The sequence below is a fragment of the Salmo salar genome, chromosome ssa27, assembly GCF_905237065.1.
Source record: "Salmo salar chromosome ssa27, Ssal_v3.1, whole genome shotgun sequence".
In the NCBI taxonomy this organism is placed as follows: domain Eukaryota; kingdom Metazoa; phylum Chordata; class Actinopteri; order Salmoniformes; family Salmonidae; genus Salmo; species Salmo salar.
Genome location: NC_059468.1, coordinates 18144481 through 18215443, shown reverse-complemented (window position 1 = coordinate 18215443; position 70963 = coordinate 18144481). Strand labels below are relative to the sequence as shown.

The 70963-nt window shown below is 44.2% G+C and overlaps 4 protein-coding genes across 9 annotated transcripts; 1 reads left to right on the top strand and 3 right to left on the bottom strand.

The window, feature by feature from the left end:
- Positions 1–17483: 17483 nt before the first annotated feature.
- On the bottom strand, positions 17484–25108 carry LOC106588611 (nuclear migration protein nudC). Its single transcript, XM_014177767.2, has 9 exons — positions 24902–25108; positions 24501–24578; positions 21805–22023; positions 21595–21687; positions 21310–21423; positions 20800–20994; positions 20602–20685; positions 19650–19768; positions 17484–17861 (listed from the first exon to the last, which is right to left on the bottom strand). The coding sequence occupies exons 1-9, from the start codon at positions 24971–24973 to the stop codon at positions 17810–17812; spliced, it is 1026 nt and encodes a 341-aa protein (XP_014033242.1). The 5' UTR covers positions 24974–25108; the 3' UTR covers positions 17484–17809.
- Positions 25109–26356: 1248 nt separating this feature from the next.
- On the top strand, positions 26357–27771 carry LOC106588612 (nuclear receptor subfamily 0 group B member 2). Its single transcript, XM_014177768.2, has 2 exons — positions 26357–27149; positions 27408–27771. The coding sequence occupies exons 1-2, from the start codon at positions 26531–26533 to the stop codon at positions 27653–27655; spliced, it is 867 nt and encodes a 288-aa protein (XP_014033243.1). The 5' UTR covers positions 26357–26530; the 3' UTR covers positions 27656–27771.
- A 651-nt stretch (positions 27772–28422) lies between these two features.
- LOC106588613 (keratinocyte differentiation factor 1) lies at positions 28423–34454 on the bottom strand. 5 transcript variants are annotated; one of them, XM_014177774.2, is made up of 5 exons: positions 34006–34440; positions 31900–32796; positions 31609–31724; positions 31404–31481; positions 28423–30826 (listed from the first exon to the last, which is right to left on the bottom strand). In XM_014177774.2, the coding sequence occupies exons 2-5, from the start codon at positions 32772–32774 to the stop codon at positions 30759–30761; spliced, it is 1137 nt and encodes a 378-aa protein (XP_014033249.2). In that variant the 5' UTR covers positions 32775–32796; positions 34006–34440; the 3' UTR covers positions 28423–30758. The 5 variants fall into 5 exon arrangements, with proteins under 5 accessions (XP_014033249.2, XP_014033250.2, XP_014033248.2 ...); XM_014177775.2 differs by having other exon boundaries at positions 28423–30823; XM_014177773.2 differs by lacking the exon at positions 28423–30826 and adding an exon at positions 30842–31263 and having other exon boundaries at positions 34368–34454.
- A 25271-nt stretch (positions 34455–59725) lies between these two features.
- LOC106595907 (mediator of RNA polymerase II transcription subunit 1-like) lies at positions 59726–60985 on the bottom strand. 2 transcript variants are annotated; one of them, XR_006762449.1, is made up of 4 exons: positions 60887–60985; positions 60733–60791; positions 60495–60644; positions 59787–60186 (listed from the first exon to the last, which is right to left on the bottom strand). XR_006762449.1 is itself a non-coding variant. In XM_045709701.1 (3 exons), exons 1-3 carry the CDS (start codon positions 60907–60909, stop codon positions 59734–59736), a joined length of 993 nt encoding a protein of 330 aa, XP_045565657.1. In that variant the 5' UTR covers positions 60910–60985; the 3' UTR covers positions 59726–59733. The 2 variants fall into 2 exon arrangements, 1 of the variants encoding a protein (XP_045565657.1); XM_045709701.1 differs by having other exon boundaries at positions 59726–60644.
- Positions 60986–70963: the final 9978 nt, after the last annotated feature.

Sequence of the window (70963 nt, the reverse complement as noted above, 5' to 3'; positions counted from 1 at the left end):
ACCTCAATCCTATAGAAAACTTCCTATAGAAAATGTGTGGGCAGAACTGTAAAAGTGTGTGCGAGCAAGGAGGCCTACAAACCTGATTCAGTTAAACCAGAAGGAATGGGCCAAAATTCACCCAACTTATTGTGGGAAGCTTGTGTAAGGCTCTCCAAAACGTTTGACCAAAGTTAAACAATTTAAAGGCAATGCTACCAAATACTAATTGAGTGTATGTAAACGTCTGACCCACTGGGAATGTGATGAAAGAAATAAAAGGTTAAATAAATCATTCTCTCTACTATTATTCTGACATTTCACATTCTTAAAATAAAGTGGTGATCCTAACTGACCTAAGACAGGGAATTTTTACTAGGATTAAATGTCAGGAATTGTGAAAAAGTGAGTTTAATGTATTTGGCTAAGGTGTATGTAAACTTCCCACTTCAACTGTAATGCAGGCACTAACTGTGTGTGTAAAATTATTTAAGACTGAGACTCTCCAATAAAACCCAACATTGCAGAGTTATGTGCATCCTTTCAAGCACACCCTTCTCATTAACCTGTGGTGAGTTATTCACCATTTCTGATGAACAAATAAGGTTTTATATGTAAGATGGTTAAATAAAGAGCAAAAGTATTGATTATTATTATATTATTTTTTGTGCCCTGGTCCTATAACAGATCTTTGTTTCTTTCCACAAGCCTGGTTGTGTGTGTGGCAGGCTTACAATGATGGCAAAAAACAACATTTGAGAGGGCGCTGACCCTGGTGCTAGAGGGGGTACGCAGCTGGAGGTTGAATGTTTGAAGGGGTACGGGACTATAAAAAGTTTGGGAACCACTGCTGTCGAGGCTGTATAGGAAGGCTCCAGACTAACTTTTCCCCCTGGTGCCACTGGAACTTGTTTGGCACCTTAACAGTTCACCTTAACACCAGTTCACCTTAATACCAGTCCACATTAAAATCGTTCACTGCTGTAATGTGAGAGTGAGCATCTCATAATATTTTCAGGCCTGTATACTAATTACAATTACAGGTATATGATTAAGGAAAATCCTCATTCTCTCCGGAGGCTGTATCATCAAGCCATTTAGTTTCCTGAAACCAGTCTGCCGGTCACGCTGGTGTAAAGGATGTGGAGACAGGCGCAGGGATATAGCATCTGGGTTTTTAATACACCTTAAGAAATACGTCTACAAAACACTGGGATGTACCCAAACAAAAGAGCGAGGGTAAACCTCGTAGAACGACACGGGACCCGTAATACACAACGCACAAAACACGCAGCACAGGCTGAGGCAACGCATAGGTACGCACACGACCAACGGACATGGGAACAATAATCGACAGCCCAACGGGGAAGGACACATTTATACAAACACAATCAGTGAGGAATTGGAACCGTAATGACACAGTTCAGTGCAGCCTAGAAGCCCGGGGACGTCGACCTCCAGAACCGGTGAACAGAATGAGCAGCAGTACCGGGGGATCCGTGATAATGCCGGTCTGTCTGTCTGTCTGTCTGTCTGTCTGTCTGTCTGTCTGTCTGTCTGTCTGTCTGTCTGTCTGTCTGTCTGTCTGTCTGTCTGTGAGTGTGTTTCTGTTTTCAGTCTGTTTCAGTGGGTTTTGTGTTGCCTGAGCCTCCCTGTGGCTCAGTTGGTAGAGCATGGTGTTTGCAATGCCAGCATGGTGTGTGCAATGCCAGGGTTGTGGGTTTGATTCCCACGGGGAGGCCAGTACAAAAAAAATAATTATGAAATGTATGTATTAACTACTGTAAGTTGCTAGTCTGCTAAATGGCTAAAATGTAATATGAGCAGCTGTTTCAGTGGGTTTGGTGTTTCTGGTGTAAATATGGGCAGCTGTTTTCAGTCTTTCAATGGGTTTGGTGTTGCCTGGTGTTAATATGAACAGCTGTTTTCAGTCTGTTTCAGTGGGTTTGGTGTTGCTGGTGTAAATATGAGCAGCTGGTTTCAGTGGGTTTGGTGTTGCCTGGTGTTAATATGAACAGCTGTTTTCAGTCTGTTTCAGTGGGGTTGGTGTTGCCTGATGTTAATATGAGCAGCTGTTTTCAGTCTGTTTCAGTGGGTTTGGTGTTGCCTGGTGTTAATATGAACAGCTGTTTTCAGTCTGTTTCAGTGGGGTTGGTGTTGCCTGGTGTTAATATGAACAGCTGTTTTCAGTCTGTTTCAGTGGGGTTGGTGTTGCCTGGTGTTAATATGAACAGCTGTTTTCAGTCTGTTTCAGTGGGGTTGGTGTTGCCTGATGTAAATATGAGCAGCTGTTTTCAGTCTGTTTCAGTGGGTTTGGTGTTGCCTGGTGTTAATATGAACAGCTGTTTTCAGTCTGTTTCAGTGGGTTTGGTGTTGCCTGGTGTTAATATGAACAGCTGTTTTCAGTCTGTTTCAGTGGGGTTGGTGTTGCCTGGTGTTAATATGAACAGCTGTTTTCAGTCTGTTTCAGTGGGGTTGGTGTTGCCTGATGTAAATATGAACAGCTGTTTTCAGTCTGTTTCAGTGGGGTTGGTGTTGCCTGGTGTAAATATGAGCAGCTGTTTTCAGTCTGTTTCAGTGGGTTTGGTGTTGCCTGGTGTTAATATGAACAGCTGTTTTCAGTCTGTTTCAGTGGGGTTGGTGTTGCCTGATGTTAATATGAACAGCTGTTTTCAGTCTGTTTCAGTGGGGTTGGTGTTGCCTGGTGTAAATATGAGCAGCTGTTTTCAGTCTGTTTCAGTGGGGTTGGTGTTGCCTGGTGTTAATATGAACAGCTGTTTTCAGTCTGTTTCAGTGGGGTTGGTGTTGCCTGGTGTAAATATGAGCAGCTGTTTTCAGTCTGTTTCAGTGGGTTTGGTGTTGCCTGGTGTTAATACTGTATGAGCCGTTGAGGTCATCAGACACTAGCGTGTGAGAAAACATGTTTAAATCTGCTCAGTCCAGGCCCCAGCTGTGACATCTATATAACCTGTGGTCTAAAGTACTTGAAAGTAGTACCTAAGTCGTTTTTTGCGTCTGATCTGGCGGACTCACTAAACACATGCTTTGTTTGTAAATGATGTCTGAATGTTGGAGCGTTACATATACTACATTAACTTTTGATACTTCAGTATATTTAAAACCAAATACTTTTAGACTTTTACTCAAGTAGGATTTTACTGGGTGACTTTTACTTGAGTCATTTTCTATTAAGGCATCTTTACTTTTACTCAAGTATGACAATTGGTTACTTTTTCCACCACTGTCTCTAACACACACACACACACACACACACACACACACACACACACACACACACACACACACACACACACACACACACACACACACACACACACACACACACACACACACACACACACACACACACATTATTCATGTCATAGTTTGTATTTTCTGAGTGCCTTTTCTAGGAAACCAACACCCTTTCCACTGGATATGAGGTGGCTGGGTTACATACAGTAGGTATGGTAGGAAGGACATGAGCTGGCAGGGTTAGGTATGGGAGTAAAGAGAGAATTGATGGAGAGAGATCAAAAAGACACATTCACAGACACACAGACAGATAGTTCTGACAAACAGAAAGTGTTAACCACCCCCATACATGGATTAATGGTAGCAGGTCTCACCTCTGAGGACGTTATTTACCCAGAAGACTGACGGGACGTGAGCCCACAGAGCAGACACATCACTAAGCACTCTCTTCCTGTTTCATCACTTCCTCTTTATAAATGCACAATCACATGTTCACACGATACGGTGTCAGCTACTGATGAATGTTCTACGAGCTATTAGGATTTCTTATTTATCTGTTATGAAGCTTTTGTCACCACTGACATACAGCGGACGAACAACACCATTTATTTTGATGGTCTTTTCTGGTGTTCATCCAGGGACACATAGGGGAGATGGATTAAGATGGTCTATTGCTGAGTAGTTGAATATAATCTTTGGCTAATCTTTGTTAAAAGAACACACACTGCTGAGGCAATTCCCGACAGAAGTGGTCCTTTTTGACTGATCATCTACCATATACGCTACCGGTCCAAAGTTTTAGAACACCTACTCATCCAAGGGCTTTTCTTTATTTTTACTATTTCCTTCATTGTAGAATAATAGTGAAGACATCAACACTATGAAATAACACATATGGAATCATGTAGTAACCAAAAAAGTGTTAAATTCTCTAAGGCCGGCAGGACGAAATCGTCCCACCTACGTAACAGCCAGTGGAATCCTGTGGCGCGTTATTCAAATACCTTAGAAATGCTATTACTTCAATTTCTGAAACATATGACTATTTTACACCATTTTAAAGACAAGACTCTCGTTAATCTAACCACACTGTCCGATTTCAAAAAGGCTTTACAACGAAAGCAAAACATTAGATTATGTCAGCAGAGTACCCAGCCAGAAATAATCAGACACCCATTTTTCAAGCTTGCATATAATGTCACAAAAACCCAGAAGACAGCTAAATGCAGCACTAACCTTTGATGATCTTCATCAGATGACACACCTAGGACATTATGTTATACAATACATGCATGTTTTGTTCAATCAAGTTCATATTTATATCAAAAAACAGCTTTTTACATTAGCATGTGACGTTCAGAACTAGCATACCCCCCGCAAACTTCCGGTGAATTTACTAAATTACTCACGATAAACGTTCACAAAAAGCATAACAATTATTTTAAGAATTATAGATACAGAACTCCTCTATGCACTCGATATGTCCGATTTTAAAATAGATTTTCGGTGAAAGCACATTTTGCAATATTCTAAGTAGATAGCCCGGCATCACAGGGCTAGCTATTTAGACACCAAGCAAGTTTAGCACTCACCAAAGTCAGATTTACTATAAGAAAAATGTTATTACCTTTGGTGTTCTTCGTCAGAATGCACTCCCAGGACTTCTACTTCAATAACAAATGTTGGTTTGGTCCAAAATAATCCATTGTTATATCCAAATAGCAGCGTTTTGTTCGTGCGTTCAAGACACTATCCTAAAGGGTAAAGAAGGGTGACGAGCATGGCGCATTTCGTGACAAAAAAAATCTAAATATTCCATTACCGTACTTCGAAGCATGTCAACCGCTGTTTAAAATCAATTTTTTTGCCATTTTTCTCGTAAAAAAGCGATAATATTCCGACCGGGAATCTGCATTTAGGTAAACAGACGAAAGAAAATAAAGCATGGGGTCGACTCGGGCACGCGCCTAAGCCCATTGTCCTCTGATCGGCCACTTGCCAAAAGCATAAATGTGTTTCAGCCTGGGGCTGCCTCGATATCATTCAGCTTTTTCCCGGGCTCTGAGAGCCCGGGAAGTGTCACGTTACAGCAAAGATCCTCAGTCTTCAATAAAAAGAGCCAAGATGAACAAGAACTTGTCAGACAGGCCACTTCCTGTATGGAATCTTCTCAGGTTTTTGCCTGCCATATGAGTTCTGTTATACTCACAGACACCATTCAAACAGTTTTAGAAACTTTAGGGTGTTTTCTATCCAAAGCCAATAATTATATGCATATTCTAGTTACTGGGCAGGAGTAGTAACCAGATTAAATCGGGTACGTTTTTTATCCGGCCGTGTCAATACTGCCCCCTACCCCCAACAGGTTAAACAAATCAAAATATATTTTATATTTGAGATTCTTCAAATAGCCACCCTTGGTCTTGATGACAGCTTTGCACACTCTTGGCATTCTCTCAACCAGCTTCAGCTGGAATGCTTTTCCAACAGTCTTCAAGGAGTTCCCACATATGCTGAGCACTTGTTGGCTGCTTTTCCTTCACTCTGCGGTCCGACTCATCTCAAACCATCTCAATTGGGTTGAAGTCGGGGGATTGTGGAGGCTAGGTCATCTGATGCAGCACTCCATCACTCTCCTTCTTGGTCAAATAGCCCTTACACAGCCTGGATGTGTGTTGGTGTCACGTCCTGACCAGTATAAGGGTTATTTGTTATTGTAGTTTGGTCAGGACGTGGCAGAGGGTATTTTGTTTATGTGGTTCGGGGTGGTGTTTTATGTAGTAGGGTGTTTGATTTATTATTTCCGGGTTTTTGGAGTTATGTTCTAGGTTTGTATTTTCTATGTGGTCTCTAGTCTTTTGTATTTCTATGTCTAGTTTATTGGGGTTGGACTCTCAATTGGAGGCAGGTGTTTTCTAGTTGCCTCTGATTGAGAGTCCTATATATGGGTATGTGTTTGGTTAAGTGTTTGTGGGAGATTGTTTCTTGTTTTGCCTGTGTGAGCCTGACAAGACAGTTTTGTTGTTCGTGAGTTCTTCGTTTTTGTTATTTTGGTGTTCTCTTTATTTTAAAATAAATACAAGATGAGCATCCACATTCCTGCTGCGTTTTGGTCCTCTATTCCCGACGACAATCGTTACAGTTGGGTCATTGTCCTGTTGGAAAACAAATGATAGTCCCACTAAGCGCAAACCAGATGGTATAGCGTATCGCTGCAGAATGCTGTGGTAGCTATGCTGGTTAAGTGTGCCATGAATTCTAAATAAATCATAGACAGTGTCACCAGAAAAGTACCCCCACAACATAACACCTCCTCCTCCATTCTTTACGGTGGGAAATACACCTGCGGAGATCATCTGTTCACCCACACCGCATCTCACAAAGACATGGTGGTTGGAACCCAAAATCTCAAATTTGGACTCCAGACCAAAGGACACATTTCCACAGGTCTAATGTCCATTGCTCGTGTTTCTTGGCCCAAGCAAGTCTCTTCTTCTTAATGGTGTCCTTTAGTAGTGGTTTCTTTGCAGCAATTACCATGAAGGCCTGATTCACACAGTCTCCTCTGAACAGTTGATGTTGAGATGTGTCTGTTACTTTAACTCTGTGAAACATTTATTTGGGCTGCAATTTCTGAGGCTGGTAACTCTAATGAACTTATCCTATGCAGCAGAGGTAACTCTGGGTCTTCCATTCCTGTGGCGGTCCTCATGAGAGACAGTTTCATCATAGCGCTTGATGGTTTTTGCGACTGCACTTGAAAAAACTTTCAAAGTTCTTGAAATGTTCCGTATTGACTGACCTTCATGTCTTAAAGTAATGATGGACTGTCGTTTCTCTTTGCTTATTTGAGCTGTTCTTGCCATAATATGAACTTGGTATTTTACCAAATAGGGATATCTTCTGTATACCTTGTCACAACACAACTGATTGGCTCAAACGCATTAAGAAGGAAATAAATTCCTCAAATTTTACTTTTAAAAAGGCACACCTGTTAATTGAAATGCCTTCTAGGTGACTACCTCATGAAGCTGGTTGAGAGAATGCCATGAGTGTGTGCAAAGTTGTCATCAAGGCAAAGGGTGGCTATTTGAAGAATCTCAAATATAACTTATTTGTTTAACACTTTTTTGGTTACTATATGATTCCATATGTGTTATTACATAGTTTTGATGTCTTCACTATTATTCTACAATGTAGAAAATAGTAAAAATAAAGACAAAACCCTTGAATGAGTAGGTGTTCTAAAACTTTTGACCGGTAGTGTATGTGTCCCAGGTTTTCCACGTAGGAAGGAGCCCCTCTCTAGGCAACCAGAACCACAGCCAGGACAAGAGCCAGCCAGGGCCTCAGCCAAGCATCTTGTCTGTTTCGCCAGTCTGAGGGGGCTAACCAAGAGCTGTAGGCCAGCAGACTATAAAACGGAATAAACAAAGGGGTTGGGCATGAGCAGGGTGCTTTTTACTGCATTCCCACGCCAGCAGCAACAGCATCAGCTTACTGAGAAGTGCTACCTGGAAAACGCAGGACCCCCCCCCCACACCTTCCATCTACCCCCATCCCTACTACCAGCAGCAGGAGTAGACAACCAATCCAAGGCGACTGCTGCAGCCCAGGTGTACAAACACTAAACACAGCCTGAGATCAAAGGGTCTCATTAAAGGACAATAGATCCCTATCCCCCACCCCCTAATCCAGACTTGTACCACAGCATGGGCTTTCTCTATATCAATCCACTTCCTTAAGCTACACCCACTAGAGCTCCCCCTACTGTCTGTTCAAACCTGGGACAAGACATTCACTTTGAGTCAGGGAATCAATGAGGATTGTAACACTCCCCCTAGTGGTCGGTTACTGACTGGCCTTTGTCCTGATCTTTAAACTTTGTTGAGATTATAGGTGGTTTGCTTGGATACAGCATCCATACAACTCTACTTCATTATCACCCAAGATTTTACAGGTTTTAATGTATACAGACAAATAGACACAGAGCAGTACTGAGCTATAAAGATAGTCCAAAACAATTATTCATTCTGTCCAGTAAGTTTGGACAAGAAATGAAATATTTAACTGATAATTAGCATCAGTGGATTTCAGCCTGTCCAAGTATTCAACCACACGTATGAGTGAGCAGTGAAACTGTATAAGCCTCTTATAATAAGATAAACAAATGGAAACACACAATCAACTGGATGCTGTGTCACTGTGATCCAGATGTGCTGGTATTACAACAGCTTTATACAGCAATGATAAATATACAAGAGTGGGTAGATATTTTATAGCGGAATCATCCTTCAGAATTTGTGTGTCAACTCAGGCAGGTTCTCAAAAACAAGCTGCAGAAAACGAGCCAGAACCCTATAGAAATCCTTTGATTTAGATTTAGAAAACTTTATTGACAGATGTCAGATCAGGCCTGGGAAAGGTCTGTCTGGACTGAACGGACCTCAGAGCCTGCTACCAGCCCCGGTGTGTCTTTGATGGGGAGGCGCTCTCTTTGTAGTTGGCGTGTTAGTCAGTAAAAGTTAAAGGGCCTAAATGGTCCCTAACAGGAAGCAGTTTACACAGTGACGCTCAAGCTGCCTGTGGCCCCTATTGTTCCCGGGCCCCTCACCACTTCATTACAATTTCCATAAGAAAGGAACAGTAATTTACCCTTTTCTTCTGGTCTCCCTTCATCTTGGTGGAGTGGACCTCTCTCTCTCCTCAGTCACTTGTTCCTTCTCTCCTTCATGCTACCAATGTATGGGTTGGAAATCTATGGGTGGTGATGTAATAGCCTTGTATGTTTTGAAAGCAATTTTGAAAGCATTTAAAAATCATGGAGAACAGTTAGTAAGGATTACAAATAAGTACAATTGCTAAATTAGAATAAAACTGCATAATAACAAGCATTTGTCTTTTTGTGACGAGAAGTAGGACATATTTGCAGAGCACCTTGACCTGAGAAAGTCAGGTCTGTCTATTGATGAAAGACTGGCTCGAGTTCATGAGGTGAAACTTGGTGTCTTTGGTGCTTCTGAGGAGGTTAGCATAACTGAGCTGTACACAGAGAAGCTGTTCAAATCCTGACTGACTGAAGAGTCACTGTGACTGGCCACTCTGTCCACTGACCTGGACAGAGAGAAGACTAGTGTCCACTACCAGCTGAGCTATAGAGACCATTCTGGAGAGTGTTCAAACTGTTTCACATAAAGAGAGAAGGAAAGATAGACATAATGGTCATCCACATTATAAGGCACGGTGTTCAAACCCAGCAAAGTTGACTGTATAGTGAATCCCAGCTGTGGCAACGCAAGGTAAGACACCCACTCTCACACACACACACCTCACCACACCCCCCACTATCCCCTTCCCCTAACCCTCATCCCACACTTTGAACTTCTGAAGTGAGAAGGGGAGAAATGCAGCGAGAGCAGAATTCATTTATGCGGAGAGAACGATGTGTAACCTCTCCAGTTAATCCCATCAACCCTGACGCATGGACACATCCTGGGACACATGCAAACACCGATCAAACATGTCCTCTCTCGCTCACGCCTGGTAGGATACCCCAGGATCCCCATATACCCCACTGGGTGGGAAAATACCCCCTAACTCTCCTCCTATGATAGACGTCAGTCCTGTAAACCAGTGAACAACCTTGGTATCACGTCTGGATCACAGCATTAGATGTGTTTAAGAGTGTTTGTTCACACAGATGCTTTAGGTTGTTGAATGCGACAGATTCTAATTTCAGCCCAACAGTAGCCCTGACACTTCATTAACAGGAGTAGGCGGTTTGATGGTTTTCCTTCACTATCGGAGTTCACTTGTCAACATGAGGTGAAACAGTCTGTTATTATATAATCCAGGGTGGTTATAACTCCAGCTATAACACCAGTTATAACCTCTATAAGGACACATGGTGCTCTCTCCCTGTCTTTATGTTTCCCTAGGGTCTTGGCTGGAAGGCTGGTTGTTATTCCTCTAGTCTGAGAAGGGGAGGGCAGCCGGCAGCAGACCCCCTCAGTGAGCTGGGCTGTTTTACAAACGGCCCCATGCAGACCCTGACAATAGAACCCGGGCTGGAATCATTGTCTGACCTATTGTTGCAGGGGGAGCCAGAGAGGCTGGGGTCGGGTTGAGGTCCAGAGCCCATATGTCTCAGAGTAGGAATGCTGATCTAGAATCAGGTCCCCCCTGTCCATGTACGTCTTACTCATTATAATCTAAAAGGCAAAACAGATCCTAGCTCTGCAAACCTACTCTGAGAGGCTTTGCCGCCGCCCCAGCAGGCCTCCTAAATTAAGACCTCCAAACCTCATTTACAGGTTATATTTATGTGAACTAAAGTTGAGGTCGGACGTTTACATACACCTTAGCCAAATACATTAAACTCACTTTTTCACAATTCCTGACATTTAATCCTAGTAAAAATTCCCTGTCTTAGGTCAGTTAGGATCACCACTTTATTTTAAGAATGTGAAATGTCAGAATAATAGTAGAGAGAAGGATTTATTTCAGCTTTTATTTCTTTTATCACATTCCCAGTGGGTCAGAAGTTTACATACACTCAATTAGTATTTGGTAGCATTGCCTTTAAATTGTTTAACGTGGTTCAAACGCTTCAGGTAGCCTTCCACATGCTTCCCACAATAAGTTGGGTGAATTTTGGCCCATTCCTCCTGACAGAGCTGGTGTAACTGAGTCAGGTTTGTAGGCCTCCTTGCTCGAACAAGTTTTTTCAGTTCTGCCCACAAATGTTCTTTTGGATTGAGGTCAGGGCTTTGTGATGGCCACTCCAATACCTTGACTTTGTTGTCCTTAAGCCATTTTGCCACGACTTTGGAAGTATGCTTGGGGTCGTTGTCCATTTGGGAGACCCACTTTAACTTCCTGACTGATGTCTTGAGATGTTGCTTCAATATGTCCACATAATTTCCCCCCCTCATGATTCCATCTATTTTGTGAAGTGCACCAGTCCCTCCTGCAGCAAAGCACCACCACAACATGATGCTGCCACCCCCGTGCTTCACGGTTGGGATGGTGTTCTTCACTTGCAAGCCTCCCCCTTTTTCCTCAAAACATAATGATGGTCATTATGGCCAAACAGTTCTATTTATGTTTGATCAGACCAGAGGACATTTCTCCAAAAAGTATGATATTTGTCCCCATATGTAGTTGCAAACCGTAATCTGGTTTTTTTTCTGGCAGTTTTGGAGCAGTGGTCTCTTCCTTGCTGAGCGGCCTTTTAGGTTATGTCGATATAGGACTCATTTGACTGTGGATATAGATACTTTTGTACCTGTTTCCTCCAGCATCTTCACAAGGTCCTTTGCTGTTGTTCTGGGATTGATTTTCACATTTCGCACCAAAGTACATTCATCTCTAGGAGACAGAACGTGTCTCCTTCCTGAGCGGTATGACGGCTGCGTGGTCCCATGGTGTTTATACTTGCGTACTATTGTTTGTACAGATGAACGTGGTACCTTCAGGCATTTGTAAATTGCTCCCAAGGATGAACCAGACTTGTGGAGGTCTCAAAAATAACAATTCTGAGGTCTTGGCTGATTTCTTTTGATTTTCCTATGATGTCAAGCAAAGAGGCACTGAGTTTGAAGGTAGGCCTTGAAATACATCCACAGGTACACCTCCAATTGACTCAAATGATGTCAATTAGCCTATCAGAAGCTTCTAAAGCCATGACATCATTTTCTGGAATTTTCCAAGCTGTTTAAAGGCACAGTCAACTTAGTGCACGTAAACTGCTGACCCACTGGAATTGTGATACACTGAATTGTAAGTGAAATAATCTGTCTGTAAACAATTGTTGGAAAAATGACTTGTGTCATGCACAAAGTAGATGTTCTAACCGACTTGCCAAAACTATAGTTTGTTAACAAGAAATTTGTGGAGTGGTTGAAAAACAAGTTTTAATGACTCCAACCTAAGTGTATGTAAACTTCCGACTTCAACTCTATATTTATAATCTTCTCTTCAGTGTAGGGTTCTAAATCAAAAATACCATGAAACCCTCATGGGTAACCCAGTAATATTCAGTTAACCATTCCCAACCTATGAACTACAAATATTGATGTCATCCACTCTATACACACACACACAAGTTGTCTGTCTGCTCCAGCCCTACCTGACACCAGCTCCTTATTTTATAAACCTGATTCTATATGAGATCGAATGTATTTAAAGTGATTCATAGGAGATCTATACAAACCTCAAGTCTCAAGGGCAATACACGTTACTTAATAGCAACACATTACTCAACACATCACTCAACACAATGAAGTTTAATTTCAAACATGTTGAATATGTCAGTCAGCCAGCAGCCCTTGGGCCTGAGGCTTGGATGTCCTCCAAAATAAATATGACTACCGGTTAACCTGGCCTTCAACTGGATTTTATGATTGGGTAATAAAAACAATTCGAGAACAAATAAAAAATTTGACATTTGGCACCTTCCCCTCTCACGTCTCTGAAAGTTCTGGTTACATTCCACAATGAACTAAACTGAACAAATATATAAACGCAACATGCAACAATTTAACAGAGTTGTTGTTCAGATAAGGAAATCAGTCAATTGAAATAAATTCATTAGGCCCTAATCTGTGGATTTCACATGACTGGGAAGGGGCGAAGCCATGGTTGGGCCTGGGAGGGCATAGGCCCATCCACTGTGGAGCCAGGGACAGAATTAGTTTTTCCCCACAAAAGGGCTTTATTACAGATAGAAATACTTAGTCAGCTGTCCGGGTGGCTGGTCTCAGACCATCCCTCAGGTGAAGAAGCTGGTTGTAGAGGTCCTGGGCTGGCGTGGTTACACGTGGTCTGCGGTTGTGAGGTCGTTTGGACGTACTGCCAAATTCTCTAAAACGATGTTGGATGCTTATGGTAGAAAAATTAACATTCAACTCTCTGGCAACAGCATGCCAATTGCACGCTCCCTCAAAACTTGAGACATTTTTGGCATTGTGTTGTGTGACAAAACTGCACATTTTAGAGTGGCCTTCTGTCCCGAGCACAAGGTGCACCTGTGTAATGATCATGCTGTTTAATCAACTTCTTGATATGCCACACCTGTCAAGTGGAACGATTATCTTGGCAAAGGAGAAATGCTCACTAACAGGGATGTAAACAAATCGTTTGAGTAATTATCGAGGTGAGCTAGCCAGCCGCGACGCGGCGCCAGACTTAGTCAACACACCTAGTCATCATTAACCCACTGCTAGCTAGCCAACCGTTACCGACTAGCAGCGCTGTAGATACTAATACTTTACAACAGAACGATTTGACTAGTGCAGTGTTAGCTAGCTAGCTACTTAGTTGTCTTTGTCATTGCTTGATAATTGTGTAGTCTAGTAATTACCGAGGTTAGCTAGCCAGCCATCGAGGTTAGCTAGCCAGCTATTTCCGTCCCCCGCGACGCCATTTTTCCTAACCCAGCCAACTATTACCGACGAGCAGCATTGTAGAAAGTAAATACATTACAAGGAACGTCTTGATTAGTGTTATGTTAGCTAGCTAGCTACAAAGTTGCTTTGTATCATGACAAGGTGTAGTACTGAAACTATCGAGGTTACCTAGCCAGCTACACGTTCAAAGTCAACAACGCAGCCACTGCTAGCTAGCCTACTCCAAAAGCCAGCAGTACTGTATCATTTTAGTCAATAAGATTTTTGCAACGTAAGCTTAACTTTCTGAACATTCGAGACGTGTAGTCCACTTGTCATTCCAATCTCCTTTGCATTAGCGTAGCCTCTTCTGTAGCTTGTCTACTATGTGTCTGTCTATCCCTGTTCTCTCCCCTCTGCACAGGCCATACAAACGCTCCACACCGCGTGGCCGCTGCCACTCTAACCTGGTGGTCCCAGCGCGCACGACCCACGTGGAGTTCCAGGTCTCCGGCAGCCTCTGGAACTGCCGGTCTGCGGCCAACAAGGCTGAGTTCATCTCAGCCTATGCTACCCTCCAGTCCCTAGACTTCCTGGCGCTGACGGAAACATGGATTACCACAGATAACACTGCTACTCCTACTGCTCTCTCCTCGTCTGACTACGTGTTCTCGCATACCCCTAGAGCATCGAGCCAGCGGGGTGGTGGCACTGGAATCCTCATCTCTCCCAAGTGGACATTCTCTCTTTCTCCCCTGACCCATCTGTCTATCTCCTCATTTGAATTCCATGCTGTCACAGTTACCAGCCCTTTCAAGCTTAACATCCTTATCATTTATCGCCCTCCAGGTTCCCTTGGAGAGTTCATCAATGAGCTTGACGCCTTGATAAGTTCCTTTCCTGAGGATGGCTCACCTCTCACAGTTCTGGGTGACTTTAACCTCCCCACGTCTACCTTTGACTCATTCCTCTCTGCCTCCTTCTTTCCACTCCTCTCCTCTTTCGACCTCACCCTCTCACCTTCCCCCCCTACTCACAAGGCAGGCAATACGCTTGACCTCATCTTTACTAGATGCTGTTCTTCCACTAATCTCATTGCAACTCCCCTCCAAGTCTCCGACCACTACCTTGTATCCTTTTCCCTCTCGCTCTCATCCAACACTTCTCACTCTGCCCCTACTCGGATGGTATTGCGCCGTCCCAACCTTCGCTCTCTCTCTCCCGCTACTCTCTCCTCTTCCATCCTATCATCTCTTCCCTCTGCTCAAACCTTCTCCAACCTATCTCCTGATTCTGCCTCCTCAACCCTCCTCTCCTCCCTCTCTGCATCCTTTGATTTCCTCTGTCCCCTATCCTCAAGGCCGGCTCGGTCCTCCCCTCCTGCTCCGTGGCTCGACGACTCACTGCGAGCTCACAGAACAGGGCTCCGGGCAGCCGAGCGGAAATGGAGGAAAACTCGCCTCCCCTGCGGACCTGGCATCCTTTCACTCCCTCCTCTCTACATTTTCCTCTTCTGTCTCTGCTGCTAAAGCCACTTTCTACCACTCTAAACTCCAAGCATCTGCCTCTAACCCTAGGAAGCTCTTTGCTACCTTCTCCTCCCTCCTGAATCCTACTCCCCCTCCCCCCCCTCCTCCCTCTCTGCGGATGACTTCGTCAACCATTTTGAAAAGAAGGTTGACGACATCCGATCCTCGTTTGCTAAGTCAAATGACACCGCTGGTCCTGCTCACAATGCCCTACCCTGTGCGTTGACCTCTTTCTCCCCTCTCTCTCCAGATGAAATCTCGCGTCTTGTGACGGCCGGCCGCCCAACAACCTGCCCACTTGACCCTATCCCCTCCTCTCTTCTCCAGACCATTTCCGGAGACCTTCTCCCCTACCTCACCTCGCTCATCAACTCATCCTTGACCGCTGGCTACGTCCCTTCCGTCTTCAAGAGAGCGAGAGTTGCACCCCTTCTGAAAAAACCTACACTCGATCCCTCCGATGTCAACAACTACAGACCAGTATCCCTTCTCTCCTTTCTCTCCAAAACTCTTGAACGTGCCGTCCTTGGCCAGCTCTCTTGCTATCTCTCTCAGAATGACCTTCTTGATCCTAATCAGTCAGGTTTCAAGACTGGGCATTCAACTGAGACTGCTCTTCTCTGTGTCACGGAGGCTCTCCGCACTGCTAAAGCTAACTCTCTCTCCTCTGCTCTCATCCTTCTAGACCTATCGGCTGCCTTTGATACCGTGAACCATCAGATCCTCCTCTCCACCCTCTCCGAGCTGGGCATCTCCGGCGAGGCCCACGCTTGGATTGCGTCCTACCTGACAGGTCGCTCCTACCAGGTGGCGTGGCGAGAATCTGTCTCCGCACCACGTGCTCTCACCACTGGTGTCCCCCAGGGCTCTGTTCTAGGCCCACTCCTATTCTCGCTATACACCAAGTCACTTGGCTCTGTCATATCCTCACATGGTCTCTCATATCATTGCTATGCAGATGACACACAATTAATCTTCTCCTTTCCCCCTCTGACAACCAGGTGGCGAATCGCATCTCTGCATGTCTGGCAGACATATCAGTGTGGATGACGGATCACCACCTCAAGCTGAACCTCGGCAAGACGGAGCTGCTCTTCCTCCCGGGGAAGGACTGCCCGTTCCATGATCTCGCCATCACGGTTGACAACTCCCTTGTGTCCTCCTCCCAGAGTGCTAAGAGCCTCGGCGTGACCCTGGACAACACCCTGTCGTTCTCCACTAACATCAAGGCGGTGACCCGATCCTGTAGGTTCATGCTCTACAACATTCGCAGAGTACGACCCTGCCTCACACAGGAAGCGGCGCAGGTCCTAATCCAGGCACTTGTCATCTCCCGTCTGGATTACTGCAACTCGTTGTTGGCTGGGCTCCCTGCCTGTGCCATTAAACCCCTACAACTCATCCAGAACGCCGCAGCCCGTCTGGTGTTCAACCTTCCCAAGTTCTCTCACGTCACCCCGCTCCTCCGCTCTCTCCACTGGCTTCCAGTCGAAGCTCGCATCCGCTACAAGACCATGGTGCTTGCCTACGGAGCTGTGAGGGGAACGGCACCTCCAGGCTCTGATCAGGCCCTACACCCAAACAAGGGCACTGCGTTCATCCACCTCTGGCCTGCTCGCCTCCCTACCTCTGAGGAAGCACAGTTCCCGCTCAGCCCAGTCAAAACTGTTCGCTGCTCTGGCACCCCAATGGTGGAACAAGCTCCCTCACGACGCCAGGACAGCGGAGTCAATCACCACCTTCCGGAGACACCTGAAACCCCACCTCTTTAAGGAATACCTGGGATAGGATAAAGTAATCCTTCTAACCCCCCGTAAAAGATTTAGATGCACTATTGTAAAGTGGTTGTTCCACTGGATATTATAAGGTGAATGCACCAATTTGTAAGTCGCTCTGGATAAGAGCGTCTGCTAAATGACTTAAATGTAAAACGTAAATGTGCACAATCTTAGAAGTTAAATAAGGTTTTTGTGCATATGGAACACTTCTGGGATATTTAATTTAAGCTCATGAAAACATGGGAAACACTTAACATGTTGCGTTTATATTTTTGTTCAGTATAAATGCCTAATCTCCATGATAGTTAATCTCACATGGTATTTCAGTAGTTATTTTTCTCTTGCAGTAAAGTCCTGATGATGCCATATTTCACTCAGTCTCAGTGCAAGAGGCGTCGCTGCAGTACCTGGTTCGAATCCAGGCTGCATCACATCCAGCTTTGACTGGGTAGTCCCATAGGTCGGCGCAGAATTGGCCCAGCATCGTCCGGGTTTGGCAGTCATTGTAAATAAGAATTTATTCTTAACTGACTTGCTGGTTAAATAAAAATGAATGTGGTTTGAATCAATTTATTTAAAAAAAGGCTCCAACCATTTCTTTAAACACTCAGAACACTAACACATGGAACAAAACAAAGATGGGGGTTATTACAGTCATCAAGTTTCTGTCACAGGAATGAGACTAACAAGAAGCCAGCATCCCATAAAGACAGAAAAGGGGAGAGAAAGACAGTAAGATGGGGGGGGATTCAATTCAACTGTAACATCGGCGCCAGAGGTTGCTTTTGATAAGGATTCATAGTGGTTGTTTTGTTTTCCTGGGCAGAGTAAGAGTGCAGAGGGGTATGGAGGGTTGGCTGGGGAACGACAGCGACGTCTCTCAGCTGAATTTGGCTTTAGAGAAGTCCATCTCCGGGTGCTGCGACATGAACCTGGAACACAACGATGGGAGTCACGTCATGCAGTCTGAACAGTGGAAGAGTAGCCTGGTCCCAGTCTACAAGGAACTGGTATATGACAATAGGAGTTTGCAAGACTATTTAACTGCATCTAGCTTAAAGACAGCATACTATTCATTTGTAAATCAGACTTGACAGGATAAACTCATCCCAGTGTTGAGCCCAGTAAGGGGACAGTGGAGGAAGCGAAGCTGGTAGCAGCAGTGACACTGGTTAGAGATGTACGGATGTGGACATTTGGGGTGATACCAATAGCCAATATTTTCTTTGCAATATTGACCTATATCTTTGTTTTCTCACCTCCGCATCGGGAAAATGCAGATTAATATTGCTTTGCCTATTATCGTCCAATACCTAAAGTACTCATATCAGACTGACATCCATTTCCAAAGGCCTTGGATGTCTGCTATTGTGTCAAACAGTAATGAACATACAGTAAAGTCTAACCGTAGTAACCGTACCAGATCTTTTGAATAGGACACTCCCATAAACTAGAGGAAGTGTGAGGCGATGCAGAATGACACGCATATAACCAGACACAAGTGAACAACCACGGCTAACCTACCACTGGCCTCGCCATGACCAGGACAGGAAGTAGAAGGGGTTAATAACCTTCACAGTGATAAGAGACCGTCCTTTACATCCATCTCCGACGGCTACAGCTCCTTCCCCCTATCCCGTACAGACCCCTCATCTCAGTGTAATCGTCCTACCTATACTAGTCTAGCGAGTCATACAGAGATGAAATATTTGCCAACCATCACTAATTGCACCTCAAATTGCCCAAGTCACATTGCTAGGAAAGGACATTGTCATTGTCTGGTCATCTTTAGAATATGGAGCATATTCACAAGACTATGTAGTATGTAAACTGAATATAACTTTGTTCTTCAATAAAAACAACAGGGACATAAACTATGCAATCCACCTGCTCATATAACACAGGTTAAACAGTTGGAGACACGCTTTTCCCACAAACCCCTTGAGGACTGACTGTACAATGATGGCCGAGGTCAATGGGAGACATGTTTCCTGCCCAGACACCTCGGGTATTATGACGATAGAGGAGCAACAAGCGAGGTCAGCTCTGGTCCCCGACTCCGTACGGAAGCTGGTACAGACGTCTCACTATCCGTTTATGGCTGCAATGATTATGTAACCTGACCTTGACAGGAAACAGTCTGCTTTCAAATTCACATTTTACCTCCTTTTTATGGCTATGTTAAACTATACAGTAGCTACTAGAACATTTTAGACAATAAAAAGCAAAGCACCAAGCGGGCGCCTAGTGGTTAGAGCGTTGGGCCAGTAACCGAAAGGTTGCTAGTTCAAATCCCTGAGCCGACTAGGTGAAAAATGTGGCGATCTGTCCTTGAGCAAGGCCCTTAACCCCAAGTGCTCCAGGGTCGCTGTCAATAATGGCTGATCCCTGGCTGTGACCCCATTATCCGCGGGTGTCTCAGGGGAATGGGATATGCAAAAAACGAATTTCCATTTCACACCACACACTTGTACATGTGTGAAAGAGGACGCATATGCCCCCCCCATTGTACCTTTACCTGTGAGAAAGTTAACAGAAAAGAGAACATTTCCTGTCAGTAGGTAAACTAGTCAGTTCTGTGTCAGTAGTTAAGTCCCAGGGATGACTTGACATGGGTCAAACTTTACACTGTATATGTGAAGAAAAGTATTGCACTACTTAAACGTTATCATAACAGGCATGCTATATGATGGTGCTATAAGCAACGTGCTGAAAGCTACTTTTTGAGGATGTCTTGTTTCTTCTGCTCTTCGGAGGTGGGTAGACCCATGGACTTCTGTCTCTGGTCGTACATCATCTTCTCCACCATACCACGGGTCTCCCCATCCAGATCTGACAGCTGAGACAGCAGGAACACAGAGAGAGATGGAAGAGGAGAGGGTGAGCGATAGAGGAGAGAGAGGGTGAGCGATAGAGGAGAGAGAGGGTGAGCGATAGAGGAGAGAGAGATGGAGGGTGAGCAATAGAGGGGTGAGCGATAGAGGAGAGAGAGATGGAGGGTGAGCAATAGAGGGGTGAGCAATAGAGAGATGGAGGGTGAGCGATAGAGAGGAGAGAGAGATGGAGGGTGAGCGATAGAGAGGAGAGAGAGATGGAGGGTGAGCGATAGAGAGGAGAGAGAGATGGAGGGTGAGCGATAGAGAGGAGAGAGAGATGGAGGGTGAGCGATAGAAGAGAGAGAGATGGAGGGTGAGCGATAGAGAGATGGAGGGTGAGGGATAGAGAGATGGAGGGTGAGGGATAGAGAGATGGAGGGTGAGGGATAGAGAGATGGAGGGTGAGGGATAGAGAGATGGAGGGTGAGGGATAGAGAGATGGAGGGTGAGGGAGAGAGAGATGGAGGGTGAGGGATAGAGAGATGGAGGGTGAGCGATAGAGAGGAGAGAGAGATGGAGGGTGAGCGATAGAGAGGAGAGAGAGATGAGGGTGAGCGATAGAGAGGAGAGAGAGATGGAGGGTGAGCGATAGAGAGGAGAGAGAGATGGAGGGTGAGCGATAGAGAGGAGAGAGAGATGGAGGGTGAGCGATAGAGAGGAGAGAGAGATGGAGGGTGAGGGAAAGTTTTAATAAGTGGGAGATACATTACCCTTTTACTTTTAAATAGAGGAGACTAATCACATGTTCTCTTGCAATATACAGTGAGCCTTGCTTCAGTAGCTTGGCGTTGGTTACCTTCGAGTTCTCAGGACAGATCTTCTTCGTGTTGAGTTCTGGGTCCGTGGTCACTATCTTATTCCACCACTCCATCTTGTTGATCTGAAACAGACACAAGGCATGACTTACTGACTTATAAAATATTTCACGCTGAAACCATCTCTCTCAATTAAACCAATTGCAATAAAATAAATAAAAGCATCCTATCTGAAGTACCTTCTCCAGGTGAATAGTGACCACCTTGCTGTCCTCAATGAGCCAGGAGCTCTCCTCCACCTTGACGTGGTTGTAGAGCTGGCCATCGATCACAGGAGGACGGCCCTTCAGACCCACCTTCAGCACACCACGCTGGATGTCCACCTCCACATCTTTCCCTTTCAAACGGAACTTAACATCAAAAGGCACCACCAGCTGGGGGGGCGGAATAGAGGGCAACACCCAGTTAGAATGAAGGCACCACTAGCTAGGAGGCAAGGACATAGGGAAACCAACAGAATGCCTGATTACATCTTGCCCAACACTAAACCAACCCCTAGCGACTGCAGACAAAAAGATACTCAACATCTGCTCTGAAATAGAGGGAGCTGCCCATGCATGATTAGCTACACGAATGGAGAGCACAAATACCTCTATAGTTAAAGCAACAAACATGCTGCAGTTAGACTTTAATATCACTAGGGAACATAGTAACACTGTAATCACTGAAGACATAGGAAATAGACTCACATCCACTTCAGACAGGGACTGTGTCCAGCGATAGTTGGCCAGGTCAGCTCCGTTGCCAGCGTTGGGTTTAATCTTGTCCTTGTCTTTCTCGTCTTCTTCTCCATCGGAATCAGTCTGGCAGAAATGAAGGAGAGTGTGATTAATTGTCTTCAACATACATAAAATACCCTTGTGCTGTAAACTATGTGCATCAGTTTTTCCCCCTAGTTCATTTCCCAGGTGGGACGCCCCGCCTATACGATACAGCTCATTTATCTACTGAGGCATCCCAACAGAATCTCTTACCCCCTTGTCTCCCTTCTCTCTCCCTTCCTTCTCAGCTTTCTCAGCTGGAGCTACTGCATTTGTGGCATCTTTCTTCTCCTCTTGTTCCTTTTGCTGAAACCAAGACATTAAATTAGCGCATATAAACTTCACCAAGACAATGACATTGTTAAATCTAGTGTGTATAGTACATCAATCAATCATTCATAACTGACAATCCGTTTCTCTTACCTGGTCGATGTCAGACTGAAGTCTCTCTGCCTCTTCGTCTGTCAGTTCTTTGATTTTGGGCTCGTCGTCTGCGTTCTTCCTCTTTTTTTTCTCCTCTTCCTCAGCTAGCTTGGCAGCCCTCTTTGCCTTCTCTCTCTTCTCCTTCTCCTGCCTCTTCTCCTTCTCTCTGTGGGCCTTCAGGGCAAGACCACTGTGGTGGGCAAACGACTCCTTCACCAGCTGGGGACAGAGGGGTTGTCACTAGGTAACACAGCCACAAAGTCTTAAACCCCTCACATTTCTACAATTTCTCTTCTTAAAATCTGATTTTAAACCTTATCCTAAACCATACTGCTGACCTTATGTATAACCCTAACCTTAAATTAAGACAAAAAAAAACACAGTTTTGTTTTCATAATTTTTACAATATAGCCAATTTTTTACTTTGTGCCATCTAGTGGAAACCGGACAGAGGGGAAAAGGGGGAGATTAGACCGATTAACTACTTCAGCAGTTCTGCATCTTTTGACATATGCATCTTTGTTATGTTTCACTATATTGGATCACTCCGCGGCGGAGGGATACATCCGAGGTGAGGATTTACAGATTTACTCCAGTGTACACCTGTGTCACGGCTGGGGTCCGGCCCTATATATAGACCCCATGACCATGACACACTTCCATTTTCTCAGTGGACGTCTGTATGGTTTGAGGTACAAACCTTCTGAAGCTCGCTTGGTAAGTCACTGGTAAGTGGAATATCTTCCTTGGAAGTATACTCACTGGCTGTTTGCAGCCTGGAGCAGTTGGCCACATGTCCAGCCCCTCCTCTTGAGTGCTGCACTCGCTGCGCGTGGTTGATCTGCATCTTCCGCCGTGGTTCGTCGTACTTGTGTTTCGTTAGAGTTACACTACGACTCCGTGTGCAGCCATTAGTACGATGGCTTTTGCTGCCACAAAGTGTAATTTACCGAACACAACTGGCTTGTTCTATCTGGGTGTTGTGAATTGTTTTAACATGCTGCTTTTCTTCTTGTTCTTTCCCCCGCAGAGTGTAGGAGTATCAAGTCGGACCGTCAGGAGGTTGATGACGACAGCTGTTCCCTGTTGGCCAGTGATCGGCTGGTCCTGGGGGACGATGATGTTCACCACCGTGAGCGGGGCTACCAGTCTGACAGGCCATCAGAAGCCGGCAGCGGGCTCAGAGTCACTGGGCCTCCGGGAGTACCCGGCCATGGTCACCATGATAGCTGACATGGTCCTCCTGGACCAGGAGATTATAGGGCGGAACCCGCGACTGAAGCCGGGACACCCCCCCGCGAACGGCACCAATGGTCCATGTTAGGACTACAGAGGGCGTAATGAACACCATGCAGAGTTACATTTTTTTACATTTTAGCCATTTAGCAGACGCTCTTATCCAGAGCGACTTACAAATTGGAGTTTAAGGGCACCGGCTACAACCGCGACGTACCAGTTGCCCTGGTGGTTGTTCTGCTCTTGGTGCACTGTTATTGAGGTTGTGCCCGAGTCATGCAGGGTGCAGTATGTCCTCGTATGGACCCCGGTGGGAGGAGAACATCTCTCCGCCCCAACCCCTCATTCCTCCCGAAGGATCTGTCAGACAGGCATGTGAACATCCCTTTTATCCTGTCTGCTTACAACCCCCCGGCAGTGGTGGGGGAGTCTGGGCCTCCCTCCGGCATGCTGTGCCCTGTGCGGGCACTGACACCCTATGTGGAGCGGACACGTCAGTGGGAACAACAGACCAGCTCTTTGTCTGCTATTGTGAGAGAGTCCTGGGGGCTGAGCTATCAAAGCAGAGGCTCTCTCACTGGATCGTGGACACGATTACGACAACGTACCGCCTGGCTGGCAGGCCAGTGCTGGGATCTGTGGTGGCACATTCAACATGAGATGTGGCTGCGTCCTGGGCTTCCTCTTGCACCTTTGCTAGGTACTATCGGGTAAATGTGGCACCTCCCTCTGCGGTTGGTTCAGCGGTCCTGGGCGTCAACTCCTCTGCCGGGGACTATGCCGGGACCTCCCTTCCACATTGACGGCCCCTGCGTCTCGGTCCCGCGCTGGGACTTCGCCGCTGGCTGGCCAGGTCTGTCTAGCACCGACTAATCTGGTACGGGTATACCAATATATTGGAGTGATCCGATATAGTGAAACATAACAAAGGTTACGTATGTAACCACGGTTATGTGAGCTATATGGATCACACCAATCGTCGACGATGCAAAATGATGTAGAGAACGTGTGTCATGGCCATAGGGTCTATATATAGGGCCGGACCCCAGTCGTGACACAGGTGTACACGGGAGTATATCTGTAAATCCTCACCTCGGATGTATCCCTCCACCGCAAAGTGATACCAATATATTGGAGTGATCCATATAACTCACATAACTGTGGTTACATAGGTAACCTTGGTTCTGTTATGGCTTGATCACACCGATAGTAGCCTTGGGCAAAAGAGTAGGCAGCATCATCTGGATATGTGCGCAACAAAAGTTCAACATTCACCATCTGCTACTATTTCTGTCAAGCCGTCTATGCATACAGTTTGACGCATATGTTCGATAAACATATGCACCACACAGAACGCACTGCAACTTCCTCTGCAACGCAATGCTTAAAGGCAAGGTGTCCCAAAATGCTATGACACTGTCGGTTTGATCGAGGCGTTAGGTAGCCAATTCTGGACTCACCTTCTCTGGTGCTCCTGCCTCTCCACCCGTGAAGAAGTCTGTTTTACGCCGGAGGAAGCTGAAAAACGTGTTTACTAACTGTTGGGAGAATAAATATTACATTAGAGATGATACATAGCCAACCTGAGCCTTAAACACGCCTATTTGCTATGGCTTACTAAAGGTTACCACACCACCAGCATGACTAAACACAACTAACTAGCTAAACTGTGGTTAACGAATACGCTACTGGTGTGATATTTAATATACGCAACTAACATTAACTACAGGTTTGTGGTGCCATATTCATGGTGGAAACGCTGGACACTTTCCCCATCCCCATCATATAGCTAACGTACATTAGCCGTCTAGCCTGTTGTTTTATGATGAATTTGCTAGCATCCTAACAAGCTGGAGATTACCTCTTGTACACCTCCTTCATGCTGTTGTGCCATAACAAGCAACATCCCGTCATACTTTTCATCATCACCCATTTTCTGTCCTAATGTACGAACTTGACTAAAATATAATTTGAAATGCAGGCTAGCAGGGAGCTAAAATGGAGCAATGTGAAGTCACGTTGCTGTGCTACTTCCTGGAAACAAGCACCGCCTTGTTTCTAAGCGAATTAAAAGTTTGACGCAAGCAAACGTTCAAGATGAGTCCAACCTTTTGATTGGCAAACCAAACAGCCAATTAGATCGTGTTAGATGAACGCTATGGCGTGATCTTTTTTGACGGTGTGAAACCGAGTGCAGCGGGGAACCAAATATTCTTGATGCGAAATTAGTCTTAGATTGATGGCAAAAAAAGTATTGGAAATTCATTATGACATAATTATCGTATATTCGTGTCATTTCACTATTATACTTTTTTCTTAGGTTAATCTGTTATACATTTTCATTTGAATGAATTAAAATGTATTTATGTACAGACATTTTCACTTGCAAACACGATTTATATGCTCAAGGATTACTTTCTGATTCTGAACATCTTTGGTGCAGCCATTTTATCTAATCTCCCCACCTCTAAATTGGCAATGACCCTTGTTTGCCTTCAGAAATCCTATTGAAAATGTTACAGTTAATAGTTGGATAACATCATTCTAATTTGAATCCTTCATGTATTAACAGTGATCGTGATTTAGCAGGAGATATCTCTGATGGATAGGTGTCAATGACCAACAGCTCAATGTTCCATTGTTTGACCCAGATAACATACTGTATCTTGGCGCCATGACTGAACTATTGAAATATACTGAAATAAGGGTCACAGTGACCGCCACACAGTGTTATGTTGACTGATATGCAACATGGGTGGAAAGGTAATTTTTTTTCTAGGTTACCTAGCCTATTTGCAAAACACATGAAAGGCCAAAAAGAAAGTAGGCTATTGATAATGAGAATAAAATGATACCTATCTACATGATTAGGATCTAGGCTACTTGTGTCATTATTTTCCTAAAATTATATTGCTCTTTGTCAATACCAAATGCTGATATCCTGAGTTTGCGTTTACCCCTTAACTAGCAAGAAATAGAAGACTGAACCAAGGCTGTGTGTTGGGGTGGTAGTCTGTATGGGAGCATTGACCCCGTCCTTGGTAGTCAGGTCAACATGACCAATGTCATTGATCTTGTAGTGCAGCCGGCTTCCTCACGTCTCTCCCTCCCTGCAGGCCAAATGTCACAGTTGTATTGAATACGCCCTATCACCTCACTCCACGTGGAGAGAACCTAACGCAGAGAGCAGAGCAGTCCAGGGTCACCCTGTTGTTCTCAGGTGTGAGTGTGTGTGGTTTGAGGGGGAGGGGTCAATGATGACTTGTCACACACAGATCAGAGGAGCGTGTCCTGTCTACCTATAAATAAGACTCGGCCCACAGGAGTTGTCAGCCAGTCAGAGATGCTGATCATACTGCTGGACAATATTTCAGAGAGAATGTGGCTATTCTCACCTCTGTAGCATAGCTCTGTAAAGCCTCTGCACTGGGGACATCTTATCATCTATTGATTGATTGATACTTTATTGTTCCTCAAAGGGGAATTCTCCATGATGTTTCCTCTTGAAGAGATGAAGACCACCTGTCACTGTTCAGGTTACCGGGAGCAACAACAGCAGCCTCACACCATCCTGTACAACATCCTGATTCGGGCGGACAGTAACTACAGCAACAACGACAGCCTGATCAACAACAACCAGGTGAACCAGTACAACTACAACAAGATGATCCCTCACAACTGTCACTGCAAGCAGCAACGGGCGGTGTGTCTGAAGAACCCTGAGGGAACCTGTCAGATGGCGTCTAATGTTCTGGTCAAAACCATCTGCTTCATGAAGAGTTTACCCTCCTTCAGTCAGCTTCCAGTGGAGGATCAGCTATCTCTGCTGAGGGACTGCTGGGTGCCCCTGTTCTCTCTGGGCCTGGCCCAGGAACGGACTGTGTTCGAGGTGAAGGATGTTCCACAGGCTAGCATGCTGAGGAGGATCCTTCTCAACGGTCAGGGGCCACAGAGTGAGGAAGAGCAGGAGGTGGAAGATGAGGGAAAGATGTTTCTGCCCACCCTGGCTGGGGTGCATAAACTCAGATCCTGTCTGAACAGACTGTGGACTCTGAATCTCAGCCCAAAGGAATATGCCTATCTGAAGGGAGCTATGCTGTTCAATCCAGGTAAAGATCTTATTCTAATCTTTTCAGCATGCTATGATGTAATGTGGAACTCCAAATCTACCTGAACTGGCATTGTATTAATTTCATTTGATGTAAATATTTGAAGCAATCAATGCCATAAATCGATGATTATTTAATAATCGAACATGACAAATACGCCAAACAGCTTCACTCTTTCTTCTGGCACGTTAGTGTTGAACTACTGATGGTGGAATACAATTGATTTGACATTACATTTCCCTCACTTCCTCTTAACAGATATCCCAGGACTAAGCACCACTGTACTCATCAACAGTCTCCAACAGGAGGCCCAGAGAGCTCTACAGGAGGTTGTGCTGACCCTTCACCCAGGAGACTTGGGTCGATTCAGCTGCATCCTACTATCAACCTCTGACTTACAGACTGTCAGCCAATCACTCATCACAGAACTGTTCTTCAGACCTGTTATTGGTCAGGCGAATCTGTTTGATTTGTTAATTGAGATGCTGTTTATTAGACAAGAATAAATCTGAAAGTGTGTGTGTATGGTGTATGTGTTTGAATTATACTTTAGGGTATTTTCTAATATGACAAATATGAACGTGAAGAATGCAATCAGGCAATAAAAGTTTCATAAACTAAATGTTTCTGTTTATCCTCTCTTCTATACACACATTTAATCATTGTTCTATCATTCACTTTTGGCATGTATCTGACAATTTATCAGTGGTGTGATAAAATAAATAAATGAAGTGAGAGCAACGGTATTTTGTATTGATCTAATAATCCTGTAATATTGTACTGGCTCTTAAGCATGATATGTACTCTGGCTCCTACCTGTGGTATTCTACCTGTAACTACAAGTATCTGTTGTGCTGTACACTGTACAGGGTATGGAATGGAAAGTACCAAAAATCCCTTGAGTGACGTGACCTGGGAAACTCACCAATGCATGATAAGGAAGGCTAGCAAAATGTGGCTTTAGACTGTGTATTAATACTCCAACTAAGCTCAATGTGTCAACACTCATATTTCCTGTAAACCTACCTCTTATCAATTTCCTGTCTATGCCCAGGACCAGAATGACCTGTTTTACAGTCATTCTGTGGTCTGTATTATTTTGTCCTTGCCAAAGATAAAAGTTATCCCCAGGGGGCACAAGCGAACACCATGGTACTGCGCACCTGCCAAAGATATCTGTGTACATTTGGGCCTGTTCAACAGGGCAAAACATTACCTTACAGAACACTCAGACAAAAATGTTTTAAGTAGAATAAAACATATGCTTGCCATCCACAGTAGAATAGATCTTTAATTTCAATTCGCAACCTTCTAAACATTTCACATCACAGAACCCTCATTGGTTCGCACAGTCTGCATGTTGTCAGAGATTCTTCCATTTCAATACATCAACATCCACACAATAGAACTGAGTTGTAGATAGATTGGAAGAGTACTGTGTGTGAGTAACTGGCTGATTCATGTCTAGTAATGCGACGGGAAAAGGCTATTTAGAAAGAATGAAAACACAGAAATACACAGGGCTTAATGTCAACAACACACACACAACATGACTGGGACTCTTCTACTGGTGAGCTAATGAAAAGTGAGCTAGTGATAGGTTCAGACATTCTTGCCTGGAGGATTTCCATTTCTGGGTTCCTGAAAGATTTATTTATTAACAAGTCATTCATTTAGACATTCTTAACTTCCACATAAATCCACTTAGTCTCATTGTACATAAGTCTAATTTTAGTTAAGTGGAAGTTAGAATTTTCCCCATAGAGAGCAACACAGTTCATTTATACCAGCTACAATAAAACAGAAGACAAAATGTGCAAGAATAGCATGGCATCAATGCCTTTACAACTTAATTTATGCATCCCTTTAAAAAAAAGTTATATAAATCACAGAATTGCACACATTATACAATTTAATTTCAAGTATGTAGTCATTGGCGTCTACAATGAGATCATGTTAATCATTAACCAGGCCACATGCTCGCGAGAGATTTTGGACCCTAAACAATTTTAAAGCAATACAAACATATTAGGATTACCGTTATGGGTAACACTTCACTTGACACCCAGCGTCATAACCATGTCTTAATATGTCAGAAACTTTTATAATATGATCATATCCCTGTCGTGACACATTGTGTGTTATTTTATGGCTGGTTATGACACCTACATAAGATTGTCACAACCTACCACACAAGGCAAAACATTCCATTAGCCTACATGTCAACAGTGTATGTTCTATATTATGTGTGAAATTGACCATATTAAATGATCACTGTAATTGCACACACATTGATGTCAGGCATGCACTTACCCCAACGCTCCGTTGCTGATGACTGGGATGAACGCTGATGCAGATTTCAGGAGCAGGACAAGACTCTCTTTTTAACTGATGACGTATATAACAGCATGTACGTGATAGGTGACTTATAGGATTATGATGGTCATAATGCTTCATGACAGTGTCAAAAAGAGTATTTTCTACAAGTTACTTAAAATATAACAAAAACATGACTGTAAAGAATTCATTATAACAACAAAGGATTTAAGAAACAATCTTTAAAAAACTACTTTGAATAAATGTGAGTTTTGAATCCATAACCAGCCATAAAATAATGCAATATATGTCAACACAGGTATATATATATATATATATATATATATATATATATATATATATATATATATATATCATGACAGTGTAATGACCATATTATGATAGGTTATGTCAAGTGTTGTGACATATGACATGGTTAAGACCATGTCATAACATGTTATGACACTGGGTGTCAAGTAAAATATTACCTTGTTAAGTACAGGAGTATGATATTCTCTTGGCATCAAAAAGCACATATACAATTGTATTTAAAGTCACCAATACGTTAACAATAACATTCATTGTCTTTGAGGATTTCCTTCCTCACCCGTACCAGGTGTTTTTGGCCTCCAGTACATTCCAGGTTAGTTCATGGTGTCTACAGGTTGCACTATAAAACCGTTGACCAATCACGTGTGCGGTTATCTATCTTTCTCGAGTCAGTTTACTTTACCAAGTCCCTAGATGTGAGTACACTACCTTGAAACTGATTCTTGTGTCAGTGTTGAAGTGAGAAAGCAGGTCAGAGGTCCGGCAGCAGTGGAGAGTCGAGTTTCATATCAAAAGAGCTAGTTGTTATTCAAGGGTAAAGGAACACACTGATGTAATTGGAGGGCAATAAGAGGAACGGACAACAAAACAGGGGGAGCTGCTGGAAGGGTTTGGTAAGTAAGTCTACAGTGACTTTCCTATGAGACAGACCAACCCCCAAACAAGGGCGCAATACGCCAGAATCAAAGACACATTCACTGCCCTGGTTACATTATAATCCTTCAGTATACAGATGACACGATTCATAGTATCGCCTTCAAAGCAAAGTCATGGTCTTCGGAGGAGTTTGCAGACGCATAATACTCCTCCCACTTCATTTAACATAGTGCAATTCTCAGGCTCCTTAAAGTTTCCAAAACAGAATTAAATAGAACATATAACATGTGTATCTATGGATCCCAACCTCTTCAGCTGGAGACTGGTGAGTAGCTCCATGGTATCAGCGGTGTTGAAGATGGATCATCATGTTCTGACTGAGGTCCCGGGCAGGGGCATGCCAAACACAGACATCTGATGTTCAGAACTTTCTGCTTAAATCAAAATATGATAAAGGCATGAGATATAGAACAGACAAACGTCACTGTCCACGCAATGTGGAAATGTGTCTTTGGCTTCATAGTTCACACAAAAATACAAACGACATAAAAACTCAAATCAGGAGTACCTCGACATCAAGATCGTTAACGTAAACTTACAACAACAACAAAAAGTGTGCAAAATGCATTTTGAAGTCCACAGGTTTAGTCATATATACATAATTGGTTCAAGACCATCATCGTCAAGAAAAACTCATCATCTTCATCCCTCAAACTGAACTCTGGACCACTCATAGTTCCTCTCTAATCAGAGACTGATTTAGTCCTGGGACTCCAGGTGGGTGTAATTCATTATAAAGTAGAACAGAAAACCAGCAGGGTCCGGACCTCGTAGCTTAAGAGCTGAAAACGCCTGCAGCAACGTGCCGCTGCTAAATGAACACAGGGGAAACACTGCGATTTCAGTGAAATATCAAAGGAATCTAACCCCATCATAACAAGCTCTTAATGATGACTACAATAACACTGTGCAGGACACACAACATACAGTACCCACGGTCAAGTCTCTTACCTGCTCCACTGTTCCTCCTCATGTTCCTAGCGTTCATATCAGAATCTGTCTCCTTGGATATCTGGATATCGTAATCATCTTTGAGGTAAAACAGAGTGACAGTCAACTAACAATGTAATAACAAATGAAAGCCCATGAAGTATTCCTTCAACAAGTACGTAAAATAGGGGAAAAGCGGTTGTTTATCAGTAGAGGTGTTGCTTACTGTTATTGCTGATGGTTGATGTTTGGTAGTTGCTCATGGTTTCGTTTCCGCTGTCGGAGGTTCTCCTCTGTGACCTTTGGTACGGAGGTCTCTTCTTGCTCTTCCTAGTGCTGATCCTGAATGGATAGGATGGATTAAAATAGTATAAACTTTATTGTCCATTTTACAAAAGGAAATGTATTGATTTGCTGTCACTTTCCCAACAGCTTGCATGCACACACACACACACCTGTTGTGCCATTGATCAAGGCAGTTTAACACTACCGGCAAATGTCAGTGAATGGTAGCTACCTGATGATGCCCTTGACCAGTCGACCTTCTGCGTCCTGCTCATCAAGCTGATGCTCCTCGGCCAGGTCACTGATCAGCTGGCTGATCTCACCGGTCTTCTTCAGGAACACTGAGTCCGAGGTGCAGTGGGCCAGCTCCTCGATCTGGTACTCAGAGTACAGCTCCAAAAGCTTCTGGGTGATCAGAGAATCCACATCACCCATGCTCAGATCACCCATATCCCCCTCATACCAGGAGTAGGATGGAGGGCTGTACTGTCTCCCTCCTCCACCTCTTCCATTGTGTAACGGAGGCCTGGTAAGGACCACCGGCTCCTCCTTCATTCTGGGAATGTCCACTTTGACCCCTCTGATGTAGATGTCCTCCGACCAATCAGAGCCACTACCCCCACCCTCCTTCCTGGTTTGGGGGTCGTTGGCCCCAGGGTGGCTCTGGAGACCCCGGAGGTTGACCTTCTCCTGATCGTCATCTGGGGACCTCCCTGTGGGACTGGGGGCCAGGATGGTGCTCCGACACACCATGTAGAGTCCACAGGTCAGCACGCTGCACACCCAGTTCTTACAGCTGCCTGGGGAGGAGGGGGCACAAGGACCACACCCTTGATCCCCTGGAGGAGAGTCCGCTGTTCCGGGGATGAAGCCGATGGTCTCCTCAGCTGCCTTGCTCTGCACGTCCCCGCGGTGGGCCTTGTGGTAGGTCCCCTTGGGAACCTGGTGCCTCTCCTCCACCGGGTCCACACATCGCTCTTCATAGCAGGACTCCTGGCTGGTGCCGCTGCCCCGGTAGAAGAGACGGTTGGGTTCCTCAGGGACGAGGCCGACCTGGCCCCCTGGCTTTGACCAAGGTCTGGGGCACCCTGAGATGCTGCTGGGCATGGTGGCTCACTAGAGCCAAGGCCTGGGAAAGAAGACGGGGAATGTGGCGGAGGGCAATTCATTACATTAATGTAGGAAATATGTATGTTATTTTTTTTAAACATTGCTTAATCCTGTCATAATAAGCAGCGGCTTCAAATAGACAACAAAGTAGCCGTGAATCAATAGACAATACTACATAAACATTAAGGCCATGTCAAATGTATGCTGCAGGCCCACGGCATGGGAAACTAAACCGACCAAACCGACCAACAATATCAATCACCACATATCCCCTAGTGCCAAGCAGTTACCCAACTGGTTCTATTGGGCTCAAATTAGTTGTTTTAAAATCAGTGAAACACAAGCAGTTTAAATACAAAAACTGCTCACACTGGTGCACGTTTCTGTTCTAGCCCAGCATTAACACACTTGATTAAACTAAATCCAAGGCTTGGTGATTAGATGAGAAATTGATTCAGGCGTGTTATTGCTTTGGTAGGAAAAACATTTGCTGCCTGGGTCTCCAGCACAAGAAGCCACGAGGGGTATTGAATTAGCCAGCTAACTTGCCTAAATATTCTTAAATAACTTTTAATTTTTTATATAATGAAGCTTGAAACGGGGATGGCCTAATTGACTAAACAATCAAAAACACATATGTAAGTTTATCTTTCTTAATGAACCAGAAAAGCTAGTTATTTCTAGTTAGCTGGCTAACTCATTTATCCTGCTTAGTAGTATACCCATCTGGCCTGTAGTGTACCCCTCTGGCCTGTAGTGTACCCCTCTGGCCTGTAGTGTACGTTCAAAGAAAGTCAACAGAGGCCATATGGAAGCCAGGATGAGGACGGTGTCCTTTCAACGTAGGCCAAAATGCAAACAAATGTGTCATAAGGTGAATGTTATCAAAATACTTTGTCTGATAGACTATGCGGGAGGGTGACTAAAACAATGTCCTAATCAGATGTTTGATGAAAGCAGGGCCGGGCCTACTTCATACAATGAAAGGTAACTAGTGTCATATGCTGAGACACAGAACAACTGGCTGAAATGGACGACGACCTTTTCAGTCCATCTACAGCCTTTTGTAAACAACAAAAATACAATAACTGTCAAGGTGCTACTTCCAAAACACATTTCTAATCAACTTTAGTTCCATCTGTAATGGATACCTTCAAATAAGTTACACCTGGGTTTATTAATTTGGCTGTTTTAGCGTTTCCATGTGTTCAGGCGATGTCTTACTCACGGCATCCGAAGGGTGATCGCGGTTCTCCACCGAGTTTTCTTCCGAAAGGTTATATTCCATAAAGAGCAAGAGTTTACATTTTTATTTTATATATATATATATATTTTTGTATTGAATTACCCACAAAAAAGACGCGGCATAGTTTCGTTTCTCAAATGCTTCCTACAACAGTTTTTCACCTGCGCGACAAGGTAATAAAGCGAGAGAGTTACTCCAACCAAAATCTATCACCGCAGTAAATTCGTTTTTAGGCTACTTTAGATATTCAGAGTTCGCTCGTCAATAGCTGACCGACGGAACGTCCTAGGGTGATATCTAGAATCAGATGACGGTAGAGAGCAAAATACACCTTTTGTTTTTACCGATAGTCGAACTCTTCCCTTAACAGGGTCGAACAGAAGGCAATATTCTGCTTTCTGGCGCTCAGGTGGTTTGGGGACCGTCGTAAAAGTGCAATACCGGTGATTACATGTAAGCAAAAAAATATATATATTTTTGTTCTCATTCAGGAGGGTTAGCCCTATGAAGATTACACATGTTTCTGCCTTTCTATGGAGTTTTTGCGAGCCACATCTGCATTGCTTGCTCTTTGGGTTTTAGGCTGAATTTTGTATAAGCACTTTGTAAAAAATAAAATAAAGGGGGCTTTATAAATACATTTGGCTTGATTTGATGTGGTTTTAGATGTACACTGTGTGTACAAAACATTTTCTACTGTATTATTGACTGTATGTTTGTTTATTCCATGTTTAACTCTGATGTTGTATGTGTCGAACTGCTTTGCTTTATCTTGGCCAGGTCGCAGTTGTAAATGAGAACTTGTTCTCAACTAGCCTACTTGGTTAAATAAAGGTGAAATAAAAAAATGTATAATCACTGCTGTAACAGGATAACTAATTGTAGGAAATCAAACAGGACGAACTTGTAGATCTATATACAGTGAGGGGAAAAAAGTATTTGATCCCCTGCTGATTTTTGTACGTTTGCCCACTGACAAAGAAATGATCAGTCTATAATTTTAATGGTTGGTTTATTTGAACAGTGAGAGACAGAATAACAACAAAGAAATCCTTAAAAACGCATGTCAAAAATGTTATAAATTGATTTGCATTTTAATGAGGGAAATAAGTATTTGACCCCCTCTCAATCAGAAAGATTTCTGTCTCCCAGGTGTCTTTTATACAGGTAACGAGCAGAGATTAGGAGCACACTCTTAAAGGGAGTGCTCCTAATATCAGCTTGTTACCTGTATAAAAGACATCTGTCCACAGAAGCAATCAATCAGATTCCAAACTCTCCACCATGGCCAAGACCAAAGACCTCTCCAAGGATGTCAGGGACAAGATTGTAGACCTACACAAGGCTGGAATGGGCTACAAGACCATCGCCAAGCAGCTTGGTGAGAAGGTGACAACAGTTGGTGCGATTATTCGCAAATGGAAGAAACACAAAAGAACTGTCAATATCCCTCGGCCTGGGGCTCCATGCAAGATCTCACCTCGTGGAGTTGCAATGATCATGAGAACGGTGAGAAATCAGCCCAGAACTACATGGGAGGATCTTGTCAATGATCTCAAGGCAGCTGGGACCATAGTCACCAAGAAAACAATTGGTAACACACTACGCCGTGAAGGACTGAAATCCTGCAGCGCCCGCAAGGTCCCCCTGCTCAAGAAAGCACATATACAAGCCCGTCTGAAGTTTGCCAATGAACATCTGCATGATTCAGAGGACAACTGGGTGAAAATGTTGTGGTCAGATGAGACCAAAATGGAGCTCTTTGGCATCAACTCAACTCGCCGTTTTTGGAGGAGGAGTAATGCTGCCTATGACCCCAAGAACACCATCCCCACCGTCAAACATGGAGGTGGAAACATTATGCTTTGGGGGTGTTTTTCTGCTAAGGGGACAGGACAACTTCACCGCATCAAAGGAACGATGGACGGGGCCATGTACCGTGAAATCTTGGGTGAGAACCTCCTTCCCTCAGCCAGGGCATTGAAAATGGGTCATGGATGGGTATTCAATGACCCAAAACACACGGCCAAGGCAACAAAGGAGTGGCTCAAGAAGAAGCACATTAAGGTCCTGGAGTGGCCTAGCCAGTCTCCAGACCTTAATCCCATAGAAAATCTGTGGAGGGAGCTCAAGGTTTGAGTTGCCAAATATCAGCCTCGAAACCTTAATGACTTGGAGAAGATCTGCAAAGAGGAGTGGGACAAAATCCCTCCTGAGATGTGTGCAAACCTGGTGGCCAACTACAAGAAACGTCTGACCTCTGATTGCCAACAAGGGTTTTGCCACCAAGTACTAAGTCATGTTTTGCAGAGGGGTCAAATACTTATTTCCCTCAGTAAAATGCAAAACATTTTATAACATTTTTGACATGCGTTTTTCTGGATTTTTTTGTTGTTATTCTGTCTCTCACTGTTCAAATAAACCTACCATTAAAATTATAGACTGATCATTTCTTTGTCAGTGGGCAAATGTACAAAATCAGCAGGAGATCAAATACTTTTTTCCCCTCACTGTATCATGTTGACAGTGAGCTAATGAAAATTACATGATCGATGCTTGCCTGCCATTTGTCAAATAATCTCTCTTTTGTCCATAATCACCTCATCATTGAAAATAAGAATTTGTTCTTAACTGACTTGCCTAGTTAAATAAAGGTAAAATATATATATTTTTAAATCATGTAGGCCAGCCTACCCGTGCTGTATCTGCAAGCTGTTGGCTAGAGCGCACATACGTAACTATAATGGGCACATTATCTATATAAATGCAATATAGGCCTACAGTATTTTGTGACAAAACCATCAGTAGAGGTGAAAATGGAATGGAAACCAACTTGTATTTTTGATTTATTTGGGAATTGAACCGCAAAAGGAATTATGTACACTACATCATCATGCACAGCCTTTTATCCGCAACAAGTCAAATTGATAGAGAAAACAATTGGATGGAAACCTACCTAACTAATTTCAATGATGTAGAGGCCCATCATTGGTTCCCACCAGTGATTGAATGAGCGCTAATCATATTTTAGCGCACTGCTAGGTTTCCATCCAATTGGAGAAAGATTTTCATGAGAATATTCTACAATCCGCATGAAGAAAATATGCACATTTTCCCACTAGTGGTGTGTTTCCACCAAACGGACTTGTTGCAAATAAAAATCAGTGTGTGATTTCGCAAAAGTTGTCATGTACTGAAAAAAACATTTTAAGTTCAATGTGTTTCCATCACATTTTCAACTCTAGCGACAGTTTTGTCACAAAAATGATTGCATTAAATAGCAAATGTGACTACTCTGTTCTTGGCACATGTGCTTTAGCCAACAGCTCGCAGATACAGTGCAGGTAGCCTGTGCAGGTATAGTCTACATCAGTGATTCCCAAACTGTGGGGCACAAGGGGTTGTGGGAACCCCTGGTCTATATGATAAGATTGTCAAACAGCAGTCATTTTTGTGACATGATGATCGATGCTTTTCCTAGTCACCGTGCATCTAGACCTGCATTGCTTGCTGTTTGGAGTTTTAGGCTGGGTTTCTGTAGAGCACTTTGTTACATCTGCTGATGTAAAACAGACTATAAATACGATTGATTGATTGATTGCTTGATTGATTGATTGATTGATTGATTGAAAAGCCTCCATATTTATTGGGAAGGAGCATTAAATCACTGTGCACTTTCACCACCCTGTGAAGTTCATTATTTCACCTGTGGCCTAATAAACTGCAAAGTTTCCAAAGTCTACTGGGATGACCACACCATATCGTCACGTGACTACCTTCACTTCAATATTTGTGCAAAAATGAATTTTCACCGCTATTTCCACATAGTTCATTTCACAGACACAAAAAGATCCCACCATGTCAAACAAACAAATTCTGTCAGCATTTATAAAATTACACCCAACATTCCTGTTTCCGTTGCGGCTGTCATGATTATTTTTTTAATATGGTATGACTCACATACAAATTGTGGATGGAAACATAGTTATTGTTAGATGCAAAGTGAAGTTTGTGGTTATTGTGTTGTAGTAAAGTGTAAGCATGCAAGCCTCAGGGCTGAATTCCATCCATATCCAAGAAGTATCGGTAATTTCCGATTGAGCCGACATATGCAGCAGCGTTTACTGTGAATGCAGTCGCCGTGAATGAGGGAACATTGCCTTTAAATTTCAATCGAGCGATCTGTAATCCACTCCGCACAGTGGATTTTGACAGGGAGCGATGAAATTTTGGAAGCCATTCATTGTCAATGGAGGGAAGGGATGTGGCCAGGGGACCGTTGCGCGATGCGGGCGAGGGATGGTGAACAATGCGGGACCAAGTTGGGGAAAGGTGAACTTTATGCAAATAGGCTGCTTTGCGACACTATTGACCAATCTAAGCTCACTATAACTTCCAGCCCCTACTGGTTTGGCTGTTCATACCTATCACTATCTAGCCTGCTTGCTAGCACCCACACGAGGGTGAAGCTAGCATGGCTATCCAAATGATTGTGTTATGTGGAAATCACGTCAGACTACAGTAGCCAAACTCAACTGGCGGACCGCAGTCCTGATCCGGACCCAGAGAAGGGTCAATCCAATCGGACAACATCGCATTTTGTTATATTAAAGTCAATACATTATTTTTAGACAGCTTTAAAAAAAACTATCAAAACGGTCGCAGCGGCCTCTAGCAACCTCTCTTGCTCGATCTCTCTCGAAGTAACGGCCACCTCTACTAGTGCTCCGCCTAATCCAATCGCATGGTTATTTGCAATTACAAGAGGCCGCGTCTTACCCAATCACATTACTCCAAATATCCTCTGGAACCTTGGGACAAGCAGGCAGAAAGAATCAGAAAGATTTGACCACGGTTCAACTGTAAATATCACAGATTGAAAGGAGCTTAGTTACCAGTATCTTTGTTAATATGGCTTGTTAAAAAAAAAAAGTTGACTCTGAAAACGGGACAGTATTTATTCATTCTCCCCGCAACTAGCACGAAACCAATGTGCCTGATATGCAGTGAGTCCGTAGCTCTCATGAAAAGTGCCAATGTTAAACGCCACGACGACACCAGGCATAGTAAATTAGATCGGACGTGTTCCCTGAACACGGAGGTGAGAACAAACAAGATTAACCAACTCAAATCCCAATATGAGAGGTCCACCAAAGTCCGTGTCAATTCCCTGACAGCCCAACAACATGCAATGGTTCACTGAGGATAGCTTGGGTTTTGGGAAAACACACAAAAAAAACATTTTCAGACACTGAAATAGTAAAATAATGTATGTGTGAAGTTGCTGACACCTTGCTTGAAGGTAAACAAAAAGATGAGCTCAGGGAAGAGAGCAAACAGATCCCATTGTCAGATTCCACAGCAATGAGGACAACTGAAATATTAGCTGTAGATGAATCAACAGATAACACTGATAATGCCCTGCTTCTGGCGTTTGTTAGATTTTATAATGAAACAAAGAAATAATTCTGTGAGGAGCTGTTGGGCTTAACACATGTAGAAGCACACAGGGGGAGGATATCCATGAGGCCATCAAAGGGATGCTGACATAAAGGGGGATAGATCTGAAGTCAGTGGTCTCCATCACCACAGATGGAGCTCCAGCCATGATAGGAAGAGGGAGGGGACTGGTTGCACGTTTGAAAGAGATCTGACATCATATCACTGCATCATCCATCAGTCTGTCCTGTGTGCCAGTCTGGGAAAATGAGTATTCTGAGGTCATGACAACGATGATGAAACTGATCAACATCATCTGCTACGAGGCATTCTGACAAAGGCCAATGCTAGTTTTAATGTCAGAAAGCTCAGCAAATGCAGGGTTTTGGAATGAACGCTTTTGGGCCTTTCAGGAGGAAATCAAAGCTTTCTTAACAGAGCAAAAGAGTGACACGGCAACTCAGTTGGAGTTTTAGGAAGATGGAAACAGTTGCATTTGACAGACATTACGTCACACCTTAATCAACTGAATGTTAAGCTGCAGGGACGGCACAACACTGTGTGATATGATAACAGCAGTTCAGGATTTCCAGAAGAAATGTGAGCTTTTCAAGAATGATCTACGGGGAGAACTTGTCCACTTCCCCTTCTGGTGCAAACGCAGGGAGACAAAGATGTTCCCAACCATGTTGATTTCATCCAGAAGGCTCGCTTTGATGACTTCACTGTTGGAAGAGAACTGCTGCTGCTCAACCAGAACCTCTTCCTCGTCACAAACGTGACAAAGTTGTCAGAAGAAGTAAAACAAATCTTCAGATGGGTAGCTGTTGCATCACTGCAAATAGAGTTGATTGAGCTGTAAGAAAATGTGTATTTGAAGGAGCAGGATGGTGATTGTGCCCCTGTCACTTTCTGGGGAAATATAGTGCCTGCAGCTGATGTCCCTGTTCAAGAAACTGACACTACATCCTGACCATGTTTGGCTTCACACACAGCTGTGAATCAGCCTTCTCCACAACAAACTTTATTAAAAACAAATACCCGCATCAGGCTCTACTACCGCATGGCAAGCGGTACCGGAGTGACAAGTCTAGGACAAAAAGGCTTCTCAACAGTTTTTACCCCCAAGCCATAAGACTCCTGGACAGGTAATCAAATGTCTACCCGGACTATTTGCATTGTGTGCCCCCCCCCCATTTTTTTACGCTGCTGCTACTCTCTGTTTATCATGTATGCATAGTCACTTTAACTATACATTCATGTACATACTACCTCAATTGGGCTGACCAACCAGTGCTCCCGCACATTGGCTAACCGGGCCATCTGCATTGTGTCCCACCACCCGCCAACCCCTCTTTTACGCTACTGCTACTCTCTGTTCATCATATATGCATAGTCACTTTAACCATATCTACATGTACATACTACCTCAAGCAGCCTGACTAACCAGTGCCTGTATATATTCTTGCTACTGTATATAGCCTCACTACTGTGTATAGCCTGCCTTTTTACTGTGGTTTTATTTCTTTACTTACCCATTGTTCACCTAATACCTTTTTTGCACTATTGGTTAGAGCCTGTAAGTAAGCATTTCACTGTAAGGTCTACACATGTTGTATTCAGCATTTCACTGTAAGGTCTACACCTGTTGTATTTGGCGCACGTGACAAATAAACTTTGATAAGATTTGAACACATGGACCCGTGTCTGAGTTGCTCTCACACCATTTGTGCTAATGTTTAAAGCATTGGCAGGAGACAGAAATTATAATTTCTGGGCAAGGCCCAGACTGACTTATAAATGAATATTGCGTGGCCCAGACTGACTTATAAATGAATATTGCGTGGCCCAGACTGACTTATAAATGAATATTGCGTGGCCCACAGTGATGTTCTGTGCATTCAGATGACTACTCTCCTTTGTTCTCCAGAAAACACTATTTTATATATACTGCTCAAAAAAATAAAGGGAACACTTAAACAACACATCCTAGATCTGAATGAAAGAAATAATCTTATTAAATACTTTTTTCTTTACATAGTTGAATGTGCTGACAACAAAATCACACAAAAATAATCAATGGAAATCCAATTTATCAACCCATGGAGGTCTGGATTTGGAGTCACACTCAAAATTAAAGTGGAAAACCACACTACAGGCTGATCCAACTTTGATGTAATGTCCTTAAAACAAGTCAAAATGAGGCTCAGTAGTGTGTGTGGCCTCCACGTGCCTGTATGACCTCCCTACAACGCCTTGGTATGCTCCTGATGAGGTGGCGGATGGTCTCCTGAGGGATCTCCTCCCAGACCTGGACTGAAGCATCCACCAACTCCTGGACAGTCTGTGGTGCAACGTGGCGTTGGTGGATGGAGCGAGACATGATGTCCCAGATGTGCTCAATTGGATTCAGGACTGGGGAACGGGCGGGCCAGTCCATAGCATCAATGCCTTCCTCTTGCAGGAACTGCTGACACACTCCAGCCACATGAGGTCTAGCATTGTCTTGCATTAGGAGGAACCCAGGGCCAACCGCACCAGCATATGGTCTCACAAGGGGTCTGAGGATCTCATCTCGGTACCTAATGGCAGTCAGGCTACCTCTGGCGAGCACATGGAGGGCTGTGCGGCCCCCCAAAGAAATGCCACCCCACACCGTGACTGACCCACCGCCAAACCGGTCATGCTGGAGGATGTTGCAGGCAGCAGAACGTTCTCCACGGCGTCTCCAGACTCTGTCATGTCTGTCACGTGCTCAGTGTGAACCTGCTTTCATCTGTGTAGAGTACAGGGCGCCAGTGGCGAATTTGCCAATCTTGGTGTTCTCTGGCAAATTCCAAACGGCCTGCACGGTGTTGGGCTGTAAGCACAACCCCCACCTGTGGACGTCGGGCCCTCATACCACCCTCATGGAGTCGGTTTCTGACCGTTTGAGCAGACACATGCACATTTGTGGCCTGCTGGAGGTCATTTTGCAGGGCTCTGGCAGTGCTCCTCCTGCTCCTCCTTGCACAAAGGCGGAGGTAGCGGTCCTGCTGCTGGGTTGTTGCCCTCCTACGGCCTCCTCCACGTCTCCTGATGTACTGGCCTGTCTCCTGGTAGCGCCTCCATGCTCTGGACACTACGCTGACAGACACAGCAAACCTTCTTGCCACAGCTCGCATTGATGTGCCATCCTGGATGAACTGCACTACCTCAAATTCAAATCAAATCAAATTTATTTTTATATAGCCCTTCGTACATCAGCTGATATTCTCAAAGTGCTGTACAGAAACCCAGCCTAAAACCCCAAACAGCAAGCAAAGCATGTGAAAGAAGCACGGTGGCTAGGAAAAACTCCCTAGGAAAAACTCCCTAGAAAGGCCAAAAACCTAGGAAGAAACCTAGAGAGGAACCAGGCTATGAGGGGTGGCCAGTCCTCTTCTGGCTGTGCAGGGTGGATATTAAAACAGAACATGGTCAAAATGTTAAAATGTTCATAAATGACCAGCATGGTCAAATAATAATAATCATAGTAGTTGTCGAGGGTGCAACAAGCACGTCCGGTGAACAGGTCAGGGTTCCATAGCCGCAGGCAGAACAGTTGAAACTGGAGCAGCAGCACGGCCAGGTGGACTGGGGACAGCAAGGAGTCATCATACCAGGTAGTCCTGAGGCATGGTCCTAGGGCTCAGGTCCTCCGAGAGAAAGACAGAAAGAGAGAAAGAGAGAATTAGAGAGAGCATATTTAAATACACACAGGACACCGGATAAGACAAGAGAAATACTCCAGATGTAACAGACTGACCCTAGCCCCCGACACAAACTACTGCAGCATAAATACTGGAGGCTGAGACAGGAGGGATCAGAAGACACTGTGGCCCCATCCGATGATACCCCGGACAGGGCCAAACAGGCAGGATATAACCCCACCCACTTTGCCAAAGCACAGCCCCCACACCACTAGAGGGATGTCTCCAACCACCAACTTACCGTCCTAAGACAAGGCCGAGTATAGCCCACAACGATCTCCGCCATGGCACAACCCAAGGGGGGGGGCGCCAACCCAGACAGGAAGACCACGTCAGTGACTCAACCCACTCAAGTGACGCACCCCTCCCATGGACGGCATGGAAGAACACCAGTAGGCCAGTGACTCAGCCTCTGTAAAAGGGTTAGAGGCAGAGAATCCCAGTGGAAAGAGGGGAACCGGCAAGGCAGAGACAGCAAGGGCGGTTCGTTGCTCCAGCCTTTCCGTTCACCTTCACACTCCTGGGCCAGACTATACTTAATCATAGGACCTACTGAAGAGATAAGTCTTCAGTAAAGACTTAAAGGTTGAGACTGAGTCTGCGTCTCTCACATTGGTAGGCAGACCATTCCATAAAAATGGAGCTCTATAGGAGAAAGCCCTACCTCCAGCCGTTTGCTTAGAAATTCTAGGGACAATTAGGAGGCCTGCGTCTTGTGACCGTAGCGTACGTGTAGGTATGTACGGCAGGACCAAATCGGAAAGATAGGTAGGAGCAAGCCCATGTAATGCTTTGTAGGTTAGCAGTAAAACCTTGAAATCAGCCCTTGCCTTAACAGGAAGCCAGTGTAGGGAGGCTAACACTGGAGTAATATGATCAAATTTTTTGGTTCTAGTCAGGATTCTAGCAGCCGTATTTAGCACTAACTGAAGTTTATTTAGTGCTTTATCCGGGTAGCCGGAAAGTAGAGCATTGCAGTAGTCCAGCCTAGAAGTAACAAAAGCATGGATTAATTTTTCTGCGTCATTTTTGGACAGAAAATTTCTGATTTTTGCAATGTTACGTAGATGGAAAAAAGCTGTCCTTGAAACAGTCTTGATATGTTCTTCAAAAGAGAGATCAGGGTCCAGAGTAACGCCGAGGTCCTTCACAGTTTTATTTGAGACGACTGTACAACCATCCAGATTAATTGTCAGATTCAACAGAAGATCTCTTTGTTTCTTGGGACCTAGAACAAGCATCTCTGTTTTGTCCGAGTTTAAAAGTAGAAAGTTTGCAGCCATCCACTTCTTTATGTCTGAAACACAGGCTTCTAGCGAGGGCAATTTTGGGGCTTCACCATGTTTCATTGAAATGTACAGCTGTGTGTCGTCTGCATAGCAGTGAAATTTAACATTATGTTTTCGAATGACATCCCCAAGAGGTAAAATATATAGTGAAAACAATAGTGGTCCTAAAACGGAACCTTGAGGAACACCGAAATTTACAATTGATTTGTCAGAGGACAAACCATTCACAGAGACAAACTGATATCTTTCCGACAGATAAGATCTAAACCAGGCCAGAACTTGTCCATGTAGACCAATTTGGGTTTCCAATCTCTCCAAAAGAATGTGGTGATCGATGGTATCAAAAGCGGCACTAAGATCTAGGAGCACGAGGACAGATGCAGAGCCTCGGTCTGACGTCATTAAAAGGTCATTTACCACCTTCACAAGTGCAGTCTCAGTGCTATGATGGGGTCTAAAACCAGACTGAAGCGTTTCGTATACATTGTTTGTCTTCAGGAAGGCAGTCAGTTGCTGTGCAACAGCTTTTTCTAAAATTTTGGAGAGGAATGGAAGATTCGATATAGGCCGATAGTTTTTTATAATTTCTGGATCAAGATTAGGCTTTTTCAAGAGAGGCTTTATTACTGCCACTTTTAGTGAGCTTGGTACACATCCGGTGGATAGAGAGCCGTTTATTATGTTCAACATAGGAGGGCCAAGCACAGGAAGCAGCTCTTTCAGTAGTTTAGTTGGAATAGGGTCCAGTATGCAGCTTGAGGGTTTGGAGGCCATGATTATTTTCATCATTGCGTCAAGAGATATAGTACTAAAACACTTTAGTATCTCCCTTGATCCTAGGTCCTGGCAGAGTTGTGCAGACTCAGGACAATGGAGCTTTGGAGGAATACCCAGATTTAAAGAGGAGTCTGTAATTTGCTTTCTAATGATCATGATCTTTTCCTCAAAGAAGTTCATAAATTTATTACTGCTGAAGTGAAAGCCATCCTCCATTTGCGAAGGCTGCTTTTTAGTTAGCTTTGCGACAGTATCAAAAAGAAATTTCGGATTGTTCTTATTTTCCTCAATTAAGTTGGAAAAATAGGATGATCGAGCAGCAGTAAGGGCTCTTCGATACTGCACGGTACTGTCTTTCCAAGCTAGTCGGAAGACTTCCAGTTTGGTGTGGCGCCATTTCCGTTCCAATTTTCTGGAAGCTTGCTTCAGAGCTCGTGTATTTTCTGTATACCAGGGAGCTAGTTTCTTATGACAGATGTTTTTAGTTTTTAGGGGTGCAACTGCATCTAGGGTATTGCGCAAGGTTAAATTGAGTTCCTCGGTTAGGTGGTTAACTGATTTTTGTCCTCTGACGTCCTTGGGTAGGCAGAGGCAGTCTGGAAGGGCATCAAGGAATCTTTGGGTTGTCTGAGAATTTATAGCACGACTTTTAATGCTCCTTGGTTGGGGTCTGAGCAGATTATTTGTTGCAATTGCAAACGTAATAAAATGGTGGTCCGATAGTCCAGGATTATGAGGAAAAACATTTAGATCCACAACATTTATTCCATGGGACAAAACTAGGTCCAGAGTATGACTGTGGCAGTGAGTAGGTCCAGAGACATGTTGGACAAAACCCACTGAGTCGATGATGGCTCCGAAAGCCTTTTGGAGTGGGTCTGTGGACTTTTCCATGTGAATGTTAAAGTCACCAAAAATTAGAATATTATCTGCTATGACTACAAGATCCGATAGGAATTCAGGGAACTCAGTGAGGAACACTGCATATGGCCCAGGAGGCCTATAAACAGTAGCTATAAAAAGTGAGTGAGTAGGCTGCATAGATTTCATGACTAGAAGCTCAAAAGACGAAAACGTCATTGTTGTTTTTTTTTTGTAAATTGAAATTTGCTATCGTAAATGTTAGCAACACCTCCGCCTTTGCCGGATGCACGGGGGTATGGTCACTAATGTAACCTGGGGGTGAGGCCTCATTTAACACAGTAAATTCATCAGGCTTAAGCCATGTTTCAGTCAGGCCAATCACATCAAGATTATTATCAGTGATTAGTTCATTGACTATAACTGCCTTGGAAGTGAGGGATCTAACATTAAGTAACCCAATTTTGAGATGTGAGGTATCACAATCTCTTTCAATAATGGCAGGAATGGAGGAGGTCTTTATACTAGTGAGATTGCTAAAGCGAACACCGCCATTTTTAATTTTGCCCAACCTAGATCGAGGCACAGACACGGTCTCAATGGGGGAAGCTGAGCTGACTACACTGACTGTGCTAGTGGCAGACTCCACTAAGCTGGCAGGCTGGCTAACAGCCTGCTGCCTGGCCTGCACCTGAGCCACTTGTGTGGGTTGTAGACTCCGTCTCATGCTACCACTAGAGTGAAAGCACCGCCAGCATTCAAAAGTGACCAAAGCATCAGCCAGGAAGCATAGGAACTGAAAAGTGGTCTTGTGTCACCACCTGCAGAACCACTCCTTTATTGGGGGTGTCTTGCTTATTGCCTATAATTTCCACCTGTTGTCTATTCCATTTGCACAACAGCATGTGAAATGTATTGTCAATCAGTGTTGCTTCCTAAGTGGACAGTTTGATTTCACAGAAGTGTGATTGACTTGGAGTTACATTGTGTTGTGTGGCAAACCTCTTCAAAGTTAGGAGCGTTTGTCACAAATTAAGTGGGAAACTGTCACCAAAGTCAGCCCAGAATGAAAGTTCTTTCGAACATGACAGTACCTGTGTGTTTGTTTCGCTGTCCTGGTCCACCCAGGCCGCAGGTAAGGTCAAGGATAGCAGGGTTCGGTACACAAATCTGGTTCTCGGTAGGTCCAGGTCTAAACGCCAACAGGTAAGTCCAAAACAGTCCAGCTCGTACACGGTAAATCCAGCCAATGTAGATTGTCTCTTTCTCTATGGTTCATAGATCCTTCCCGCCCTCTCTCTCTCTTCCTGGTTTTTCTTGACCTTTTATCTGTGGGTCGGCTCCACCTTCTGAGGGTTCCCCTTGCTTCTGGGAATTGTAGTTTTGGCAGTCGGCCATTTTGTGATCTGTAGTTCTGATCGGGGTGGCCATTTTAGTGATCGGGCAGAGCCCGTTTATTAGTTCTGCCCTCACATATCTGCCATTTATCACTCGACCCCCTTCTTTGCCACAGTTGTTTAAGTGTTCCCTTTATTTTTTTGAGCAGTGTATATAAAAAAAATGATTTAAGGCCAATGTACATTGGTTAACAGTGCCCTTTTTGCATAGACAATTATGCAACCACTTCTGTTCTTCAGCAATGTTGCACATGTTTACATTCGAAATAAGTAATTCATTCAAATTTGTAAAATTTAATGTACATTTTATAAAAACAACGTTTCCTAAATCGTAGACGACTATGTTTGTTACTACGCTGTACCACAGCGCCGATAAAGGACCATATCCATCTGGACCTTTGCCACCTAGGAAATTTGTGTCACTGGACCTTCTCAAATGGTTTAATACCGAGGTAAAGATGGTTTTATATACACACATTCTGAAATGCAACAGACATTCGCCAAAAGCAATTTAAAAATGTAAAAATCAATAACTAATTCACCGTTTGTCACAGAATCATCAAACTACGTATGATTTATTCTATAAACGTCTAGCATACTTTCACAACCTTCTTTTTGAGGAAAAATTCAAATTTTGATTTAATAGAAATACATAAAATCTATAAAATGCCATTGAAAGTGGCAAAAATCATTAACTAATTCACTCTGTCACAGAAACATCAAACTATGTATGATTTATTCTATAAATGTCAAGCATTCTTTTATAACTTGTTTTGAGTAAAAATTCCAGATTTAATTTGATAGTCAGTCTAGAGGGCGTGTGGTCAAAGTTCTAACGAGTCTGTTATACCCTATTAGAAGGGGCCTGGCAGAAAATTCTTCAACTTCAGTCATATTAAATTAGATTACAGGAAAAAAACGACGTGATGAAGGGGTGACCAACAAAGAAGACAGGTGGATGGATCAAGAGGACCAAGACAACCAAGAGGATCAACATGGACAGTGGAGATAAGGAAAACTAACCATAACATAAACTACCATTCAAAAGTTTGGGATCACTTAGAAATGTCTTTTTTTTTTTTTTTAAGAACATCACATTTTTTGTCCATTAAAATAACATCAAATTGATCAGAAATACAGGGTAGACATTGTTAATGTTGTAAATGACTATTGTAGTTGGAAACGGGAAAATATGCAAATTAATATTAATACCAATTAAATGTAGATGTTTTTTGCATTGGATATATTTACCATATCATATGGAGACAAAAATAAACGTTTTACCTTATCATAAGTAGACAAATTGCAATGAAATCCTTCCAATAGAAAAAAAACAACAATTTAGTTACGAATTGAACTTTAATTAAATGAGTTGACTCTTCACATGGAATGATTTCAATGAACAAGAAAGGGAATATTTAATGATCCATCGCATCTCCCAAAAACGTTTTCAACATACATCTGTAAAATGATAGTCTAGAAACTAAAGCTTTGGTTGTCTTCCTCTCAGGCTTCCATGTCTTCTCCCTGGACTTCCTTACATTTACATAATTTAGCAGATGCTCTTATCCAGAGCGACTTACAAATTGGTGCATTCACCTATGATATCCAGCAGAACAACCACTTTACAATAGTGCATCTAAATATTTTAAGGGGGGGGGGGTTAGAAGGATTACTTTATCCTATCCCAGGTATTCCTTGAAGAGGTGGGGTTTCAGGTGTCTCCGGAAGGTGGTGATTGACTCCGCTGTCCTGGCGTCGTGAGGGAGCTTGTTCCACCATTGGGGTGCCAGAGCAGCGAACAGTTTTGACTGGGCTGAGCGGGAACTGTGCTTCCTCAGAGGTAGGGAGGCGAGCAGGCCAGAGGTGGATGAACGCAGTGCCCTTGTTTGGGTGTAGGGACTGATCAGAGCCTGAAGGTACGGAGGTGCCGTTCCCCTCACAGCTCCGTAGGCAAGCACCATGGTCTTGTAGCAGATGCGAGCTTCAACTGGAAGCCAGTGGAGTGTGCGGAGGAGCGGGGTGATGTGAGAGAACTTGGGAAGGTTGAACACCTGACGGGCTGCGGCGTTCTGGATGAGTTGTAGGGGTTTAATGGCGCAGGCAGGGAGCCCCGCCAACAGCGAGTTGCAGTAATCCAGACGGGAGATGACAAGTGCCTGGATTAGGAAGCGCCGCGTCCTGTGTGAGGCAGGGTCATACTCTGCGAATGTTGTAGAGCATGAACCTACAGGATCGCTTCCTACAGGATCGCTTCCCGCTTCCTGTGTGAGGCAACTCCTGTGTGAGGCAACTCCCTTGGAGGGGAGTTGCAGTGAGATTAGTAGAAGAACAGCATCTAGTAAAGATGAGGTCAAGCGTATTGCCTGCCTTGTGAGTAGGGGGGGACGGTGAGGCCAAAAGAGGAGAGGAGTGGAAAGAAGGAGGCAGAGAGAAATGAGTCAAAAAGTAGACGTAGGGAGGTTAAAGTCACCCAGAACTGTGAGGGGTGAGCCATCCATCCATCCAGCTCATTGATGAACTCTCCAAGGGAACCTGGAGGGTGATAAATGATAAGGATGTTAAGCTTGAATGGGCTAGTGACTGTGACAGCATGGAATTCAAAGGAGGAGATAGACAGATGGGTCAGGGGAGAAAGCGAGAATGTCCACTTGGGAGAGATGATTCCAGTGCCACCACCCCGCTGACCGGATGCTCTCGGGGTATGCGAGAACACGTGGTCAGACGAGGAGAGAGCAGTAGGAGTAGCAGTGTTTGTGGTAATCCATGTTTCCGTCAGCGCCAAGAAGGCGAGGGACTGGAGGGTAGCATAGGCTGAGATGAACTCTGCCTTGTTGGCCGCAGACCGGCAGTTCCAGAGGCTGCCAGAGACCTGGAACTCCACGTGGGTCGTGCGCGCTGGAACCACCAGGTTAGAGTGGCAGCGGCCATGTGGTGTGAAGCGTTTGTGTGGCCTGTGCAGAGAGAAGAGAACAGGGATAGACAGACACATAGTTGACAGGCTACAGGAGAGGCTACGCTAATGCAAAGGAGATTGGAATGAAAATGAACTAAACTGGGGAAGCGAGAGAGCCGAGGGCCTCCCTCACTAACCATTTACTGAAACACTCAAATATAACTTCCCAACTTCCACATAGAAATTATAATTGATGTAAACTACAGTGGTTCAATGTTTCCTGGAATAGGCTCAAACTTAGTTTATTCAGCTAGGTAACTTGGTACAGTATTCTTCCGTGAAACCCACCCAGTGCACCGTGTCCTATGACGCCGTAGCTAACTAGCATGCTAGCATACAATAACACACGGTTAGCACCAATACTTTGTTACAACAAACTACCAATGGATCATTCGTGTCCGTGTCTAGTTCCTTTCATAACGCAGAAGTAATTAAATGTTGGCTAGCTAACACAAAGTCAGTCCTGCTAGCTTCCTCAATGTCCACTTCTTAAACATCAGACTCTGAGGCCTCATGTTCACTGTCACTTTCCAACCTTGTTGAGGATGGCTTGTTGTCAGGCTCAAATAGCCTCAAATTTGCCTGGATGGCCACCAATCTTTCAACCCTTGTATTGGTCAGCCTGTTACATGCTTTGGTGTGCGTGTTCCCAAACAAGAACCAGTTGTGCTCTGAGGCGGCTGATGTTGGTGGGATTTGGAGGATGATGGAGGCAACAGGGGAAAGAGCCTCAGATCCACAAAGTCCCTTCCACCAGGTGGCTGATGAGATATGTTGGCACGACTGCCATATTGCATCTCCATTCCAAAGCCCTTGCTTGGAAGTGTACTTCCCCAGACTGCCAAGAACATTGCCCTCATCCAAGCCAAGGTGGCGAGACACGGTAGTGATGACACCATAGGCCTTGTTGATCTCTGCACCAGACAGGATGCTCTTGCCAGCATACTTTGGGTCCAATATGTACGCTGTGGCATGTATGGGCTTCAGGCAGAAGTCTTCACGCTTTTTGATGCATTTCAGAACTGCAGTTTCCTCTGCTTGGAGCAACAGTGAAGTGGGCAGGGCAGTACGGATTTGTTCTCTTACATCTGCAAGCAGAGTCTGAACATCCAACAGGATGGCATTGTCTCCCTCAATCCGTGCAATGGCTACTGCTTTAGGTTTCAGGCTGCTTACCACTCTCTCCCAAAATACATCATCCAGGAGGATACTCTTGAAGGGGCTGTCCATGTTGGCAGACTGTGATATGGCCATTTCTTGGAGACTCCTTCCCCTCCAGGAGACTGTCAAACATGACACCACCCCAACGGGTGTTGCTGGGCAGCTTCAATGTGGTGCTCTTATTCTTCTCACTTTGCTTGGTGAGATAGATTGCTGCTTATACTTGATGACCCTTCACATACCTAACCATTTCCTTGGCTCTCTTGTAAAGTGTATGCATTGTTGTCAGTGCCATGATGTCCTTGAGGAGCAGATTCAATGTATGAGCAGCACAGCCAATGGGTGTGATGTGAGGGGAGGACTCCTCCACTTTAGACCAAGCAGCCTTCATGTTCACAGCATTGTCTGTCTCCAGTGCAAATGCCTTCTGTGGTCCAAGGTCATTGATGACTGCCTTCAGCTCATCTGCAATGTAGGTACCGGTGTGTCTGTTGTCCCTGGTGTCTGTGCTCTTGTAGAATACTGGTTGAGGGGGGAGATGATGTAGTCAATTATTCCTTGTCCACGAACAGTCGACCACCAATCAGAGATGATTGCAATACAGTCTGCTTTCTCTATGATTTGCTTGACCTTCACTTGAACTCTGTTGAACTCTGCATCCAGCAAGTTAGAAGATAAAGCATGTCTGGTTGGAGGGGTGTATGCTGGGCGAAGAACATTCAGAAATCTCTTCCAATACACATTGCCTGTGAGCATCAGAGGTGAACCAGTTGCATACACAGCTCGAGCAAGACATTCATCAGCATTTCTCTGGCTACGTTCCTCCAGCTGTCGCTATCGGTAAGGTGTCTAATTCATCATTTTCACCTCAAATAGAAGTAGAGGGACTTTTGTCAGACGTTGTTTGTTGTGAGGGCTGAGGGAACTTTATGCACTTGGCCAGATGATTCTGCATCTTTGTCGTGTTCTTCACATATGATTTGGCACAGTATTTGCACATGTACACAGCTTTTCCTTCTACATTAGCTGCAGTGAAATGTCTCCATGTACAGATAAATATTTAAGCAGATAGATTAAACAACTCCTTTGTAAGATAAATGTTTTAAAATGAAACATGTATGGAAACAGGTGAATTAACACTCCTCAGTTAGCAGGCTCAAGCAAGCTAAACCCCACATGGTAGCAAAAACTAACTAGCAGAAATTGTTAACAAGTTAGAAATGATTTAAACACACTTTGCTGTAGGCTACTATTTACTAGTTAACAAAACATTGTCATATAAAATATATTCACCCCACCCAGTATTGTAATCAAAACTTACCAGAAATCATGTAGTCCTTGGCTCAGACAGTGTAGTAGTGTGGGCTCAATAGCATCTCATTAGTGTGCAAGATCTTGAGAATCAGCTGCAACTGTGATGGAAGAATGCACTGCGCATGCAAAGGGTTGCAATTCCATTGAATTGGGGATAGTTTAACCAAAATATGCCACAAGACCTAGAATTGCTTTATGTGTATCCCCACAAAAAAGGTTCACTGTTATAAGATAACTTTTTTGATGAATTTAAGCAAAACATAACTTCCCATGGAAAGTTCCATCCCTTTGCAACCCTAGTTATTGCTCTAATGTTCTATTATCATGGCTCTATGTTATTATTCTACTATGAGAGATACATACTATGACAGCAATTCACTGTAATAGGTACACACGTTGTATCTGGCACAAGTGACGATTAACATGATTTGGATTTCAAAGACTGCCATTATTGTAATGTTTGAGATTACAACATTGATGTGTGATACTTTTTTTTATCAACGCATACGTTTTTTGAAAATGTATGCCTTTATTACCATGTGATTTATATTTCCTGAATACTCAACGATGATTAACACCACAGTTGTGCTTCTGTCTGTCACGTCCTGACCAGTAAAGAGGTTATTTGTTATTGTAGTTTGGTCAGGATGTGGCAGGGGGTGTTTGTTTAATGTGTTTCGGGGTTTGTTGGGCAATGTTCTATGTTAGTCTATTTCTATGCTTAGTTTATTGGTTTGACCTTCAATTGGAGGCAGCTGTTTCTCGTTGCCTCTAATTGAAGTTCCTATTTAGTAGGGGTGTTTTTTAATGAGTTTGTGGGTAGTTGTTCCGTAAGTGTAGCTGTATGTCTCACAGGACAGTTTTCTTGTCGTTGTTTTGTTTAAGTGTTTGTTTTGGTTTTTCATCTTAATAAAGAAGATTAGTATTTATATTCCCGCTGCGCCTTGGTCCCATCTTTACGACGAGCGTGACACTGTCAGGGTTGTGGTCAAATGTATGTCATTTAAAGTCAATATAACAATTGAACAAAATCCAATTCAATTTGAAAATGTTCCTAATTGCAAAAGCATGTAACAGAATTTGGGTATTCCAGAACTGTAATTTACATGTAAATAAACATAACCCTTTTTTTATCTTTTTAATACTGCAGATAGAATGCTCTGTGTGCCAGAGATGGTACCATTTAGCTTTTCTGGGGATGACAAAGAAGGACTTCACCAAAGCCAAAATAGAAAATGATTGGAAGGGGCCTCTTTGCTGTTAAATTAGAGAAGTATAAATAAATGACTGGTGTGCCTTGTAACTACTTTAAAATGTGGAACTGTTGCACAAAAATGTGAACATTGTATGTCAAATCAATGTAAGATTGTAAACATTGTACAATTTATGTAACCATTGTCCAACTTCATATAGAACAAATTACACTTGAAATTAATTTCTTTAAAGTTACTGCAAATAAATGCATATTTTCACTTTTTCTGAGACAATCACTCAATTACTGCAATCTTTAAATGCAATACTTGAGATTTTATGTATTTGTATCAAATCAAAACTGGAATTTCTACTCAACGCAAAGGTTGTAAAAGTATAGACATTTATAGAATAAATCATACCTAGTTTGATGATTGTCATAATCAGTGAATTAGTTACTGATTTGTACCGCTTTAAAATGGCATTTTATAGATTATGTATTTCTATTAAATCAAAACTGGATTTTTTTCCTCAAAACACAGGATGTAAAAGTATGCTAGACATTTATAGAATAAATCATATGTAGCTTGATGATTCTGTGACAAACGATGAATTAGTTATTGATTTATACCACTTTAAATGGCATTTTATTGATTTGATGTATTTCTATCAAGTCAAAACTGGAATTTCTACGCAAAACAAAATGCTAGACGTTTATAGAATCAATCATATCTAGCTTGATGATTCTGTGACAAACGTGAATTAGTTATTGATTTTTACATTTTTAAATGTCTTTTGGCCAATGTCTGCTGAATGTCGGTTGAATGTCTGATAAATGTCTGTATATACAACAAACTTTACCTCGGTAATAGTGGAGTGCCCCTGGACTACAGTTTAATGAAGGGAGCGTAATCATTAGTCCAAACAGTTGCAAAACTGAACGTTTTCCCACTAAAACGTCAGTTTCTATTGGACCAATTCTGGTAGGTCCCTCAGTTTCGTTTTATTTGCTTCATTTTAGGAAAAAAGTTAAGAATCCGCATAAGGAATTCGCCCCAAATCGACGCTAACCAGCAAAAATTGCAGTGCACCATTTGCCCAGTAGATGGCAGCCAATTCACATCTAAAAACGGTGACATAGCGATGCCCTACATTCACACAGTAGTCTCAATACCTGGCCACTGGTCTCTAGGGTTTAAGGATGGCACAGTACATGGCCAAATAATTAATTACAGGACAAACTTACTGTTAGGTGAAAGCCAAAATAGAAAATGATTGGAAGGGCCCTCTTTGCTGTTTGGCTTTGCTTGGCATTGTCTGAATTGCCCACAAAACAGATGCGGTATGGTTTTGTTTCCCATGCACTTCCTACAACAGTTTATCTGCGAGACAAGGTAGACCAACCATACATTCAACCCATAGGAGAGAGAGGACATCATACGCACTCCAATGTATGCCCTACTTTCACTAATCTTAATGGCTGGCCCTGGTCAAGGGTTCAAGGATGACACAGAACAATCTTACTGTTGGTGAATGGTTCATTATAAAGATTTGGCTGAATGCAGTCATTTAAGTGACACAATTCCCAAATGTACGAGTTTCAATTAATGTGAAAGACAGAAAATGCCTAAAATAGACAAATTCATTAAACATTTAAATTGATTCAACTACAATGGTTGAGTGTTACCAAGAAGACAAATGTAGATTAGTAACAAGTAACACAAAGCATCTGAAGTGCTTACTGAAAATAAGATTTATAAAGCTTTTCTAACACCCAAAGATACTTTGTGATATCTTACCTCAACCCCTGGGTTCCCATACTAAAGCTCAGGCGTAGGTAGTGTTGGGGCTTTCTGCTTGGCAGGTGCAGTGTGGTTTGGCTTGCTGACACTTGAAGAGCTGGGTTTGGAGTGGCTAGGGGAGGAGGCACTACTTAGTCTTGGAGGCGACGGACACAAGCTCCACCGTAGTATTCTGAGATGTTGTGGATGGTGGCCAGGGCGAAGCGTTGAGGGGTGGTGGAGGTGTATTACGTTCTCCCCTCGGGTGTAGCTCGTCTGAGGAGGAGACGTAAATGCCTGGGCCTAAACACACCAGGTAAACCAGATGAAAGGGGAAGAAATGTGGGGTGTAATGAGCAAAAATAACCAGACCACAACCAGAACTCAATGTTAGCCCTCAGGGGGTGTTTAGTAAAGTAATTAAAGAAACAATATAAAAACACCCATAAAGAATCAGTAAGAAAACAAAAAAACAACCACAACCAGGGTTCGGGGTCCAAGTAATGAAAATAAACAAAAGGTCCCTCCTCTTCTACACACCTAATCCTTCCTAACACACTCTAAACACTAACCCAGTGTCCTACCTGGTTCCAAGAAAATACAAGGGTGACACCCGCCCGGCTAACCTAGTGTATAAAACAATGGGTTATCTACGTGGGAATGTACACCCATGGGCAGATCTACCTTTTCCCTTCTCCAGGACCTAGGTAGGGGGGAGTACATCAAGAGGACAGGCTGAAACACACACAAAGATAAATTAAAACAAATCATCAAATAATGAAACAAAACAAGTGTCCTCTCTCTCTCTTCTCTTCTCACACGGCAAACAGATATCCTCTCTTCAATCAGCTACAGCCACACCCATCATCGTTAGCCGCAACTCGGTACTCCTGTAATGCCTCGGACACAAACACACTAACATGGGAAAATGGGGAGCAAAAAAAACGTAACACGTAACAAGGTACCACTGCTACTCCCACTCTGTGTAAGGTCATAGCTTCTAGAGGAGAGGCGTTGGGTAGGGCCCCTGGCAGACCTAGGGTTGGACATCACTGCATTGGGAGTATAGCTGGGCTGATATCAACACAGGCCAAGCTTGGGGCAGGTTTAGAGCCACTTGACTTCTGGAAGGTGGCAGGGGCTTTCTGTATTTAGGTTGAAACACTGGCAGCCTGGGCAAACCTGAAGAGGCTGGAGACTGGCAGTATAGCTGGGCTGGTAGCTCCCCCTCTGAGCAGACAGTTTTTTGTGCAGGTGTAGCACTGCTTGGCTTCTGGCAAGGACATTCTGTCTGTAGGTTGATCCACTTCCACCCTGGTTAGAGGTAAACAGGCTTTGGCGTTGACCCAAGGGAGAGCCAGGCTTGTAGGCTCCATAGGAGTTTCCACTACGTGTAGAGCTTGGGCTAAAGAGACTGGATACATGCTGGAAGTGGGGATGCCGCTTTTTTCAAATACTTTCAGCGTTTGCTTGATCCTGTCTGGAATGCCAGATGGGCAGGATACAGGTTTGTACTTCTGGGAATATTTGATGGTTCCACTGAGCCAGGCACACTCAACCAAGCACAGCTGAAGTCATGGAATGATTTGTAATACTATCTGAACCCAGGCTGGTTAGCAGTGCCATGTGTCTGATAAGACGTGAGGGTGAAAGTGGGACATTGTGACAGATATCCTCATCATGGATAGGGGGCCTGATGGCACACACTGGCTCCTCCTGCTCACATGCTTCCAGCAGGGGACAGTAATGATCCCCATCAATCTGATTGACACCTGCCAGACTGGTGGGGGAGAGCTAGAGAGAAGTGTCCTACGTGGCTCCATATGGAGCATACCTGGTGATGTTTGATTCAGATTGGTCAAGCAGGCACAAACAAGGTTTGCAAGGTGAAATTCCATGTGCGACAAGCCAACAGGGCCCCGAGTAAAAAAAAAAACACATACAAATACTCCAATGACAATGCTGCTATTCCTGCTGTCCCAGTAGTTTCCTTTCTGACAGTCATATTCTTAATGTATATTTGTCATGCTAACATAAGATATGAGGCAAGATGAACAGCTCATTTTGAAACATGGAGTTGAGCTCAGTAACAGGAATGTTTGGCCTGATCACCAACAAGACTGCCTATAGCGTGGTCAGTGAACTGGCAGAGTGGTGCCAGAACAACCTCCCTCAATGTGAGCAAGACTAAGGAGCTGATTGTGGACTACAGGAAAAAGTGTGCCGAACAGGCCCCCATTAACATCGATGGACCTGTAGTGGAGCGGGTCGAGAGTTGAGTTCCTTGGTGTCCAATCAAGTCTCATGGTCCAAACATACCCAGAGAGTCACGAAGAGGGCACAAAAACATTTCCCCCCCCTCAGGAGACTGACAAGATTTGGTATGGGTCCCCAGAAGGTTCTACAGCTGCACCCTGATCGGTTGCGGTTTAAGTGCCAGGCCTAGGAACAAAAAGCTCAATGGCGCCCCAAGCCTGCTGAACATTTAAAAAAATAAATAAACTGCACTGTTGGTTAAGGACCTGCAAGTAAACATTTCATGGTAAAGTCGACACGCAGCGCATGTGACAAATAGTTTGTCGTCATTTTCTGGATGATCAGACAATGGAAATCTTATTTTTTGGGGGAGGGGTGTTATTGAAGTACTTCACAATCAGAACTTTCAGGAGGGTTTTAGTGAGATAGAAAGCGAGTGCATTAGAGCCACCATTAATATTAATGGCATCAAGCACAAAACTCTGCTTCAGGCTCATTGACTGCAGAGGTCCAGTGATCCTGTCAAATGCCAGAGAACTTCTACTGGAACAATCAACCTGATTACCACACTGACATTCCTTTGAAGGCATTCAAAACATTTGTCTGCAAACACTAAAGAAAAACAAGACTAAAATGTTTAAGTCAATTTTATTTAAAACAATTGAAGGAGAGAAGTCCTGACAACACTTCCAGGTCACAGCACCTAGAAGACAAGATTAGTAACAAGCATACATGAAAGCAAAGACAGGTCCCAAGGCGGCATATATACAGGTAGCCAAATTCCGATCTTTTGCCTAAGAGCCAATCAGCAAAAAGATCAATAAACTGCCTGTGTAAACCTACACAGCCCAAGTGGCATAACAATACAGAGAAACTGAAATCTCACCTCAACTGGTGGCTACAGATCCCACTTCGTCATGTTCTGGACTCCCCTAAAGCTCTGGACTCAGACATAGGTAGTGTTGGGGCCTTTCTGCTTGGCAGATAGTGTGGTTTGGCTGTGGCTTGCCGACACTTGAAGAGCTGGGTTGAGTTGCTAGGGGAGGCACTACACCTACCGAGTAGGGTCTTTGAGCCAGTAGATTGGAGATCCGCCGTACAATTCTGGGATGCTGGTCTGGGCAAAGCGTTGAGGGGTGGATGAGATGGCACTGCTGGTCCTGCTCAGGGTAGGGCCATAGCTACTAGACAAGAGGATCTGGGTGGGACTTCTGGGAGAGCTAGTGTTGGACTTCACTTCATTAGCTGGGCTGATAGTGTTGTCAAGTGGCTCTAAACCTGCCCCCAGTCTTCTGGGCTGTGGCAGGAGCATTCTGGATGAATGTTGAACTGAAGAGGCTGGAGACTGGCCCACTACTGGCAGCATAGCTGGGCTGGTAGCTCCCCCAATGAGCAGACATTTGGCCATACTTCCTTTGGGCACGTTTAGCAAGGAGATTCTGGCTGTATGTTGAACCCCTTCCACCCTGGTTAGAGGTAAACAGGCTTTGGCTTGGTGTTGCACCAGGGTCAGAGCCAGGCTTGAAGGCTCCATAAGAGTTTCCACAAGCTGTAGAGCTAGGGGCGAAAAAGACTGGAGCGAGAGGCCAGGCTGGAAGTGGGCATGCCGCGACTTGCTCCATCTAGTCTCTGGCCAGATGTTTGGGCATATTGATTGGAAGTTGAAACACTTCTACTGGCAGAGCTGCTCTGGTATTGCATAACATCTTGGGAGAAGCTAGGCTTGTAGCTTTTTGCTGCACTCCCACCTTGAGTAGAACCAAAACTCAGAGGACCTGGTCTAAATGAAGAACCACTTGAGGGAACTTGACGGTCAGGAGTGGAAATTGACTGGGCAGAGATTTCTATTGGTCCCTTGGAAGCCAGGGTAGAGAAGCTGCTCCCTTGCTCCAGGTCCTGGACATAGCGGGTGAGGGTAGCAGCTTGACCATAGAGGCTGGGGGCTCCTCTACTCTGAGTCTGGACAAGGCCTTGGTTGGGTTGTCTGGAGGTGGAGAACTTCAATCCACTCTGGGTAGAGCCATAGTTTGGAGTAGATGGTTTCAGGTTAGAGGCAGGTCTACTGTGGACATTAAACATACCATATGGATTCTGGACTAAACCAGAGCTGCTGGAGTGAGGCTGTACTGGATGAAGAGTGTAGGGCTGAATTCTCTTTGCCTCCCAACTTGAAACTGGCCTTACTGCACTGGGGTCAGAGACACTTTGACTATAGGTTCTGCTGGCCTTGGTTTGATGCATGTTGTGGATGGCAGAGGCGCCACTGGCTATAGAACCAGAGAGGCTAATGTCAGTATTCTTGGCACGGGTCCTCTTACCCTTTGTCTGGGCAGAGGTAAAGCTGCTGGGGATAGAGCCACGAGAGGCTGGTCTGAATTGATCCTGGGGATAGCTGCCACCTGTTTGCCTCTGCGCAACTTCCATTCTGGAAAAGCCAGAAAACCCATAGCCTCTTATTCTCTGGGCATCTAAACAGAACAAAGGGAAGTTATAGATTCAGTGACAAACTTGAAGGTTGGTCTGACAAAAGTGACCATGTTGGTGTTCATGCCTTACCACGTGGAGCCCATGTAAAACTTGAGTGTTCTGCAAACAATGAGCAAAGGAACACAATCCTGTCAAGAAAAGACATGGCCATTACACATCAACATTGCAAATATAAGCAGCAACCTTGCAGTAGACCTGAAACACACTGTTCAAAGAATCTTACCCCAAATTAATTCCAAAAGCCATATCAAAGCCTTAAACCACCAACAGCCCAGACAAAGCAATACTCCACAATTAGTGGCTCAATGCCTTACTGCCTTGTTTAGTTGACATACGAGCTTGGTGTGTATTTATTGCCTGAACCTGCAGTTGCCATCCAATCACTGGCTTATTGATTGAGCATTCTCAGCTGTATGTCTTTGTGGAGGGACAGATTTTAAAACAACCAAGGTGAGGAGAGAGGACGCGAAGAGTTAAGGAAAGACTTTTGAAATTCACACAAAGAGGGCTAACGGTATGACATCACAACGACATGCAGCTGAACATGATCAATCAATCAAACAGTGATGACGACTGGCTGTTCAGGCTAGAAATATACACTCAGCTGATATATCAACAACTCAAGGCAGTAAGGCTGCGTTTACACAGGCAGCACAATTCTGATCTTGTTTTCACTAATTAGACTTTTGACAAATCAGATCTGCTCTGAAAAAGAGCTGATTTGAAAAGATCTGATTTGATTGGTCAAAAGACAAATTAGTAGAAAAAAGATCTGAATTGGTCTTCCTGTGTAAACACAGGCTAAGTTAGCGAGCTGGCAGCTATTGCGTTGTCTAGTGTGTGGGTTCTGTAGTACTTCATTTAAACATAGCTTTTGGAATACATTTTGGTTACAATGTTTGGGAAAAAAGTTTTTCATACCTACTGAAAAGTTGCTGCTTGTGAAATATGTTGTGTAATTTCTCTCTTGGCTTTTACGTGATTTAACTTGTACAATTTATTCTCTTGACAGGATTTGTTTGTTTTGTTCATTGTTTGCAGCTTGTGTAAGCTATGTGTGTCAAATCAAATCAAAATTCAAATCAAATTTTATTGGTCACATACACATGGTTAGGAGATGTTAATGCGAGCGTAGCGAAATGCTTGTGCTTCTAGTTCCGACTATGCAGTAAAATCTAACAAGTAATCTAACAAATTCAATTACCTTATACAAAAACAACTACCTTATACACACAAATGTAAAGGGATGAATAAGAATATGTACATATAAAAATATGGATGAGCGATGGCGTGCGGCATAGGCAAGATGCAGTAGATGGTGTAGAATACAGTATATACATATGAGATGAGTAATGTAGGATATGTAAACATTATTAAAGCGGCGTTATTTAAAGTGACTAGTGATACCTTTATTAAGTCAGTTTATTTAAGTGGCCAGAGATTTGAGTCTGTATGTTGGCGGCAGCCTCTCTATGTTAGTGGTGGCTGTTTAACAGTCTGATGGCCTTGAGATTGAAGCTGTTTTTCAGCCTCTCGGTCCCAGCTTTATTGCACCTGTACTGACCTCGCCTTCTGGATGATAGCGGGGTGAACAGGCAGTGGCTCGGGTGGTTGTTGTCCTTGATGATCTTTTTGGCCTTCCTGTGACATCGGGTGCCGTAGGTGTCCTGGAGGGCAGGTAGTTTGCCCCCGGTAATGCGTTGTGCAGACCGCACTACCCTCTGGAGAGCCTTGAGGTTGAGGGCGGTGCAATTGCCGTACCAGGCGGTGATACAGCCCGACAGGATGCTCTCGATTGTGCATCTGTAAATGTTTGTGAGTGTTTTAGATGACAAGCCAAATTTTTCAGCCTCCTGAGTTTGAAGAGGCGCTGTTGCACCTTCATCACCACACTGTCTGTGTAGGTGGACCATTTCAGTTTGTCCGTGATGTGTACGCCGAGGAACTTAAAACGTTCCACCTTCTCCACTACTGTCCCGTCGATGTGGATGGGGGGGTGCTCCCTCTGCTGTTTTCTGAAGTCCACGGTCATCTTCTTTGTTTTGACGTTGAGTGAGAGGTTATTTTCCTGACACCACACTCCGAGGGCCCTCACCTTCTCCCTGTAGGCTGTCTCGGCGTTGTTGGTAACCAGGCCTACCACTGTAGTGTCGTCTGCAAACTTGATGATTGAGTTGGAAGTGTGCATGGCCACGCAGTCATGGGTGAACAGGGAGTACAGGAGAGGGCTGAGAACGCACCCTTCTGGGGCCCCAGTGTTGAGGATCAGCGGGGTGGAGATGTTGTTTCCTACCTTCACCACCTGGGGACGGCCCGTCAGAAAGTCCAGGACACAGTTGCACAGGGTGCGGTCAAGACCCAGTGTCTCGAGCTAGATGACGAGTTTGGAGGGTACTATGGTTTAAATGCTGAGCTGTAGTCAATGAACAACATACTTACATAGGTATTCCTCTTGTCCAGATGGGATAGGGCAGTGTGCAGTGTAATGGCGATTGCATCGTCAGTGGACCTATTGGGGCGGTAAGCAAATTGGAGTGGGTCTAAGGTATCATGTAGGGTGGAGGTGATATGATCCTTGACTAGTCTCTCAAAGCACTTCGTGATGACAGAAGTGAGTGCTTCGGGGCGATAGTCATTTCATTCAGTTACCTTAGCTCTTGGGAACAGGAACAATGGTGGCCATCTTGAAGGATGTGAGGACAACAGACTGGAATAGGGATTGGTTGAATATGTCCGTAAACACACTGCCAGCTGGTTTGCGCATGCTCTGAGGACGCAGCTAGGGATGCCGCCTGGGCCGGCAGCCTTGCGAGGGTTAACATGTTTAAATTGTCTGGGAGCAAGACGTTGGTGTCCGCGACGGGGCTGGTTTTCTTTTTGTAATCCGTGATTGACTGTAGACCCTGCCACATACGTCTCGCGTTTGAGCCATTGAATTGCAACTCTACTTTGTCTCTATACTGACGCTTTGCTTGTTTGATAGCCTTGCGGAGGGAATACCTGCACTGTTTGTATTCGGTCGTGTTTCCGGTCGCCTTGCCATGATTAAAAGCAGTGATTCGCGCTTTTAGTTTCGCTCGTATGCAGCCGTCAAGCCACGGTTTCTGGTTAGGGAAGGTTTTAATGGTCACAGAGGGTATGACATCTCCAATTCACTTGCTAATAAACTCGCTCACCGAGTCAGCGTATACATCAATGTTATTGTCTAAGGCTATCCAGAACATATCCCAATCCACGTGATCGAAGCAATCTTGAAGCGTGGAATCCGATTGGTCAGACCAGCGTTGAATTGACCTGAGTACAGGCGTTTCCTGTTTTATTTTCTGTCTATAGGCTGGGAGCAACAAAATGGAGTCATGGTCAAATATGGTCAGAAAAGGATATGAGTTCCTGCATGTTGTTGTGGTTACACCATGAGTCGTTAATCATAAGGCATACCAGAGGAGCTATGCCTGTCACGTCCTGACCAGTATAAGGGGTTATTTGTTATTTTAATTTGGTCAGGACGTGGCAGGAGTGTGTTTGTTTTGTGTTGTTGGGGTTTTTGGGTTGTCTTCTATGTTTTGTATTTCTATGTTCTATTTTCTAGTCTTTCTATTTCTATGTTCGGTTTATTGTTTTGACCTACAATTGGAGGCAGCTGTTCCTCATTGCCTCTAATTGAAGGTCCTATTTAGTAGGGGTGTTTTTCATGGGGTTTTGTGGGTAGTTGTTCTTTGTATAGCCTAGTAGCCTTACAGGATTGTTTCGTCGTTGTTTTGTATACGTGTTTATTTTTGTTTTCCTTCTTCAATAAAAAGAAGATGAGTATACATATTCCCGCTGCATTTTGGTCCAATCCCTACGACACCCGTGACAGAACTACCCACCACCAATGGACCAAGCAGCGGAGGAAGGAGCAGCAGCAGAGCTTTAAGGAGTTTTGGACTAGGGAGCAGATACTAGTGGGAGAAGGACCATGGAGGAAGGCTGGAGAGGACAGAGAACGCTATGCTGGGACACGGCTAGCAAGGAAGCCCAAGAGGCACCCCAATAAAAAAAATTTGGGGGGGCACACGGGTTGTTTGGCTGGGCCAAGGGTGAGCCCTAAGCCAACTCCCCGTGCTTATTATTGGGAGCGTGTGGAGTGGAGAGCGCCGGTGTATGCGGAAGTGTGCACGATCTCGCCCATGCGCACGCACAGTCCGACGCGAGCAATCCCAGCCCCTCGCAAGTGCCGTGCTAGAGTGGGCATCCAGCCTGGAACGAGGATGCCTGCGCAGCACATCTGGCCACCAGTGCGCCTCCTAGGCCCAGGCTACCCTACGCCTGCTCTACGCATGGCAGCCATCAGGCCTCTGCACAGCCCAGATCGCCCTGTGCTAGCACTCCGCTCGTGCAGGGCTACTATTATCATCCAGCCAGGACGGGTTGTGCAGGAGGTGCACTCCAGACCTCCAGTGCCTACTCATGGCCCGGTGTATTTAGTAGGGGTGTTTTTCATGGGGTTTTTGTGGGTAGTTGTTCTTTGTATAGCCTAGTAGCCTTACAGGACTGTTTCATCGTTGTTTTGTATACGTGTTTATTTTTGTTTTCCTTCTACAATAAAAAAGAAGATGAGTATACATATTCCCGCTGCGTTTTGGTCCAATCCCTACGACACCCGTGACAATGCCTCTTCCAGTAGAAGTGGTTCAACCTCCAGTCAATACTCCCAAACCTCTGGCCAGAGAATAGATGGAGCATTCACCTCAAGTAGCGGCATCCCCACTTCCAGCATGTATCCAGTCTCTTTAGCCCAAGCTCTACACGTAGTGGAAACTCCTATGGAGCCTACAAGCCTGGCTCTCTCTTGGGTCAACGCCAAACCCTGTTTACCTCTAACCAGGGTGGAAGTGGTTCAACCTATAGACAGAATGTCCTTGCCAGAAGCCAAGCAGTGCTACACCTGCACAAAAAACGGTCTGCTCAGAGGGGGAGCTACCAACCCAGCTATACTGCCAGTCTCCAGCCTCTTCCATTTTGTCCAGGCTGCCATTGTTTCAACCTAAATACAGAAAGCCCCTGCCCCTGTCCAGAAGTCAAGTGGCTCTAAAACTGCCCCCAAGCTTGGCCTGTGCTGCTATCAGCCCAGCTATACTCCCAATGCAGTGAAGTCCAACCCTAGGTCTGCCAGAGGCCCTACCCAAACCCTCTCCTCTAGAAGCTATTACCTAGGGTTAGAGGCAGAGAATCCCAGTGGAGAGAGGGGAACCGGCCAGGCAGAGACAGCAAGGGCGGTTCGTTGCTCCAGCCTTTCCATTCACCTTCACACCCCTGGGCCAGACTACACTTAATCATAGGACCTATTGAAGAGATGAGTCTTCAGTAAAGACTTAAAGGTTGAGACTGAGTCTGTGTCTCTCACATGGGTAGGCAGACCATTCCATAAAAATGGAGCTCTATAGAAGAAAGCCCTGCCTCCAGCTGTTTGCTTAGAAATTCTAGGGACAATTACGAGGCCCGCATCTTGTGACCGTAGCGTATGTGTAGGTATGTACGGCAGGACCAAATCGGAAAGATAGGTAGGAGCAAGCCCATGTAATGCTTTGTAGGTTAGCATGAAAACCTTGAAATCAGCCCTTGCCTTAACAGGAAGCCAATGTAGGGAGGCTAGCACTGGAGTAATATGATAAAATTTTTTGGTTCTAGTCAGGATTCTAGCAGCCGTATTTAGCACTAACTGCAGTTTATTTAGTGCTTTATCGGGTAGCCGGAAAGTAGAGCATTGCAGTAGTCCAACCTAGAAGTAACAAAAGCATGGATACATTTTTCTGCATCATTTTTGGACAGAATGTTTCTGATCTTTGCAATGTTACGTAGATGGAAAAAGGTTGTCCTGAAACAGTCTTGATATGTTCTCAAAAGAGAGATCAGGGTCCAGAGGAACGCCGAGGTCCTTCACAGTTTTATTTGAGACGACTGCACAACCATCCAGATTAATTGTCAGATACAACAGAAGATCTCTTTGTTTCTTGGGACCTAGAACAAGCATCTCTGTTTTGTCCGAGTTTAAAAGTAGAACGTTTGCAGCCATCCACTTCCTTATGTCTGAAACACAGGCTTCTAGCAAGGGCAATTTTGGGGCTTCACCATGTTTCATTGAAATGTACAGCTGTGTGTCATCCGCATAGCAGTGAAATCTAACATTATGTTTTCAAATGACATCCCCAAGAGGTAAAATATGTAGTGAAAACAATAGTGGTCCTAAAACGGAACCTTGAGGAACACCAACATTTACAGTTGATTTGTCAGAGGACAAACCATTCACAGAGACAAACTGATATCTTTCCTACAGATAAGATCTAAACCAGGCCAGAACTTCTCCATGTAGAACAATTTGGGTTTCCAATCTCTCCAAAAGAATGTGGTGATCGATGGTATCAAAAGCAGCACTAAGATCTAGGAGCACGAGGACAGATGCAGAGCCTCGGTCTGACGTCATTAAAAGGTCATTTACCACCTTCACAAGCTTTTTCAAAAATGTTTGAGAGGAATGGAAGATTCGATATATGCCGATAGTTTTTTATAATTTCTAGGTCAAGATTTGGCTTTTTCAAGAGAGGCTTTATTACTGCCACTTTTAGTGAGTTTGGTACACATCCGGTGGATAAAGAGCCGTTTATTATAGGAGGGCCAAGCACAGGAAGCAGCTCTTTCAGTAGTTTAGTTGGGATAGGGTCCAGTATGCAGCTTGAAGGTTTAGAGGCCATGATTATTTTCATCATTGTGTCAAGAGATATAGTACTAAAACACTTTAGTGTCTCCCTTGATCCTAGGTCCTGGCAGAGTTGTACAGACTCAGGACAACGGAGCTTTGGAGGAATACGCAGATTTAAAGAGGAGTCCGCAATTTGCTTTCTAATGATCATGATCTTTTCCTCAAAGAAGTTCATGAATTCATTACTGCTGAAGTGAAAGCCATCCTCTCTTAGTGAATGCTGCTTTTTAGTTAGCTTTGCGACAGTATCAAAAAGAAATTTCGTATTGTTCTTATGTTCCTCAATTAGGTTGGAAAAATAGGATGATCGAGCAGCAGTGAGGGCTCTTCGATACTGCACGGTACTGTCTTTCCAAGCTAGTCAGAAGACTTCCAGTTTGGTGTGGCGCCATTTCCGTGTATTTTCTGTATACCGGGGAGCTAGTTTCTTATGACAAATGCTTTTAGTTTTTAGGGGTGCAACTGCATCTAGGGTATTGCGCAAGGTTAAATTGAGTTCCTCAGTTAGGTGGTTAACTGATTTTTGTCCTCTGACGTCCTTGGGCAGGCAGAGGGAGGCTGGAAGGGCATCAAGGAATCTTTGGGTTGTCTGAGAATTTATAGCACGACTTTTAATGGTCCTTGGTTGGGGTCTGAGCAGATTATTTGTTGCGATTGCAAACGTAATAAAATGGTGGTCCGATAGTCCAGGATTATGAGGAAAAACATTAAGATCCACAACATTTATTCCATGGGACAGAACTAGATCCAGAGTATGACTGTGGCAGTGAGTAGGTCCAGAGACATGTTGGACAAAACCCACTGAGTCGATGATGGCTCCGAAAGCCTTTTGGAGTGGGTCTGTGGACTTTTCCTTGTGAATATTAAAGTCACCAAAAATTGGAATATTATCTGCGATGATTACAAGGTCCGATAGGAATTCAGGGAACTCAGTGAGGAACGCTGCATATGGCCCAGGAGGCCTGTAAACAGTAGCTATACAAAGTGATTGAGTAGGCTGCATAGATTTCATGACTAGAAGCTCAAAAGATGAAAATGTCGTTGTTTTTTTTTGTAAATTGAAATTTGCTATCGTAAATGTTAGCAACACCTCCGCCTTTGCGGGATGCGCGTGGATATGGTCACTAGTGTAACCAGGGGGTGAGGCCTCATTTAACACAGTAAATTCATCAGGCTTAAGCCATGTTTCAGTCAGGCCAATCACATCAAGTTTATGATCAGTGATTAGTTCATTGACTATAACTGCCTTGGATGTGAGGGATCTAACATTAAGTAGCCCTATTTTGAGATCTGAGGTATCACAATCTCTTTCAATAATGACAGGAATGGAGGAGGTCTTTATTCTAGTGAGATTGCTAAGGCGAACACCGCCATCTTTAATTTTGCCCAACCTAGGTCGAGTAACAGACACAGTCTCAACGGGGATAGCTGAGCTGACTACACTGACTGTGCTAGTGGCAGACTCCACTAAGCTGGCAGGCTGGCTAACAGCCTGCTGCCTGGCCTGCACCCTATTTCATTGTGGAGCTAGAGGAGTTAGAGCCCTGTCTATGTTCGTAGATAAAATGAGAGCACCCCTCCAGCTAGGATGGAGTCCGTCACTCCTCAACAGGCCAGGCTTGGTCCTGTTTGTGGGTGAGTCCCAGAAAGAGGGCCAATTATCTACAAATTCTATCTTTTGGAAGGGGCAGAAAACCGTTTAACCAGCGACTGAGTGTCATTGTTGAACCCTTGACCAGGGCCAGCCATTAAGATTAGTGAAAGTAGGGCATACATTGGAGTGCGTATGATGTCCTCTCTCTCCTATGGGTTGAATGTATGGTTGGTCTACCTTGTCTTGCAGATAAACTGTTGTAGGAAGTGCATGGGAAACAAAACCATACCGCATCTGTTTTGTGGGCAATTCTGAATTCAGACAAAGCCAAGCAAAGCCAAAACCAAACAGCAAAGAGGGCCCTTCCAATCATTTTCTATTTTGGCTTTCTAACATGTTTCTAGCATGCCAATAAAGCCCTTTGAATTCAATTGAAAGTGTGTGTGAGAGAGAGAGCGTGAGAAAGAGAGAGAGAGAGCGTGAGAGAGAGAGATGGAAAGAGAGAGCAAGATGTACGTTGTATGCTTCTTATGATGATGTAACATCATGGGTGAAGCAGATTGTTGAATGGCCTGACGAACAGAGAAGAGAGTGTTGTCTCCCATTAGAGAGAACTGAAGAGTCACCTCCATCCTTTGTTGATTAATATAACTCATTTTCAGTATGATTTAAGACACCTTTCTCCTCTTCCTGCAAATCTACCGATCGTTTCTGCTGATGCCAGTGAAAGGAAGACTTTTTGTATTTTTTACATTTCTGTCTTCCGCGTGAACGTTATTTTTCTCTTTATTTTCTTTCTTTAGTATGAATGTTGCCATGCGTTATGGAAAAAGAGAGAAAAGGAAACGGCTCCTAAAAAAATGATGTCTGTGCCTCCACTTCCTCTGGCAGGAAATAGCATCTTTGATTTGAGCCACCACACATGGATGGTCAATGCATGCGAGGTGTTGCTCTCTCTCTCTCTTTATTTTACTGTGACAAACTGGTGTGAACTTCCTGGCTTAGTCATACACCTCAGTGTAAAAGACAAATGTGTCAACAATATTTTAACATCTAAAACCCAAGGGAACATTCTGAATCTTTACTCCATGGCTAACTAGTCAGACATGGGATCAAACAGTATTCGATATTTTTCAGATACTTTCAGCGTTTGCTTGATCCTGTCTGGAATGCCCGATGGGCAGGATACAGGTTTGTACTTCTGGGAATATTTGATTGGTTCCACTGAGCCAGGCACACTCAACCAAGCACAGCTGAAGTCATGGAATGATTTTTAATACTATCCGAACCCAGGCTGGTTAGCAGTGCCATGTGTATGATAAGACGTGAGGGTGAAAGTGGGACATTGTGACAGATATCCTCATCATGGATAGGGGGCCTGATGGCACACACTGGCTCCTCCTGCTCGCATGCTTCCAGCAAGGGACAGTAATGAGCCCCATCAATCTGATTGACACCTGCCAGACTGGTGGGGGAGAGCTAGAGAGAAGTGTCCTACGTGGCTCCATATGGAGCTTACCTGGTGATGTTTGATTCAGATTGGTCAAGCAGGCACAAACAAGGTTTGCAAGGTGAAATTCCATGTGCCACATGCCAACGGGGCCCCGAGTAAAAAAAAACCCACATACAAATACTCCAATGCTGCTATTCCTGTTGTCCCAGTAGTTTCCTTTCTGACAGTCATTCTTAGATGTATATTTGTCATGCTAACATAAGATATGAGGCAAGATGAACAGCTCATTTTGAAACATGGAGTTGAGCTCAGTAACAGGAATGTTTGGCCTGATCACCAACAAGACTGCCTATAGGGAGGTCAGAGAACTGGCAGAATGGTGCCAGGACAACCTCCCTCAATGTGAGCAAGACTAAGGAGCTGATTGTGGACTACAGGAGAAAGTGTGCCGAACAGGCCCCCATTAACATCGATGGACCTGTAGTGGAGCGGGTCGAGAGTTGAGTTCCTTGGT

Bases quoted from the DNA above. Each gene is read 5' to 3' on its own strand.
- LOC106588611 (XM_014177767.2), bottom strand. From the start codon at position 24,973: ATGGGTGATGATGAAAAGTATGACGGGATGTTGCTTGTTATGGCACAA. The intron at 20,686-20,799 runs GTACTTCAGATA...TGTCTGTTTCAG, and splicing joins TCACTATTCACCTGGAGAAG to ATCAACAAGATGGAGTGGTG. The intron at 19,769-20,601 runs GTAACCAACGCC...CTGCTGTCTCAG, and splicing joins TCTGTCCTGAGAACTCGAAG to CTGTCAGATCTGGATGGGGA.
- LOC106595907 (XM_045709701.1), bottom strand. From the start codon at position 60,909: ATGGCTTTTGGAATTAATTTGGG. The intron at 60,792-60,886 runs GTAAGATTCTTT...TTTTCTTGACAG, and splicing joins GCTTTTGGAATTAATTTGGG to GATTGTGTTCCTTTGCTCAT. The intron at 60,645-60,732 runs GTAAGGCATGAA...TGTTCTGTTTAG, and splicing joins TTTTACATGGGCTCCACGTG to ATGCCCAGAGAATAAGAGGC.
- LOC106588612 (XM_014177768.2), top strand. From the start codon at position 26,531: ATGATGTTTCCTCTTGAAGAGATGAAGACCACCTGTCACTGTTCAGGT. The intron at 27,150-27,407 runs GTAAAGATCTTA...TCCTCTTAACAG, and splicing joins AGCTATGCTGTTCAATCCAG to ATATCCCAGGACTAAGCACC.
- LOC106588613 (XM_014177773.2), bottom strand. From the start codon at position 32,774: ATGCCCAGCAGCATCTCAGGGTGCCCCAGACCTTGGTCAAAGCCAGGG. The intron at 31,725-31,899 runs GTAGCTACCATT...CTATCCATTCAG, and splicing joins CTGGTCAAGGGCATCATCAG to GATCAGCACTAGGAAGAGCA. The intron at 31,482-31,608 runs GTAAGCAACACC...TTTACCTCAAAG, and splicing joins ATCAACCATCAGCAATAACA to ATGATTACGATATCCAGATA.